A 61,805-nucleotide genomic window follows, 5' to 3' on the forward strand; every position below is an offset into this window, starting at 1 on the left:
CACACAGCCCCCCACTTTGGCGGCGCCAAGGGGATTAAGCGCCTGGGAACTCAACGCCTGACGCCAAGAGGCTTAAGCGTCTGACCCGCCTGAGAACCCACGCCTGGCGCCAAGGGGATTAAGCGCCTGGCCCTCCCAGGGACCCAGAGCCCCCAGCAGCCCGTCCCTTCTTATGTCACTACATTACCCCCGTCTATGTAGCCTCCAGCCATCCCGGCTGTCAATAATTAGAAAGTTTAAATTAACGAAAGGGAGAGAGAGAAAAAAAATACGCGAGCCTCAACAGGAAAAGAAAAGAGAACAAGAAAGCAACCATAAATACCATAACCAACCTGTACAACTCTACACTATATACAAGCATCAATCAACAAAAAGGTGAAGCAATGACACGTGAACAAATGAACCGCGGCACACCTAGCCCTCCTCGGGATCCGCATAGAAAACGGGGAATAAACAACAACAAATATACAGATTCCGACGCGTTGGATGCACAACCACCGCATGGATGGCAAGGTTCCACACCACCCTGCCAGCCTCACATCCGTCAGGTGGAGAGAAGGCGAAGACCAACATGTCGAGCATCCCTCTACACACACTAATCTGGACGTCTGTCTACGTCCCAGGTCGAGAAGTCGTACTTCAGGGTCGACCCATGTACTGGGCAAAGAAGTCGCACTTCAGGGCTGCTCCAGTATCTACATTTTAAAATATATATATAAAATTGACATGACACAAACAAAATAAATCTGCCTGCTCCTGCCCAGAAATGGTGGCCGCACGCGCGAACCGCATCTCCAAGGCATCCCGTGCTTGCGTTCCAGCAGCCCTCAATGAGGACCACCACCGACATTACCACCGACATTACATGTCAACTGTTAGCACCCCCCGCCTTTCCAACGTGGCGTCTCAACCAGTAGCACGCGTCGGCCATATCGGGGGAACTTCAAACCAGTCTCTCTTTCCAGGACTCGCATCGCAGCATATAGCTGTACCGACCAAGCTGAGACCCAATCTCTCTCCAAGACTCGCATCGCAGCATATAGCTGTACCGACCGAGCTGAGACGACCCATCGTTCACTCCCTGCACAACATGCACCCTAACAACTGAGGGATACAGTCCCAACGTAACGGGACAACTACACCTGAACACCACGAATCTCCAGCCCACTGTTTCAACGCGCCTCGGAGTGTTTCAATCTCCGGGCCGTCAGGGCGAGCCTACTGCTCCAGACACACCATGGAGGGTCTCAACCTCCGGGCCGTCAGGTCAAGCCGTCAGCGATTCCATGACGGGACCACACTCTCCGAGCCATGTGAGCGCACAGCCCACTAGGCTAGACATGCCACGGAGTGTTTCAATCTCCGGGCTGTCAGGTCAAGCAGTCAGCCATAGCATGACGGGACCACACTCTCCGAGCCATGTGAGCACACAGCCTACTAGGCTAGACATGCCACGGAGTGTCTCTATCTCCGGGCTGTCAGGTCAAGCCGGAAAGCCATAGCATGACGGGACCACAACTCTCGTGATGAGACACGCAACACCCGCTGGCCCATCCTGGTCAGGATCTGCACCCCAAGATATTTGAGAGCCAGCCTGACAATTCCAAATCCTTGGCAGCATGTCATCATCTCAAGATAAATGCCCCATACAGTCTATACATCGTTAACAATGACAGCACAAGCTATACATTAACAATCATGAACAAAGCTTCGCACACACATTGACAACACTCACGAGCGAAGCTCCACACAGTTTACCCAACAACAGTCACGACTCCCCGACGACAACGAAGAGAATGTCAACAAAAAAATCATTAATCCGGAGCGTGTAAATGTACGAAATGTCAGGGGCCTGGTCTCCCGACCTCCAACCTTTGACCAGAGCAGCAAAGGCGGCGACCAGCGTGTCGGTCTGTGCCGGCCCCGGCGCCGGTTACAGTAAGAATGGCGCCCTCACTGTCCGGTCGCAGCGCTGATGACGCGGAATGCTAGGTTGAAGCCAGCTGTCGTCCGGCAATGAAGGTCGCAGCGCTGATGACGCGGCGTTGCTAGGTTGCAAACAGCTGTCACCCGGCGGTGAGGGACGCAGCGCTGATGACGCGGCGTCGTTTAGTTGGCCCACGCTGGGCCCGGAAGTGACGTCGCTCCCAGCGGTCATTGCTCCCCCGGCAGAAGTGACGACACACCCGGATGTATTTGCGGCGGGAACGGCTGCCATCTTTGTGTGGGAGCCGGCGGAATGGCGCGGCCGCTGCGCCGCCTCTCTCCCTCCTGTCTCCGCCTGTGAGCGATGCATGTCGTCCAGGATGGAGACGGTGGCGTGGAGCAGCTCGGTGAGGCGAAGCAGCGTTTCCTCCATTGCTGCTCCCGACGCTGGAGGAGGATCGGCAGGTGTGGTGGACGACTGCTCAGCCGGCGGTGCGGCATCGTTGTCGGCCCGAGTTGGCTGCCCCGTCGCCGCTTGCTCTTCAACATCGCCGTCAGGACTGAAGGTACGTGGCTCACTTCTTGTCTCCATTGCCACTTCTGACGCCAAATGTAACGGCTTCCGGAGACACTTGTAGAGGTAACTTCTTTATTACAATACAACACTCCAACAGTCCTGATACTCTGTTACAGCCTAGGTACACAGCCTAGGTACACAGCCTAGATACTCTACTCTGGCTACGCTCTGGAACTCGCCCTCACAAGGTCGTAGAGTCGGGAGTTCCAGAGTCCCACCATTCGCTCTCACAACATCCCAGGGTCTTCAGATGGCTGGTCGTGGGTCTTGGGTCTTGAGTTACAACTGGCCCTGATCGTCCAGGGAGCTCCGCTTTTATGCCCAGTCCCCAACGAGGGGTGGGGCCGTGTGCGCCCCCAGATCTCCCACAGAGCACACACAGCCCCCCACTTTGGCGGCGCCAAGGGGATTAAGCGCCTGGGAACTCAACGCCTGACGCCAAGAGGCTTAAGCGTCTGACCCGCCTGAGAACCCACGCCTGGCGCCAAGGGGATTAAGCGCCTGGCCCTCCCAGGGACCCAGAGCCCCCAGCAGCCCGTCCCTTCTTATGTCACTACATTACCCCCGTCTATGTAGCCTCCAGCCATCCCGGCTGTCAATAATTAGAAAGTTTAAATTAACGAAAGGGAGAGAGAGAAAAAAAATACGCGAGCCTCAACAGGAAAAGAAAAGAGAACAAGAAAGCAACCATAAATACCATAACCAACCTGTACAACTCTACACTATATACAAGCATCAATCAACAAAAAGGTGAAGCAATGACACGTGAACAAATGAACCGCGGCACACCTAGCCCTCCTCGGGATCCGCATAGAAAACGGGGAATAAACAACAACAAATATACAGATTCCGACGCGTTGGATGCACAACCACCGCATGGATGGCAAGGTTCCACACCACCCTGCCAGCCTCACATCCGTCAGGTGGAGAGAAGGCGAAGACCAACATGTCGAGCATCCCTCTACACACACTAATCTGGACGTCTGTCTACGTCCCAGGTCGAGAAGTCGTACTTCAGGGTCGACCCATGTACTGGGCAAAGAAGTCGCACTTCAGGGCTGCTCCAGTATCTACATTTTAAAATATATATATAAAATTGACATGACACAAACAAAATAAATCTGCCTGCTCCTGCCCAGAAATGGTGGCCGCACGCGCGAACCGCATCTCCAAGGCATCCCGTGCTTGCGTTCCAGCAGCCCTCAATGAGGACCACCACCGACATTACCACCGACATTACATGTCAACTGTTAGCACCCCCCGCCTTTCCAACGTGGCGTTCCAGAGTCCCACCACTCGCTCTCAAAACATCCCAGGGTCTTCAGATGGCTGGTCGTGGGTCTTGAGTTACAACTGGCCCTGATCGTCCAGGGAGCTCCGCTTTTATGCCCAGTCCCCAACGAGGGGTGGGGCTGTGTGCGCCCCCAGATCTCCCACAGAGCACACACAGCCCCCCACTTTGGCGGCGCCAAGGGGATTAAGCGCCTGGGAACCCAACGCCTGACGCCAAGAGGCTTAAGCGTCTGACCCGCCTGAGAACCCACGCCTGGCGCCAAGGGGATTAAGCGCCTGGCCCTCCCAGGGACCCAGAGCCCCCAGCAGCCCCTCCCTTCTTATGTCACTACATATGTACACTCATGTGTATCTATATATACTTCTGCGTTTATGTATACCAAAAACCATAACATAGGAAACACCACAACAAGACGAGCACTCGTGTGTGTACGTACACGTATGTGTGTATATGTATGCAGATACAATCGTTCGTGTTCGCAGTAGAACGCAATCCTTGTGTACATACACTGCTGTGTACACTGCTGTGTATGTACACTGCGTTGTATCTCTATGTATGTACACCCCTGTATATGCACACTCGCTGTATATATACAGTCGGGTTTTGATACACACTCGTGTGTGCGTGTCTACTCGTGCGTGTTTTTTTAAGGAAGGATATGGTAGGAATAACGTACGATCAGTCGTCTTTAAAAACAAATCGGGTCTTTCTTAATCTGCTTGGATTTTAACGTTAAAACTATCATCAAAATATGTATTAATTCGCTTGGTCAAACAGTTAAGGAACTAGGAAAATTATTTCACTTTCAGAAAATCAACAGTTATAAAATGTTCTCAAATCAAACACGTAAACGTCCATTAATCATTCCCAATTGACATCCTTTTCGATTTAAGCTAATTCGTCAATAAGACTACAAAGGACTACAAAGCGCCACCTTAACGTTACGAAGGCGAGAATAAACTTAAACACTCAAGAGACGGAACTCAACACAAAACACCAAGACAAAATGAAAAACCGAAATGGACAAATCCTTAGACTAGGAACGCTGATAAATATGCGGATTGTAGATTTCCGAAATCATCAATTGAATGCAACGTTCATGAAAGGCGAAATCAAGAACTTAGGATTTGCATCCCCAAGGGGGATTATGAGAGATATTTTACAAATGCGAAGGATAATCTGACCCAGTACGTTGTGGCAAAGGCAAATAAATGGAAGTATGAACTTGAAAACGACTTAACGCAAATGAACAATATTATTGGGGAGGTACTGCCTCCGGGCTCGTGGGCCCTATCACGGGGCTACAGACTCTCGGGCCTCTGGCTACGAGTGACCTAGGGGAGGCTGCGCTGACCTGATCCAGCCAAGGTGCAGGTCCCGACCACTTGCCCACTCGGACCCAGCTCTTACAACAAGGAGGTCGCGCCGGGGGTTCCAAGGGTCTCGCCACTGGCCCACAGAGTCCCGGCCCTTCCAGAGGTGTGGCTTTTAGACACAAACTCGCCGGTGTGTCAGCCCCCTCCTGCTTCCCTGAAGGCAAACACCGTCAGCGAGCGCGATGCCGATCACACGCGTCGAATAAAAGCAAGGGACAAGTCCTTGCTAACAACACCTTACTAACAACTCCTTACTTACTAACAACTCCTATCATTTTTCATTGCTGGAGGGGTTGCCCCCCCCACCTGAAAATCCTGCCTCCGTCTCTGAGTGTGTGACTGCTTCCAGGCATGTTTATGACCATTTGATATCTCATTGTGTGCCATAACAGCCCGTGTGATGAATTTGGGACACTTTTTCACTATATCATGAATGTATGAATAAGTTTAAACGTGTAAGTCACGTTTGACTGTGTATATATGCATTCCTCTGTGCATCGATGCTGACGTGTAGATGGTGTGGATATTCTTTTTTTCTGTCTGCAGCTGTCGCTTCCTCCGCAGAATTGGTCTGATGGAGCAAAGGCACTCGGCGCGGCTCGGTGCAAAAAGGCAACAATGCGACCAGCGTGCAAACAGCACGGATCATCCTGAAAATTTTACACGACACAAAAGAACTCACACAGGAGAGAAACCCTTCAAGTGCACTGTGTGTGACAAGGCATTTTCACAGTCATCTGCTCTTAAAAAACACCAGACAACACACACAGGAGAGAAACCCTTCAGGTGCACTCTGTGCGGGAAGGCATTTGCATGTTCATATAATCTTGTAACACACCAGAGAACACACACGGGAGAAAAACCCTTCAAGTGCAGTGTGTGTGACAAGCCATTTTCACAGTCATCTGCTCTTGTAACACACCAGAGAACACACACGGGAGAGAAACCCTTCAGGTGCACTCCGTGCGGGAAGGCGTTTTCACTTTCATCAAATTTTCATGTCCACCAGAGAACACGCAAGCATAAGAAGATTCACAAGGAGTGGAGTCTGAAATCAGCTTGTGAAAGTCAAAGTGCCGCAATTAGCCCATCCCTCATGAAACAAGAACTGGAAGAAAATCCCAGCTTGGACACTTTTAAAGGTACCGAGGTGAAATATGAAGAGGTGAAATGTGAACAAGTGATGGTAAAGAGCGAAGAAGTGAAGGTAAAAGATGAAGATTCAACTCCAAAATGGGACCTTCACATCTATGGAGGCAACGTGAAGCAGGAGGAGAATTCTGACTGTGAGGCCGAGCGAGGCAACTCCCAGCAGTTTGTGGAAGTGGAGGTGTGGGTGGACTTCCGAGACAATACAAAGTCAAATGGAGACCCGGTAGATGCGTAAGCTAGAGATGATGTCGCTCCAATAGATGCACCTTTGTCACAGGCCTTTAATGATTAGAATGTGAAGTTAAATACTCAATTCCTAGGTTCAACCTGCAGGGTAAGAGCGGCTAGTCTTTGTGGACCTGTGGTTTGGGTAGATCTCTCACCTGGAGCGAGAGTCAATAAGCTCCCAAGCATTAACTATGTTATCATAATTGCATTTACAGTGGTCCCTCGGAGATCGAACTTAATTCGTTCCAAAACCATATTCGAACACCGATTTGTTCGAACACCAAATCAATTTTCCCCATAAGAATGAATGGAAATAGCATTAATTGGTTCCCCACCCAAGGATGCTCCTATTATGGGTCATTTTTGCACAAAGTTTACAATATTAAAATACAGTACAGTACATAAAAGCATACAAAAAACAAGAAACTGTTATAATTAATAGAATAAATGAACATTGAACTTCACTTTACCTGTAGTAAGGAGAGTGGATGGCTTGAGTGGAAGGTGGTGAGGAGTGGAGGTGTCAGTGTTGCTCGTGTAATAAATGATGTTGAGGACACGCAGCTTGGTCTCCGTCTCTTTTATTCTTGTTATGCAGCTCACACTCCGCTGGTCCCGACAGTGGACCGGCTGTTCCTCTTGCACGCCCCGCGTGTCCTTCCTGTCAGTCGCACTCCTCCCTGCTCCCGCACACCGTTGGCTGACGGCGTGCTTGGAGTCGTCTCCAGCCATGTGGCTGATGGCGCAGGAGACCTCCCACGACCCAACGTGGTCCCACTCCGTGACTACGCCAACTGACCACGAGCCTCTTCCGGATCCCCCTTATATTCCCCTCCCCACGTCATCCTGTCTCCACCTTCCACCACACCCTTTCCGAACCTTCCTGATTATGCCCTTCGCTTAGCGCCCCCCCGGCTCCGCCCTTAGGCTCCGCCCTTGATCTTCCGGGCCGTCTGATTGGCCCAGAGCTGAGTGGCGAAACCTCGCTTGAGCTCGCATTACATCACCCCCCTCTGTGTAAAAGACCCGCCGTCCCGGCTGAATCAGGATGCGAGCGACAGAGTTACCACAACGAACACGAACAGACGGAACAATACAATAATAACAACAACGATCAACGAAAGGGAAGGGATTTTGATCTAGTACAGAACGCCGGCCCGTCCCTCACAAGAGCCAGTGCCCTCGCGGACTGCAATCTGGACGGGGTTGGAAGAGCGGCAGAACCAGAATCTTACGCCGCTGGTGGAGGCCCATCCGGTGCAGAATCCCTCGTCTCCGGTGAGATCACTGGCGGCACGCCTACAGGAGGCACGACGGGCGCGCTCGAAGGTTGAACAAGCAAGGGTGGTGGCGCATAGGACGCATCAGACACCGGCAAGGCAACTTTAGGAGATGAAGCATCGACACGAGGGGCTACGTAGGGCTTCAATCGGGACGTGTGGACGTACCGACGGCGCGACCCCACCCGGACGCGTGCGGACTGGGAACTAGGAACATCAATCAATACCACCGAACCTTGCCAAGGCTTGTATAGTTTAGGAGAGGTCCCCACCGGCACCTGTGGGCAGTGGAGCCAGGCCAGGCCCCTCACACGCCAAGGCGACGCACGTTCGTTCCGGGCCTAGGTCTTGGCCATAGCCAATCGGGCCGCATCCCGCGCTTCCGTAACGCGACGAACAGAGTCATGAATATACTCGGGAAAGGTTTTCGCAGGACCTTTCGCACACGTGTCGAACTGTACATCAACAGGCGGCACATTCTCGCGGCCGTACATTAAAAAGAAGGGCGAATACCCTGTGGACGCATGCGGCGTCATCCGGTAAGCAGAGAGCACTCCAGGAATATGCAAATCCCAATCGGCCTGCTTCTCGCTAACCGTATGGCAGAGCATGGTCGACAGGGTCCGGTTCAACCGCTCAACCATCCCATCCATTTGTGAATGGTACGACGAAGTCCGGACCTTCTTAGTGCCCAAAGCGTCGCACACGTCCCGCACCAGTTTAGATGAAAAATTGCGCCCCTGGTCTGTGAGCAATCGTTCTGGCGCCCCCTTGTACATCACGTATTCGTATAAAAATGCATCCGTGATGGACGGCGCCGACTAGTCGGGCAAGGGCCAAGCCATTGCTCACCGCGAAAAATATTCCACCCCGACCAACAAGAAAGGGCCCAAGAATATCCAATGCCACCAACTCGTTAACCCGCGTCACTTTAATTGATTGCAATGGAGGAACATAAGGCTGTTTAGGTGGTTTCCGACGAGCGCATTCGGAGCATGTTCGAATGTGTCCGACGACATCAGTCGTCATTCCATGCAAAAAATAATCACGTTGCAACGTCAACAAGGTATTTTGCACACCAAGATGCAACAACTTTTCAGCGTGCAGGGCCCGAACCAATTCATACCGCAACGGCAACGGAACGACCAGGCGCCAACGGCCCCGCAAATCATCCCTCCACACAAGCAATCCGTCCCGGAGAGCCACCCCAGGCATCCCATCCAACGACGGGCTCCCCTTAGACTTGCTCGCCTGACCCCACAAAGCTGCAAGCGAATCATCCAACAATTGTTCGCGGACGCAAACGGAACGCGGCAAGTTTAAAACCCAATCATCCGGCTCAGGACAGGTCGAGTCCGCGGACTTATCCACCGCGGACATGACAGGCCGAAGTGGCTGAGGGGGCCGCGTGCACCGATTTGTGCCCGAGGCACACGCGCAGGCGGAACCATGCGGCAGTCGAGAGAGCGCGTCCGCGTTACCGTGACCATAACCCTTACGGTACTGAATGTCAAACGAGAACTCCTGTAAAGTTTCCAACCATCACGACAGCTGGCCCGAAGGCCGCATGGTCCGTGCGCACAATGAACTTCCTGCCGTATAGGTGTAGTAAGTTGCAGGAGGCATGGACGACATAGTTGGAGGCACACTTATTTATTAATACCAACTTATGTACAGCGACGGGAATACACAGCACTTGAAGGGGTATCGGCCCCTTCACCCGTCTAACAGGGAGACCCAATGTCTAACCCCGCTAACCTACACCCGGGTCCTCCACTACGGAGCTAGGGGAGGCTACCTATCCCAGCCCTGGTCAAGCTGGGATCTCGGCACCCTGAGTCTCCAGACCGGCTCTTATAAGAACGTCAGTCTGGGCTCTCGGGGCCACGCCACTGGCTTGCCCTGGTCGGTCCTGACAAGGACAGCGAGCCAGGGGAGCTCCAGGGCCTTTTCTAGCTGGTCTTCACTCTTCGCTGGTTAAGCTAACACTCGACCTCGAGCCCTCCGGCTCACCACCTTTTATAGCAATCGGCCCCTGGGGGGGGGGCCGTGGGGGATGCAGGTGCGGACGTCGGTGTGAGCACCTCCTCTGTGTACGGCCCTAACCACGCCCCTTGTGTTTGTTACCCATCCGTGCCCATACATCTTTACAATTACACCTCTACATAGGTAAGGACGATATTGGTGAGCAAAATGAACGATAGCCAATAGTTATAGATGGGTGATGCAATAGCGGGTCTCTGCCGAAGAGAGAACGTGGCTCCCGTATACTACAACGCGTTCGACACCGCCCTTACACTGAGATAGGACAGCACCAATGCCCATATCAAAATAAAAGGCAAAGAAAAATCAGGGTAATCTAGCATCGGTGCTGACGCCAATCGATCGCGTAGGCCGCGAAACGCCTTCTCCTCCTCTGGGCCCCATTTCAACCTATGGTTTTTCGCCATGAGGAGGTGCAGCGGCCTAGCAATCGACGCAAAATTTGTCATTAATCGGCGGTAATAGGACGCAAACCCAACGAATCGACGTATGTCCCCCACCGAGGTAGGAGTGGGCCAGTCCCGAACGCACACCGTTTTGTCCGGGTCCGTGGCCACTCCATCCGGGCTGACAATGTGACCCAAATAGCGCACGGAATGTTGCAAGAGGTGGCACTTTGTGGGCTTAAGTTTCAAATTTGCGGAACGCATCCTAGCAAAAACGGCCTTCAATTGCTGAAAGTGTTCCTCGAACGTGCGGCTGAACATAATGACATCGTCCAAATATATCAGGCACGTGTCCCACTGGAGCCCGGTCAACACCAGTTCCATCAACCGTTGGAACGTAGTGGGAGCGGCGTTTAATCCCATGGGGAGAGAATTAAACTGAAAGAGCCCCTGAGGCGTACGGAAAGCCGTATTTTCCCTCGACGACTCGTCAAGGGGAAGCTGCCAGAACCCAGAGGAAAGATCGAGGGTCGAAAAAAATCTCGCCCCAGACAAGGCATTGAGGGAATCATCCATACGCGGCAGGGGGTACGCGTCCGCCACGGATACCTTATTCAGTCTCTGGGAATCAACACAAAAGCGAAGGCTACCTTCCTTTTTCACAAGAACAACCGGAGTACCCCATGGGCTATTGGACGGAGAGATGATGTCAGCGGCCAGCATGTCGTCCACAGCACCACGAACATGATCTCTCTTCGAGGGGCTCAACCGGTGCGGATTCATACGTATGGGGTTAGCTACCCCGGTATCAATGTGATGGGAAAGCAGCGAGGTGCGCCCCAGGTCGAAATCATTTTTGTTAGACACATCGGAATAATTGGACAACAGCGCGCGGAGCGTGGACTTCTGGTGTGTAGTCAGGGACATGTTCTCCTGATACAACTCGGCGATCCATCGATCGTCCGACGCTCCTGAAGCTGTAACTCTCACTGCAAGACCTTGCCGACCAGCCTCAGCATGGGCCGTGAACGCGGTAGTAGCATGAGCCAAAACCGTGCCGGCCGCCACCAAGACATTTTCTGCACCCCCGTTCAGAACTTGTAAAAATGGAGGTTGACCCGGCCGAACAATTGTCTGAGCTGTGACCGGCGCCAGGCCACCGGTCGCAGTGTTGGACGGCGACAGCAGCACGCCCGCTGCCCCGTCAACACCAGGCACGGGCTTACAATGGCACAGGGGAACGAGCATCTGTGATCCCGGAGGAATGTCAACAGAGATGTCGGCCAGCGCCTGCACCGGAAGGTCCGGGATGGAACGGGCCCATGGTGATGGCAAAAAGGAAACCTTACGTCCTGCCGGCAACTCAATGCAACCCTGATCCACCAGAAATTTTATCGGCATCTTAGCGAGGAAATCGGTACCCAGTAGGCAAGGCGCAGCGAGGGACCTGGAAATAAATACCGTCCCCGAAGCCGATACGTTCCCAATGGAAATGTGCGCTTCAACCTGGCCCACGATGCCCATACTACCCCCGTTAGCAGCAATACACACATCGAACGCCGGACATACCCGCGACGCAGGAATGGACAGAAGATGGAAAATGACATCCGAGATGATAGTGGCCGATGCGCCCGAATCTACCAAAATCCGCACGTCTACCCCTTGAATAGAGCCCGGCACGGTAGAGGACCCCATCGCGGCCACAACCACTCGACGAGCCGATTTCTGCCATTGTGTTACCGTATGAGGCGACTCAACGACGGACCCCCCAGCAGTACTGGCCCCCGAATCACACGCAGGCGACGATGAATGAAGTGACAGGCCTTGCCGGGTGTCCGATGCGTACCGACTTGCCTGACAAGGGTCACCGCCTGACGTCGACAGGGTGTCCTCCGGCGAGGACTCCGGACGAGGAGGTGGAGGTCGGCCCCGACAGTCGCGCACGAAGTGGCCGAGTCGGCCGCATCGACAGCACGCCATGTCGGCCCACCGGCCGGCCCCTCCGACGTCCCGGCGAGGCGCCGACAAGGGCGCCGAGCGCGCCATCGTGCCCCTCCGTGGAACCCACTGGCCCGCCGCAGCAGTGAGGTCGCCAGGCCCCGCGTCGTCCAGAGTGAGGACGACCCGCGATGGTGCCCATCCTACGGGTTTCCCATCAACGGCAGGATCGCCCGTCCAGGCGGCCATTTGCGCCCAGCGGCGCAAGTTAAACTGCGCGTCGAGGCACTCGGCCGCCAACCGGGAGGTTAGCGGCTCGTGGCCACGCACGTGCTTGGTGTTAGGGTACGCGACCATGGCCAGCGCAATCACAGCACTACGGTAGGCCACGGGCGCCCGTTGGCGTTGGACGAATCTGCGGTGAGCGTCGGATGGAGGCTCGTAGGCCTCCGCCATCTCATCTAAAGCCCCCCGCAGCGTCGCCTTCTTCTCAGCCGGAACGGAGCGGAATAATTTTAAGGATGCATCATCAAGGAGCATCGGCAGGGCCTCCAACGCCTCCTCTTCCATCCACCTGGCGGAGCGGACGGCCGATTCGAAGCACCAAGCGAACGCACTGCAGTCCCTGCCAGCGCAGAAGTTTTCTATAGTCGGCGGGCGGTGACCGCGAATCCCGTCGCCGCCTCCACCAGACGTGGCTGTACCACGCGGCAGCGACAAAATGGCGGCCTCCCGCCGTTCGATCGTGGCGCCCTGCCACGTGTCGGCGATGGTGGGAAGCCTCGCAGAGGCCGCGATGGCGGAAAGTTCGGGCCCTCCAGAAGTCTCCCCATCCAGCGGCCCGCCGGCGGCGAGTCTGAAGTGCATACTGAAGTGAACTACTTGTGAGCTACAGTGAACTACAGCATACTGAAGTGAACTACTTGTACAGGAAGGTGTGTGTGCAATGTTGGGTCGTTTAGCTAAATCCCATTCGTGAATGGCAAATCGCTGAACCCCTGAGAAACCCCACCGCATGCACAAGGGGATAACTCAAAGCTCAACACAGACGGATTCAATCCACGTGCTGAACTGCCACCTCTTGTTGCCCAAACGCACGTTAATCTTGGCCGCCACCTTCCTTACCGTGGTCACAGCCTCCTACACCATCAGATACTGCTGCCGCCGGTGCTTCGGCCCGCAGCGCCTGGCACAACATTCCATCCGGTGGTACCATTTCCCCGTCCCCTCTGCGACGTCGCTACCTGACCCCGAGGGAGCCGGGGGTGGTAGTGGCCGCCTCAGTCCGAGCGCGCCGCTCGCCGACGAGGAGCCGACGATGGAACCACCCTCGTACGACGACAGCGTGCGGATCCTGCCGAGTCCGAATTCGCAGCTGCCCCGGGAGCTCCCGCCGACTCCCGAGTCCCAGCCTCCCCGGGGGCTCACGCGGCATCTCTGCTGATAGAGAGCGTGCGGCTCCCCCAGGGCATGCGGCTGGATGGCAGCAAACCTGGTTCAGCCATGTGTGGTGTGATGGTCATGTGTGTGCATACACATGTGGGGGAAATCACACGTGGCGCAAAGCGGTGTGTGTGTACACCTGTACGAATCACCTTCGTTAGCTTGTGTACGGCTTCTTTGGTCGTATTGTTTTATTACAGCCGTTAGAAGACACCTAGCCCAGCTTGAAGTTTATAGTATACACCTGTAGAGAGTGTGAGACGTGTCGCATCGGAATGAACACGTTTTGTAGACACGCAGTTCTTCCTGCAGTCTATCTCGAGTAAACACATACATCTGGCCCAGATTGTCGTTTGTCTTGGTCATGTACACAGCCCTTGAGTTAATTTCTGGGTCTGACTTAAGTACATGCCTGTTAAATTAATACCTAGTTCAGTCCATATTATATATACTTATGACCTGAATAAAATACGATACAGCATTGTCAAAAATGCGGCATGTAATTCAAAGCCTCGGCTGTGTCGCGGATTGTGGATATACGAATGCTGGGTTACAAAGACGGGGGGGGGGGGGGGGGGGGTTAAAGGAAAGGGGAGTGGCAGCCAGGGCAGTCCATAGAGGGGTGTGGGACCCAGGGCAAATCACATTGTGTGGGCCTTTCAAAGCGCGGGGCTCCGGGCGGTCGCTCCGATTCGCCGTACCCTTGGAACGGTTCTGGTGGCAGGACTTGTGGGACTCATGAGTCCTCTGTTGCGACCATCACTTGAGTTATATTTCCATGACAATGATACCCTGGACCTAACCTCATCGTCCACGTTCACATGCTGCCTTGAACACCATCTTAGCTTGCATTGGTTCTAGCTTTTCCAGATAAATGTTTCCAAAACTGAGAAAACAAACTCCTCAACAAAGACTGCATTCTTCAACGTGCACGTTACGGTTGCCACTCAATATGCAATTGGAAAAGTGAAGTTGACATTTCTTGGATCATACCCTTGTCTCAATTTGTTACATTTGGTGTAAACGTCAACTGCTGAGAATTTCATTCCATTCTGTTAATAATTACAGGTTGCTTAGGATATCTTCCTGTTGCTCTCTGCATCTATGCCTCTATACGATGGCTCATATGTGCATCGACTGTCATGCATGTTTAAACTCTGTTAAGCAACCAGAAAATATTGAGGCAACATGCAGTGGTTTCAGCTTAATGGGCAAATTAACAAAATCAGGATGTTTGACCTTGAAAATAACAAACTTGAATTTTAAGTTGCACCCCAGTTTGCACATTCTTAACACTGGATGGAACTGTGTGCAAGCACCCTTAAATTGCCACTGATCCAACGAATCTCAGCTCTATCCACACAACATCTCCCACACAAGTTCTAAAATTAAGATTAATCTCCCACACACGTTACCTCTTCAACCCAGCTGTCGCTGAGACCCGTGCCACCATCATCACACCTCGACTCAACTATCGCAACTCTGACCTCTTCCAAAATCGCTCATCTTCAAACTCCAGATGATCCAAAATGCCACTGTCACACTTCTCAAGCGCACCCATAAACAACACCATCACTCACCTAGATGCGTCCAATGGTTCCCAATTCAATCAAAGATAATTTTCTAGATCACATTCACCATCTTCAAGGTCCTTCATAAATTCGACCCTGCCTCTCATCCTATGCTACGAAGCCGCGTGAACTCTCTGCAACCAAGGCTTTCTGTCGAAGCCCCCAGTCAACCTTCGCTCAGTGATGGGAGGTTTATAATTCTCCTCTGCTGCCCGTGTGGTATGGAACATCTTTTCCCGAGACACCGGTGCTGTTGACTTACTGCCCCTGTTTAAGTGAACGCTTAAGATCTCCCTTTTCCCCCAACTCACTATTTGACCGACCATCTCTCTGAAAAATAAAAAATAACCCACGGTTTTTGAACAGCGTCATGAGATGCGGATGCGTTTAGGATGCTATAGGAATTAAAATTGCATTCTATTGTATAAAAGTCACTTTATATAAAAGGTCAGCCAAAATGCTTTGATAAAAGGTCCGACTCACTTGCATCTAACCTTAAGAGAACCCACAATGAGCGTTTCTACAAAGAGAATTGTAAACGTATTTACATTTATAGCCAACCCCCATGCAATAATGGGCCTTTCACCTTTGAAGACAAAAGTTTAAAACGTGGAGTACGCACTTTCCGTTCTCAACGTTCCTATTCATGGGGAAAATGCTAATGACCCAGTTGCAAATGGCACTCAAAACCTGCGTTAAACTGCTTAGTGCCGTTCGTTGGAGTTTCACCCATATCTCGTTGACCTTTGGAGTTGTAAATGTCTATTCCTAATAAATACAGAGTGGTCCAAAAGTCAGGACACAGGGTTATTTAACTTATTTTAACACTGGCATTATTTTTTAATCATTTATTCGTAAAGTTAATATTTTATATACAGGATTATCATTATTAAATCTATTTTTCTTTTTTTTTATGACGTTTGCTAAACTCGACCAAAAAATATGAATGAATCGAGACGAAACATGTCTGAAGAATGTTCAAAGATTACACCTGTAACCTTAAAACAAAGTCCTGAATGAATTAAAAAAGATTATTCATGCAAGCATTCATATTAATTGGGCCAGTTTGCACATTTGTTCAAATAAATGAAAGAACCCTTTGTGAGTTGTTAAAATGTATCTAATAACCCTCAACACTATACCGGCTTGACGACAGCACTTGAACAATACAGTACCTTTATTAGTTTATGATCTGCGGTTTTGCATGAAGAGGCTAATTCAGCTTCAGATAGATAGATAGATCGTTTATTGTCATTGTCACCAGTACAACGAAATTTAAAATGCTCACCAGTCAGGGCATCATTCATAAATTTAAATTAAATAAAACAAGAAAATAAAAATAAAATTAAATGAAAGATAATCAATTTATCTAACCTATATAATTCATTTTTTGTCTGTCCGTCCGTCCGTCCGTCCATCCGTCTGCGTACGCTCCCTACCGGGGGATTTAGCTCTCGGACCGTGGGGTTCGGCGAGATTAAATTTTGCAGGTGGGCACGCCCCCGGCCCCGCGGTAAACTTAGGCATTTCCGATTTTTCGTCTCTAAACTTTAAATCGGACCGATTATTGATTTAGCGCGATTAATATTTATTTATTTAACGCTTTATTTATTTATTTACTCTTGCCGGCAGGCGCGGACCACGGCGGTTGCCCCTGGCAACGGATAGCAACGCGTTCGCTGCGGGGTGGACGCCATTTTGAATTCCCGTTAAAAATATGCGCACGCATTAACACGCGATTCTGAGGTAAATTCATCAAAGTTTCACGTCCTCTTCACTCCCCCCCCACCCCAATGTGTGCAATTACTATTATAGGGTCGGTAGATGATACAATTGTAATGCGGGCGAAAGCGACCTTCCGGATGTGACGTCACGAGGAGGCGGAGCCAGGTGACGTGGGTGAAAGGTAGGGGGTCCTTAAGCGGGTAAACCGGAAGGAGAAGGCAGTCGGGGTGTGAATGGAAAGGTGTGGGGCCACGCGGGCGTACGAGCCGAGGGGGTACCGTCAGAAGCGGGAGCCAACCCTGGGAACAGTAGGGAGCTACTGGGAGGTGTAAAGCTGCAGATAGAGATAGGCAGTAAGGTTGTGTGTGAGGAGCAGCGGAGTGGCTGCCAGGAGTCGCAGGAGCGACGAGAAGGCGAGACAGCACGAGGCCGTGAGAGCTGCAGCAGGAACAGCCAAGGGAGCTGTGTGAGAGTACAGCAGCGGAGCTGCTGTGGGGCTGCAAGAGCGACAAGAACAGCAGCGGGGCTGCTGATGTGGACTGGAGTGACATCGGAACCAGCACAGAGAGAATAAGAGAGACAGCCGTGTGGGGACGCAGTACGGACCGAATAAAGGACACTGAGCCAGATATCGTGGTCAAGTCTTTTATTACACTGGGGTCAGAAGTGAAACGGCATGTCTAAGCAAGTAAGGAAGAAAATTCCCCCGGCGCCAGCATCGGCTTCTTCGTCCGACGACGACGAATTCCCTCCGACCACGGATTTTGCTGGGGTGGTGGAGGAGAGCCCTGCTGAGGCGAGCACGGGGACGGGCGTGGAAGATGTCGGCGCGATGGCGGGTCCGTCAACAACATCGGACGCTGAGCAAAGATGGCAACAGGTGGCAGAACAACTGGAGACACTCAAGGACGTCCTGGCGCATCTGTGTCATCTCGTTACGCCAAGGACGACGATGGAACGAGAAGGTGCTCCACGGGCCGCCACGTTGCCTGCCCTGCCGCCGCCATTGGCCACGCGGCAAGAAGACGCCATCTTGCGCGCTCCGCGGCGCCAAACCGCCATCTTGGCCACGCCGCGGGCCGACGCCATTTTGAATTTACCTCCACAACAACCATCATTGGAAGACGGCGTGAAAAGGAGTCGGAGTCGCCACCTTACTACGGTTAAGGAATTCTCTATCGGGGGCGATTGGAGCGCTTTCGCCTGCCGATTTTTGGCGGCGGTTCGTTCAGCAAGATGGACCGATGCGGAGGCCTTGGAAGTGTTGCCGACTCTACTGGACGACGAATCTGTGCGATTTTTCCGTTCCATAACGGCCGATAAGAAGAAGACGTTATGTGGAGTTTTTGAGGAAATGGCCGACGCCTATGAGCCACCTGACGACGCGCATCGGCGATTCGCTCAACGACAACGAGCACCCGAAGAATCGCCCGTGGCGTTCAGACGTGCGGTGTTGGAGCTGGCCATGGCGGCATATCCTGACACGCCACAGGATCTGCTCGAGCCCCTCATATTGGGAAAAATGCTGGAGCTGTCTCGGGATCTGGGGATCCCCATGCCTGTGTGTGGGCATGAGAAGCTCACGTCCCGGGCGGCAGCAAAGTGTCTGGACGCGCAGTTTAATCTCCGTCGCTGGAAGCAAGTGGCGGCATGGACGGGTGGGCCCGTCAAGGAAGGAGGCGCGATGGGGTGGGACCCCACAAAGGCGATCTATGTGCCGGATGAGCGGGGTCCACAGGAGCTGACGGCTGCCTCCTCTCCATGGCCGGGACGCGGAAGGCCGGGGCCGCGCGCTACGCCATCGGGACGGGGCCGCCGGGACGCAGGACCTGCGCTTCGGCGCAACGAGGCCGATTGCTTCCGCTGCGGCCGTAGGGGCCATTACGCCAGAGATTGCTGGGCCCGCTTCCCGGGTCCGCCGCAGCAGGAGCCCGCAACACCGGACAAGCCGACCAAGGAACCTCCGAAACAGGCATGTCGGCACGCACCAGACACTCGGCAAGGCTTTACACCTCACCCACCACCTGTGTTGCGCGATCCTATTGTTGTTGTTAAAGAAAGGCCATCGACGGGGCCTTGTCATTCAGTTACGCAGTGGCGCAAATTGGCACGGAGAGTTGTCGCGGCCGCTACGGGTTCGTCCACTGTACCGGGGTCCATACAAGGTGTGGACGTGCGCATTTTGGTCGACTCGGGAGCGTCTGCGACTATTATATCGGATGTCATTTTCCATCTGTTGGGCATTCCGCCGGGGGCTGTGCGTCCGGTTTATGGGTCTTGCGTCGCTGCAAACGGGGGTAGTATGGGGATTGTGGGCCAGGTGGATGCTAAGATATCTATAGGGGATGTGTCGGCTTCGGGCGTTGTGTTAATATCGAGATCTTTGGCGGTTCCTTGCTTACTAGGCACGGATTTTTTGGCTAAGATGCCCATTTTGATTAAAATCAATGAGAATTGTATTGAATTGCCGGGGGGCCGTCGAATCTCGTTTCTGCCGTCGCCCTGGGGGCGACCTGCTTCGGCCGTACAGGTGCAGGCGCTATCCGTCGCATCTGTGGACATCCCACCTGGGTCACAGATGCTTATACCCTTGCGGTATCGGAAGCCCCTGCCCGATCGGCTAGGAGCATTAGGGGTCTTGTTGTCACCATCCGCCACGATAACAACGGGATTGGCGTTAGTTGGGGCACAGACCATCGTCCGGCCGGATCAATTACCGGTTTTACAGGTGCTTAATGCGGGGATGGAAAACATCCGTGTTCCGGCCGGTACGGTTGTGGCACATGCCACTACGACGTTTGCGACGCACGATTGTCCGCATCGCCGAGGAGTGGTCGCTGGTGTTTCCGAGCCAAGGAGTTCGGACAATCGTTGGATCGCTACCTTATGTGACGAAAATTCTTCCCTGTCCGTGGGGCAACGTGATGCGCTGCGTAAATTGTTGCTGACGTATTCGGATGTATTCAGCTCCGACGATTTGGATTTGGGACGCACATCCTTGCTTTCCCATCACATTGAGACGGGTGACGCTGCCCCTATTCGGTTAAATTCGCATCGGATGAGTCCAGCGGAGCGAGAACACGTTCGGGGGGCGGTGGAAGACATGTTGGCTGCGGACATTATATCGCCATCTAACAGCCCATGGGGCGCTCCTGTGGTCTTGGTTAAGAAAAAGGATGGCAATTTGAGATTTTGTGTCGATTTCTGGAAATTGAATAAGATATCGGTGGCAGATGCGTACCCCCTGCCGCGTATGGACGACTCCCTTGACGCATTGTCGGGGGCTAAGTTCTTTTCCACACTGGACCTCTCTTCGGGATTTTGGCAGCTTCCCCTTGACGAGTCCTCACGGGAGAAAACCGCATTCCGTACGCCGCAGGGGTTATTTCAATTCAACTGCCTCCCGATGGGATTGAATGCGGCCCCTGCTACGTTTCAAAGATTGATGGAGCTCGTTTTGATGGGGTTGCAGTGGGAGACGTGTCTTATATATTTGGACGATATTATTGTGTTCAGCCGCACATTTGAGGAACATTTAACGCGGCTGGAGACAGTGTTCACGAGGATGCGCTCTGCCAATTTGAAATTCAAACCAAAGAAATGCCACCTACTGCAACGGTCCGTCCGTTATTTGGGGCACATTGTGAGTGCCGAGGGGGTGTCCACGGATCCGGAAAAGACGGCGTGTGTCCGGGATTGGCCGACTCCGGCCTCTGTGGGGGATGTTCGACGGTTTTTGGGATTTGCCTCGTATTACCGAAGATTTGTGCCGGGGTTTGCGACGATTGCGAGGCCCTTGCATCTCCTTACGGGTAAAGGACGGAAATTTGTTTGGGGAGAGCCGGAAGAGGCGGCCTTTCGGAGTCTGCGCGATCTATTGGCTACGGCCCCGACATTGGATTATCCCGATTTTGATCGCCCTTTCATTCTAGATACGGACGCGAGTGACACAGGTATTGGGGCGGTATTATCACAGTCTAAAGGGGGCGTAGAGCGCGTCGTGGCGTATGGTAGCCGAGTCTTGTCGCCTGCGGAAACACGCTACTGTGTCACTCGTAGAGAACTTTTGGCAGTTGTTTTTTTCCTACGGCAATTTCGACCGTACCTTTACGGTCGTTCTTTTATTGTGCGTACGGATCATGCGGCCTTGCAATATGCACTTAAAATGGACCAGCCATCGGGACAGTGGGCACGTTGGTTGGACACGCTGCAGGAGTTTTCCTTCCAAATTCAACATCGGAATGGAGTGCGCCATGCGAACGCTGACGCACTTTCCAGATTACCAGGGCGCGCCCCTTGTAAATGTGCGTCGGGGACGCATAGGTGTTCGCCGATTCTCAACCCCTCTCAGCCGCTCACGTTGGCCGTCGGGAAGTCGGATACTCCGATGGAACCGGGACCGACTGATGGGGTTTTGAATCTGCCGCGGTCTGTCTGGATTCGGGAACAGATGATGGACGAGTCGTTGTTGTCCATGCGGAAGCGGTCTATGAGGGACAAGGGGAGTCCGAGTTCGGCTGTGGGGCCGCGAACCGCTCTCCGAGATGGTCTGCTTATGTGGCAAGAAAGGTTCCAGGAAAGCTGGCGTGTGGTGGTACCAACGTCCTTGCGATTTGAGTTGATTAGAACTCTCCATTGTGACACACTATTGCATTTAGGGGTGCAGAAGACCTTGTTGACGTTACAACGTCATTATTTTTGGCACGGCATGGCGACAGATGTCGTAGGGCACATGCGCGCGTGCCCTGAATGCGCCCGGCGTAAGCCGCCTAAACATCCTTACGTGCCGCCTCTCCAGTCGATTCAGGTGTCTCGAGTCAATGAATTGGTGGCACTGGACATATTGGGACCCTTCCCACCATCGGCGAGGGGAAATAAATATTTGCTGGTAGGGGTCGAGTATCTCTCCCGTTGGCCGATGGCCTGGCCGTTGCCCGATCAGTCGGCCGCGGCCATCACCGACGCCTTTTTGTTTGGGTACATTATGGACAAGGGGGCGCCGGAGAGACTCCTCACGGACCAGGGCCGAAATTTCTCTTCTAAATTGTTGGCTGAAGTGTGCGCAGGCCTTGGGACTAAGAAGATACGGACATCTCCATACCATCCGCAGACGGATGGTATGGTTGAGCGGCTGAACAGGACATTGTCTGCCATGCTTTGCCATACTGTGAGTGAGCAGCAATCGGATTGGGATCTGCACATCCCCGGAGTGCTTTCGGCGTACAGGATGACGCCCCATGCGGCTACAGGGTATTCGCCGTTTTACCTTATGTATGGTCGGGAAAACGTGCCTCCGGTGGATGTGCAATTGGGTACTGGGGTGAAGGGACCTCGTAAACCACTCCCTGAATACATTCAGGACACGGTTCGCCGGGTTACGGAGGCGCGGGAAAACGCCCGCGTGGCTACGGCCAAAGCCCAGGCCCGGAACGAGCGGTATGCTCGGCGGTCTGAGGGGGAGTGCCCCTGGAAGGTGGGAGACCTGGCCTGGCTCCATTGCCCGCAGGTGCGGCCGGGGACCTCTCCTAAATTGCACAAACCTTGGCATGGTCCTGTGCGCCTCATTGAGGTTCCCAATCCACAGTCGGCGCGTGTTCAGTTTGGTTCTCGCCGTTGGTTTGTTCATACGTCGCGGTTGAAACCATATGTTGCTCCCCTACGTGATGCGTCATCTCTCAATGCAATGTTGCCTTGCCGGGGTCTGTTGCTGCTGACTCTGACTCTTCCCCGCCTGCGTCCATTGATCTTGCTAGAGCGCCTGTCGTACCTGTTCCAGACAGGCCGACCGTGACACCGCGGGGGAGGAGTGGGCCTGCTCGGAGGGCGCCTGCCAAGGCTGCGGGACCTTCAAGTCCGGCGACCCTTCCGACCCCGCTGCAGGCGCATTCGCCGAATATGACCAAGACTGATTCGTCAGGGACACGAGATGTCGGTGGACTTCCAATCGCAGCAGGGGAATTACCCCCTGTCATTTCTCGTGTTCCATCGCGTCCCCGTTCTACAAGTTGGCCGCCGACCGTCCGGGACGGGCCGGCGACCCGCACTCGTTCCAAATCGCTTACGTTTCGTTGATTGTATGTTGTTATTGTTCTTGTTCTTGCCGTCGTATTTATCGCATGCTTTCGTACGTTCGTCGATGTTACTTGTGTGTTGTTCTTGTTGTTATATTGCATGCTTAGTGTCCTTTAAGGGGGAAGGTCGGTTCACCGCATTACGCTTTGGTGTTGTTCAGCCGAGGTCGGCTGGGTTTTTTCTATGGGGGAGGGTGGTGTAATGCGGGCGAAAGCGACCTTCCGGATGTGACGTCACGAGGAGGCGGAGCCAGGTGACGTGGGTGAAAGGTAGGGGGTCCTTAAGCGGGTAAACCGGAAGGAGAAGGCAGTCGGGGTGTGAATGGAAAGGTGTGGGGCCACGCGGGCGTACGAGCCGAGGGGGCACCGTCAGAAGCGGGAGCCAACCCTGGGAACAGTAGGGAGCTACTGGGAGGTGTAAAGCTGCAGATAGAGATAGGCAGTAAGGTTGTGTGTGAGGAGCAGCGGAGTGGCTGCCAGGAGTCGCAGGAGCGACGAGAAGGCGAGACAGCACGAGGCCGTGAGAGCTGCAGCAGGAACAGCCAAGGGAGCTGTGTGAGAGTACAGCAGCGGAGCTGCTGTGGGGCTGCAAGAGCGACAAGAACAGCAGCGGGGCTGCTGATGTGGACTGGAGTGACATCGGAACCAGCACAGAGAGAATAAGAGAGACAGCCGTGTGGGGACGCAGTACGGACCGAATAAAGGACACTGAGCCAGATATCGTGGTCAAGTCTTTTATTACACAATTATAGCGATTAGACAGTATTATTGTAGCGCGGGGGGGGGGGTTAACGGCCCCAGCACCCAGCCTCAGCCGGGTGGGCAATCTAGGCGAGGCCGGAGGCTCTGCACGGTACTAGGCCTCGACACGCAACTCTGTCAGGCGACGACTTTGTGGTATAAACTCGATATACCCAGCGTTGCCCGGGGGAAAAATACATTTAAAATCTTCTGAAAACTTTAAAACATAACATCCTAATGACAATACAACTGTGTAATTAAAACTCTAAACCCGACCGCACCAAGAATCGATTCTCTGAATCGCGAAAAGGAATCGAAGGTTGTAGATTCATTTAGAATCGCCTTATTTCCGTTAAATATTAGTTGGTTATAGAGTTGATATAAACTGCTACGAATGGGAAATATCCGGCGTTGACCGGGGCTAAAATATAATTAAAAACTCCTGAAAACTTTAAAACATAACATAACAATGAAAATAAAACTCTGTAATTAAAAATGGAAACCTCCTATGCGCCAGGAATCGATTCTTTGAATCGCGCAAAGGAATCATCAAAGGTTGTAGATTCCTTTAGGATCGCCCTTAAAATGTGGTGAGGGGGAGAGTGGTGAGGGGGAGAGTGGTGAGGGGGAGAGTGGTGAGGGGGAGAGTGGTGGTGGTGTGGGTGAGTGGTGAGGGTGAGGTTGAGTGGTGAGGGTGAGGTTGAGTGGTGAGGGTGAGGTTGAGTGGTGAGGGTGAGGTTGAGTGGTGAGGGTGAGGTTGAGTGGTGAGGGTGAGGTTGAGTGGTGAGGGTGAGGTTGAGTGGTGAGGGTGAGGTTGAGTGGTGAGGGTGAGGTTGAGTGGTGAGGGTGAGGTTGAGTGGTGAGGGTGAGGTTGAGTGGTGAGGGTGAGGTTGAGTGGTGAGGGTGAGGTTGAGTGGTGAGGGTGAGGTTGAGTGGTGAGGGTGAGGTTGAGTGGTGAGGGTGAGGTTGAGTGGTGAGGGTGAGGTTGAGTGGTGAGGGTGAGGTTGAGTGGTGAGGGTGAGGTTGAGTGGTGAGGGTGAGGTTGAGTGGTGAGGGTGAGGTTGAGTGGTGAGGGTGAGGTTGAGTGGTGAGGGTGAGGTTGAGTGGTGAGGGTGAGTGGTGAGGGTGAGGTTGAGTGGTGAGGGTGAGGTTGAGTGGTGAGGGTGAGGTTGAGTGGTGAGGGTGAGGTTGAGTGGTGAGGGTGAGTGGTGATTGGTGAGGGTGAGGGTGAGTGGGGAGGGTGAGTGGCGGTTGTTAGTGGTGATTAGTGAGGGATGAGTGGTGAGGGTTAGTGGTGAGCATGAGTGGTGAGGGTGAGTGTTGAGCGTGAGTGGTGAGGATGAGTGGTGATTGTTGAGGGTGTGATTGGTGAGGATGAGTGGTGAGTAGTGAGGGTGAGTGGTGAGGGTGAGTGGTGAGTGGTGAGGGTGAGTGGCGGTTGTGAGTGGTGATTAGTGAGGGGTGAGTGGTGAGGGTGAGCGTGAGTGGTTAGGGTGAGTGGTGAGGGTGAGCAGTGAGGGTGAGCAGTGAGGGTGAGTGGTGATTGGTGAGGGTGTGATTGGTGAGGATGAGTGGTGAGTGGTCAGGGTGAGTGGTGAGGGTGAGTGGTGAGCGGTGAGTGTTGAGGGTGAGTGGTTAGGGTGAGTAGTGAGGGTGAGTGGTGAGCGTGAGTGGTGAGTGGTGAGCGTGACTGGTGAGGGAGAGTGGTGAGGGAGAGTGGTGAGGGAGAGTGGTGAGGGAGAGTGGTGAGGGAGAGTGATGAGGGTGAGTAGTGAGTGGTGAGGGTGAGTGGTAAGTGGTGAGGGTGAGTGGGGAGGGTGAGTGGCGGTTGTTAGTGGTGATTAGTGAGGAGTGAGTGGTGAGGGTGAGCGTGAGTGGTGAGGTTGAGTGGTGAGCAGTGAGGGTGAGTGGTGATTGGTGAGGGTGTGATTGGTGAGGATGAGTGGTGAGGGTGAGTAGTGAGGGTGAGTGGTTGTGAGGGTGAGTGGTTGTTGTGAGGGTGCGTGGTGAGGGTGAGTGGTAAGAGTGAATGTTGAGGGTGAGTGACGGTTGTGAGAGGTGATTAGTGAGTGGTGAGGGTGAGTGGTGAGGGTTAGTGGTGAGGGTGAGTGGCGGTTGTGAGTGGTGATTAGTGAGGGGTGAGTGGTGAGGGTGAGCGTGAGTGGTGAGGGTGAGTGGTGAGGGTGAGCGGTGAGGGTGAGCAGTGAGGGTGAGTGGTGATTGGTGAGGATGTGATTGGTGAGGATGAGTGGTGAGTGGTCAGGGTGAGTGGTGAGCGGTGAGGGTGAATGTTGAGGGTGAGTGGCGAGCGGTGAGGGTGAGTGTTGAGGGTGAGTGGTGAGTGGTGAGGGTGAGTGGTGAGGGAGAGTGGTGAGGGAAAGTGGTGAGGGTGAATGGTGAGGGTGAGTGGTGAGGGTGAATGGTGAGGGTGAGTGGTGAGGGTGAGTGGTGATTGGTGAGGGTGAGTGGTGAGGGTGAGTGGGGAGGGTGAGTGGCAGTTGTGAGTGGTGATTAGTGAGAGGTGAGTGGTGAGGGTGAGCATGAGTGGTGAGGGTGAGGTTGAGTGGTGAGCGGTGAGGGTGAGCAGTGAGGGTGAGTGGTGATTGGTGAGGGTGCGATTGGTGAGGATGAGTAGTGAGGGTGAGTGGTTGTTGTGAGGGTGAGTGGTGAGGGTGAGTGATGAGGGTGAGTGGTAAGAGTGAGTGGTGAGGGTGAGTGACGGTTGTGAGAGGTGATTAGTGAGTGGTGAGGGTGAGTGGTGAGGGTCAGTGGTGAGCATGAGTGGTGAGGGTGAGTGTTGAGCGTGAGTGGTGAGGGTGAGTGGTGATTGTTGAGGGTGTGATTGGTGAGGATGAGTGGTGAGTGGTCAGGGTGAGTGGTGAGGGTGAGTGGTGAGGGTGAGTGGTGAGAGGTGAGGGTGAGTGTTGAGGGTGAGTGGTGAGTAGTGAGGGTGAGTGGTGAGCGTGACTGGTGAGTGGTGAGGGTGAGTGGTGAGGGTCAGTGGTGAGCATGAGTGGTGAGGGTGAGTGTTGAGCGTGAGTGGTGAGAGTGAGTGGTGATTGTTGAGGGTGTGATTGGTGAGGATGAGTGGTGAGTGGTCAGGGTGAGTGGTGAGGGTGAGTGGTGAGGGTGAGTGGTGAGAGGTGAGGGTGAGTGTTGAGGGTGAGTGGTGAGTAGTGAGGGTGAGTGGTGAGCGTGATTGGTGAGTGGTGAGGGAGAGTGGTGAGGGAGAGTGGTGAGGGTGAATGGTGAGGGTGAGTGGTGAGGGTGAGTGGCAAGTGGTGAGGGTGAGTGGTGATTGGTGAGGGTGTGATTGGTGAGGATTAGTGGTGAGTGGTGAGGGTGAGTAGTGAGGGTGAGTGGCAAGTGGTGAGGGTGAGTGGTGATTGGTGAGGGTGTGATTGGTGAGGATTAGTGGTGAGTGGTGAGGGTGAGTAGTGAGGGTGAGTGGTGAGAGGTGAGGGTGAGTGTTGAGGGTGAGTGGTGAGTAGTGAGGGTGAGTGGTGAGCGTGACTGGTGAGTGGTGAGGGTGAGTGGTGAGGGTCAGTGGTGAGCATGAGTGGTGAGGGTGAGTGTTGAGCGTGAGTGGTGAGAGTGAGTGGTGATTGTTGAGGGTGTGATTGGTGAGGATGAGTGGTGAGTGGTCAGGGTGAGTGGTGAGGGTGAGTGGTGAGGGTGAGTGGTGAGAGGTGAGGGTGAGTGTTGAGGGTGAGTGGTGAGTAGTGAGGGTGAGTGGTGAGCGTGATTGGTGAGTGGTGAGGGAGAGTGGTGAGGGAGAGTGGTGAGGGTGAATGGTGAGGGTGAGTGGTGAGGGTGAGTGGCAAGTGGTGAGGGTGAGTGGTGATTGGTGAGGGTGTGATTGGTGAGGATTAGTGGTGAGTGGTGAGGGTGAGTAGTGAGGGTGAGTGGCAAGTGGTGAGGGTGAGTGGTGATTGGTGAGGGTGTGATTGGTGAGGATTAGTGGTGAGTGGTGAGGGTGAGTAGTGAGGGTGAGTGCTGAGCGGTGAGGGTGAGTGGTTGTTGTGAGGGTGAGTGGTGAGTGGTGAGAGTGAGTGGTGAGGGTGAGTTGTGAGCGTGAGTGGTGATTGTTGAGGGTGTGATTGGTGAGGATGAGTGGTGAGTAGTGAGGGTGAGTGGTGACGGTGAGTGGTGAGGGTGAGTGTTGAGGGTGAGTGGTGAGTGGTGAGGGTGAGTGGCGGTTATGAGTGGTGATTAGTGAGGGGTGAGTGGTGAGGGTGAGCGTGAGTGGTGAGGGTGAGCAGTGCGGGTGAGTGGTGATTGGTGAGGGTGTGATTGGTGAGGATGAGTGGTGAGTGGTCAGGGTGAGTGGTGAGGGTGAGTGGCGGTTGTGAGTGGTGATGGGTGAGTGGTGAGCGGTGAGGGGTGAGTGGTGAGGGTGAGTGGTGAGGGTGAGTGGTGAGGGTGAGTGCTGAGTGGTGAGGGTGAGTGGTGAGAGAGTGGTTAGTTTTGAGGGTGAGTGGTGAGGTTGAGTGGTGAGGGTTAGTGGAGAGTGGTGAGTGGTGATTGGTCAGTGGTGATTGGTGAGGATGAATGGTGAGTAGTGAGGGTGAAGTTGAGTGGTGAGGGTGAGTGGTGGTTGTGACGGTGAGTGGTGAGGGTGAGTGGTGAGGCTGAATGGTGAGGGTGAATGGTGAGAGTGAGTGGTGAGTGGTGAGGGAGAGTGGTGAGTGAGAGTGGTGAGGGTTAGTGGTGAGGGTTAGTGGTGAGAGTGAGTGGTGAGGGTGAGTGGTGATTGGTGAGTGGTGAGGGTGAGTGGTGAGGGTGAGTGGTGAGGGTGAGTGGTGAGGGAGATTGGTGAGGGAGGTTGGTGAGTGGTGAGTTGTGAGGGTGAATGGTGAATAGTGAGTGGGAGTGGTGAGTGGTGAGGATGAGTGGTAAGGGTGAGTTGTGAGTGGTGAATGGTGAGGGTGAATGATGAGTACAGTCAATATGCACTGCTGTTATCATACCAGGTACCACCACCACAATATGTACTCCTCTCATCATAGCAGATACCACCACAGCAGTATGCACTGCTGTAATCATAGCAGGTTCCACCACAATATGCACTGCTGTCATCATAACAGGTACCAACACAGCAGTATGCACTGCTGTAGTGATAGCAGTTACGACCTCAGTCGGTATACACTGCTGTAGCGATAGTAGATACTGCTATCGAGTTGGTAGATACCGCTATAGTAAATACTAAAACAGTCAGTATATACCGCTACAGTCAGTCAATACTGCTACAGTCAGTATATACTACTATACAGTCAGTACATACTACCACGGTGAGTAGCTACTAGAGTCAGTAGATACTATTATAGAGTGAGTAGATACTGCTATAGATTTTGTAGTTACTACTATAGTCAGTGGATACAACTATAGAGTCAGCAGATACTATACAGTTAGTCGTTACGAGTATATAGTCGGTAGATACTACTGTAGGCCCAGTAAATACTACTATGGTCAGTAGTTATTACAGTCACTAAATACTACTACACAGTCAGTAACTACTACTGGCTCAGTAGATACTACGGTACAGTCAGTAGATACTACTACAGAGTCAATAGATACCACTTCCTCTGTTGTATGTAAGGTGTTGTTAGTATATATACCTACGAGGGGTAAAGATATTTTTTGAGGGGGGGGGGAGACCGCAATTTTCGGAAACCTTTTGACATCAACTATTTACCCCACACTTTCTACAACTTTTTGGACTTGTGAAAGCCTCTTATATATTTGTTGGTGGAGAAATGTACAAACAGCCCACCGGGCTTTGATAATACCTTAGTATCTGTGTATATATATGTAAGGTTTTTAAGAAATATATTTTTCACCCGGGCAAAGCCGGGTACTTCCGCTAGTACTATATATAAAAACAGCCCAAGTATACCCACATACCCACATAAGGTTACATTTTGTCATTGCACATCTCTATTTCACATTCAATTGTAAACACTATTACTTAATAATTAATTAGCATTATTGAGTGTGGTGATCGCTGTAGGATAAAAGCTCTGTTTGAATCTGTTTGTCCTTGTTTTGACTGATCTGAATCGTCTGCCTGATGGCAACAGCTCAAACAGTGAGTGTCCAGGGTGTGAAGAGTCCTTTAGAATGATCTGTGCTTTTTTGATGCAAAGTGAACTGTGTAGTTCTTCCAGTGTGAGGAGATGGCAGCCGGCGATCTTTTGGGCTGTGTTGATGACCCTCTGGAGCGCTTTCCTCTGAGCCACTGTGCAGCTGGTGTACCATACACAGATGCAGTATGTAAGAATGCTCTCGATGGAGGCTCGGTAGAAGGACACCAGCAGTTTCTGTGTGATGTTATTATTCCTGAGGATTCTCAGGAAGTAAAGTCTCTGCTGAGCCTTTTTCAGAAGCTCAGTGCTGTTGGCGCTCCAGGTCAGGCCCTCCCCAATGTGGACTCCCAGGAAGTAGAAGTCTGCCACCCTCTCCACACAGTCCCCGCTGATGATTAGTGGTGGAGTGTCCGTTTTCTTTCTCCTGTAGTCTATTATGAGCTCCTTGGTCTTTGCGGTGTTAAGGAGCAGGTTGTTGCCCCTGCAGTATGCTGTCAGCCGCTCCACCTCGTCCCTGTAGGCAGACTCATCCCCCCCAGAGATGAGCCCCACCACTGTGGTGTCATCAGCAAACTTCACAATGGTGTTGCTATGGTGGACGGCGGCACAGTCATGTGTGTAGAGGGAGTAGAGCAGGGGGCTCAGTACACAGCCCTGGGGGGAGCCGGTACTGAGGCTCAGGGCTGTGGATGTATGACGGCCCACTCTGACCCTCTGTCTGCGGCCCGAGAGGAAACTATGTATCCACATGCAGGTGGAATGTGGAATCCCCAGGTCGCCCAGTTTTTCCACCAGTTTGTGTGGGAGGATGGTGTTGAACGCAGAACTGTAATCCACGAAGAGCATCCGCACATAGCTCCCCTGCTGCTCCAGGTGTGACAGTGCAGCATGTAGTGCTGTGGCCACGGCGTCCTCCGTGGATCGGTTCGCTCTGTAGGCAAACTGGTGGGGGTCAAGGTTTCGGGGCAAGCGTCCTATGATGTGACTCCAGACCAGTTTTTCAAAGCACTTCATCACCACTGGCGTGAGTGCTACTGGCCGGTAGTCGTTGTAGCTGGAAATGTGGGTTTTTTTGGAGGACTTTAGGCAGGGTGGTACAGTGGACTGTTCCAGAGACAGGTTGAAAATCCTTGTAAAGACTCCAGCCAGCTCGTCAGCACAGTCCCTCAGCACACGTCCCGGGACGCCATCAGGTCCCGCAGCCTTCCTCGGGTTGACGGCCCGCAGCGTGCGCCTCACCTCATGCTCCTCTACTGTGAGGTTTAAGCTGCTGTGGACCGTGAGGTTTGGTGATGCTGTCCCTTGTGGTGTCACCTCAAAGCGGGCAAAGAAGAGGTTCAACTCCTCTGCCAGAGCGGTGTCACCATCAGCAGCTCCGAGGTTGGCCCTGTAGTTGGTGAGGTGCTGGACTCCCTGCCACACCTGCCTGCTGTCGTTACTGTCCAGGCACTCCTCAATCCTCCTCCTGTAGTCTGCTTTGGCCTCGCGGATGCCTCTCTTCAGGTTAGCTCGGGCTGTGCTGTAGAGAGCTTTGTCTCCGGAGTTGAAGGCGATGTTCCTCTCCTTCAGCAGTTGCTGGACCTCCCGGGTCATCCAGGGCTTCTGGTTGGGGTAGACCCGAACGCGTTTGTCCACAGTGACAGTGTCTATGCAGTTTTTAATGTAGCACAATACACTATATGTGAACACCTCCAGGTCCTGATGTTCGAAGACCCCCCAGTTGGTCCTATCAAAGCAGTCCTGCAGCTGCTGGGTGGCACCCTCAGGCCAGATGGCGACAGTTTTTGTGATGGTAGGAGCCGTTTTCTTGATGGGGGCGTATGCAGGGATCAAAAGCAGGGACAAATGGTCAGACTGGCCCAGGTGTGGTAGTGGTCTAGCCCTGTAGCCTAGTTTGATGTTGGTGTAGACCTTGTCCAGAATCTTAGTTCCCCTAGTAGCACACTTAACATGCTGGTGGAATTTAGGGAGTGCTGCCTTTAAGTCTGCATGGTTGAAATCCCCTGCTATTATCAGCACAGCGTCAGGATACTTGCTCTGCTGAGTGCTAATGCTGCCATGTAAAAGTCCAATAGCTGAGTTAGCATTAGCATCCGGTGGGATGTAAACAGCAGTTATCATGACCACAGTAAACTCTCTTGGGAGGTAAATCGGCCTGCATTTAACAGTCACATACTCCAGATCTGGGGAGCAGTGGCTGTCTACAGTCACAGTGTTAGTACACCAGCTCTTATGCACGTACACACAGAGCCCCCCTCCTCTGCTCTTACCGGAGTCTACTGTTCTGTCCTGGCGCTGTGCTGTGTAGCCTGCGAGCTCAATAGCAGAGTCCGGGATGGATGAATGAAGCCAGGTTTCTGTGAAGAGCAGAATGCAGCTGTCCTTCACTACGTTGTTCGCTGTAGTCTGTAGCCTCAATTCATCCATTTTGTTCGCGATGGATCTGGCGTTCGTGAGAAATAGGCTGGGTAGCGGTGGTTTGAGTGGCTGCCTCCGTAGCCTGGCTAGCGCACCGGCCCTGCAGCCTCGCCTCTGTCTTCTCTCTCTACGCCGCCTTCGCCTCCTCCCCGCCGGGATGATAATCCACGGAGAGCCGGGCCTTCTCGCTAACTCCACTGGAATCTTGTGAAGACGGAGAAACTCGCTTGTAACACTCCGATCGTAACATAGTCCGATCTTAAGGAGATCGTGCCGGCTAAAGGTGTTACTCGCCCGACAAAATGAACACAAAACAAGACATAACGCGAACATAAACAACCATACAAGGCCCCGACCGGATAGACACTGAGCTGCTGCAACTGTGTGCGCCGCCATGATGATGATGTTGTTACATCCGTGAGAAAAAAAGGTTAAACAGCCCTTCGAGTTACGGACCAATCAATAGTGTAGGTTGGTGGAGGTGGCAGGCATTGATGTGGGACCATAGAACAGTACAACAAATGTATATTGCTATACGGATTTCTTTTGCGGTGCTTGGGTGGTTGCCCATGTCATGTTCGCTCCTCACTGTCAGCTCACAGTCAATGGATTCAATGAACCCACAACTTGAAGGTGAGATAGGACCCTTCACTGCAGCCATGGTTTGTTGGCCATAAACACGACACCAGTTGGTCACCTATCGGTTAAAGTATCCCTAAAAGAGCTATAAAGTCTTCTGCAACAACAATCTTGAGATAAGTAAAAAAACCACCCAGATGGCGTTTGTGGATAACTACAAAAGTAATATCTGATAGTACCTATTTACTTTTTAAATATTTTATTTAACCAGGTAAAGCCCGATTTAAAGCTTTCGTGACTGCATAGATTAATCTTCTTGGTTCTTTCGGTAAAGTCACGTAGAAAGAAATTAATAAAATAATAAAAAATAAAACATAATAAAATAATTCTCACGACGTTTCGGCCACAACGCAAGTAGCCGTCTTCAGGTGAAGAACAGGTCTGTCAAGGAGAGACAGAATCTGTCTCCTTGACAGACCTGTTCGTCGCACGATTGCGAGAGATATCGACCTGTTCTTCACCTGAAGACGGCTACTTGCGTTGTGGCCGAAACGTCGTGAGAATTATTTTATTATGTTTTATTTTTATTATTTTATTAATTTCTTTCTACGTGACTTTACCGAAAGAACCAAGAAGACAGGTAAAGCCCATTGAGCTATTAGCTATTTTTCAGAAGCGGCCTGGCTACAAATGACTGTATTATATTCTTAGCTTTTTCGGTAAAGTCACGTAGGTAAAAAATCAAAATTAATAAAAGTAAAATAAAATAAAAATCACGACGTTTGTGTTGCCTCCGAAACGTCGTGATTTTATTTTACTTTTATTAATTTTGATTTTTTACCTACGTGACTTAACCGAAAAACCTAAGAATATGAATCCTTGCAGTCACGAAAGCTTCAAATCTAGAATACAAATGACTGCTCAACGAAGTGGCTTATTACGTGGACATTTATGACAGCCAAATACTCTAAACGTATGTTTCTAAATGTGGAAGGAGGACCCGGAGGAAAATCCACACAATCTCTGGGAGAGAAAGAGAACATGTAAACTCCAAATATACAGGCGTCAGGGTCGGGATCGAAACTACGACCTCTTGCATACCAGGCGAAGATAATAACATCTCGCCACCGCAGTGCCCCTCACCACTGACACGCCCCAAAATGCACAGAGTTCATGTGCACCCTGCAATTGCTTGCCTATGGCACTTTTCGGTAAAGTCACGTTGAAGAACCAAAGAGTATGGATGCCTGCTGTCACGAAAACTTCAAATCTAGATTATGGCACTATTGCTGATGCCTTGGAAGTATAAGCACCCGTAATTTACCCCATCAGCACACACAACCTGCCAATCGACTGTGGTGTTTAGTGCTGCATTGGGTAGACGATGCCGGAGTGATATAAGTAACTTGCACCATTGTTTTAAAAGGACGCGTCGGGAGGTCAAATTGAACCGACGACCGAAGGAGTGCGGTTTCCCAACTCCTAACCATTACACCACGGCAGTACTTGAAATCTTGAGTCAAGAATATCCTGATATGTTTCGTGACTTTCACTTCCAACGCGGGATCTTTTCGTCCGTAAATTATTACCGTATAAAGTCACACCTTTTCTCTCAGGCATGATTTGTTGTATGAAATGCCTTTGAATTGTCAATGCAGAACATCTGATTATCTGTGCTAGGTACACAGTGTTGGTCAGCAAAATACAAATTAAACTCAGCCCGCCCAAAGTAGAAAGTACCCACCATTCAAATAGACAAGGTCAACCTTAAACGAAATACGAAATACTTGGTGAGGCTATAACAAGATCAACACAGTCTTAATATCTAGGGACTAGCCTTTTGCCCGTCCAAGGACGGGTCTATTGCAGTAAATCCGTTTCAAGAGCAGAAGAAATAAGTGAAGAAAAGTAATGCACTGTGATGCTGCGTAGACATCTAGGGATGATAGTCCAAACTCCAGTGCACAGTCCTGGAAGCAGAGGTGTGATCCTAAGCTCACAGGTATCGGACACAGGCCCAAGCGGGGTAGTTGAAGTCACAAATTCACAGGTCACAGACCGAGCAGAGTTGCACAGCTCAAAGGGTTCAAGGGTATTGGGCATTGACTGAGCAACATTGCACAAATCTCTGTTTGAAGTTCTCGGCTCGAAGCGAATGTCTCCAAGCAGACTTGCAGAGGCGAAAATGTCGCAAGGATGAGTTCTACTGGGAATAGCCACTTTAAAGTTTTGCTCTCTGGCTGGCCGGAGGGAGGGATGGACGGGCGGATGGTCACGCCGAAAAGACGTCCAGGTTGCAAGTCTAGTTAAAAAGAAAGCATGGGGATATCTGTCGAGCTTAAGATCCAAACTTGACTTGAGACCTGAAATGGTGGCATAACGTACATAATATAACCAGTGTCCTTCCTTTGGCAATCTTATCGGACACTGACCCGTACAAGTTTGATAAGGTGCAAACAACCCCAATAAGCAAAACAACTTCCTCCTCTGCAAACAGGGTGATAAACTGACTATATAGGCAGTGAAGTGTTACGCAATATACGCGTACACACGTACAAAGCACCATAAAGCACAACTCTCAAACTTGACCTTCAACTTCAGAAAAAACGAAATACAATGAAAATATGAGGCGTGCAGAATGAGGAGCGAGAGACACCTCTGCTATAAAAGGGTTCGCCTTCACAGTGGCACCCACAAGTCGCCCAAAGAAGACGTTGGTTTCCTCAATGCTCTAACAGATTAAAACACATTTAGAATATTAATAATATCACTACTCGTGATTAAAATAACAGACGGTGATGATGGAGGTGACCAACAGCAATCTCTGGCTCTTCGCCTGTGCGCTGCTGTTTGCAATGGTAGCAAGTAAAGGTGTGCATTGCACGGTTAAGGTATTATCAATAAAAGCCTCGTACAACCTACAAGCATTAGCGATTTCCTTGGTCGGGTTGTCTTATCAGCTATAGGGATAGTGTCCGCCACATGAACGTGTCAATGTAGTCGGCGGTTTAAACGTGTTTTTCTTCGTTTGGCTGTCATTATGACAAAGCAGGTCGTATATTCTTGATGGACGACGGCAGATGTATATGTCGTCGCAATAAATCATGGTGGCACACGATGGGACGTCAATTTAAAGTATATGTGTTTTAACAATCGTCACTATTGTGTGCTGTTGGTATGAGATTATCATGAATGTACTTGAAATAACAATGCAATCAATGTCCGTGTTATATACTAACCATTTATTTGTCTCTTCCAAACGCCTTTATCGTCGTCAACAAAAGCACAAGGTGAGACATTGCACACATTTCTGTTGGTAAGGACATATCTTTCACAGTGATGCCGACCTGTGGATTTGTATGAACTAGTCTACGCATTCGTCTTAAGAGCACGGAAGATGAAATGATAGTGATGTTCTGTTTTGGTTTTCCTCTGCACAATCATTTACTTCATATAAAAGGGAAATCAAAGAGGAGGAAGGATTCAATGTGATAATCATAGTTGTTTTAGCACGATGTCATTAGGCCCATAATCCCTAGTGCCCTGTCCTAATTAGCGTAGAGGTATTATCCACCTTCACATCGTGATTGCCGCAATGCTTAGAGGATCTCATTGCAGAGCAAATCAGACCATTTTGTCACCATAAAACTCTGCTGTAAGAAATTCACAACGACGAGTTCTGCAGTGTTTTACTTCCTTGCATTAGCTTTGTTCTGAGGGTCACAACATTGATGAAGAGCAGTAGTGGAATTGTCTGTGCAATTATGAGCGATGTCAAGATGTACTGTATTAATACTTTACCAACATACATGCATACCTTTGTGTTACAGCATGAGGCAATCGATATGGGTATTGTAGACACCCATTACCGATTGCCTAGCTTTATAAACCCGAACACGAAGGCTCTCTGTATCAGAATCAGAATCTTCATTTATCCTGAAGAAAACCGATGAGATATGAAGCTCTGTTTATGTTTGCCAAATAAAATGTGTAGTTGTGCAAAGTATACATTTGTAATATATATATTTATAAAGAATATCCCGTAAAGTAGACTTCATTGATAACTGCGTTTTTTTTACATTTTACATGTTTTTATCACCATTATCTTCAAAAGCGACAACTATTTCAGGTGAGACCTCCACACACAAAATGCAGGTTAAATGGACATTTAGAAAATGATTCTGGCTCCGTGCAACGGGATGATTGATGCTTGCTAAAACAAAGCAGAGACGACTTCTGAACTTACTTATGTACAGAACAGGTACACGTTCAACCATTTACAAACTCGGGGTTCATTTATCTACTTAAAGGGCACAGGTTGAGTATCCAAGGTGGAAATAAGGGATAGTCTAACCGTAAAAATAACCATAACGTTGTGGTACTAATTACTTTCACATTTCAACAGTTAACCAAACCAAATGTTGAATTTTTGTCGGCAATGCCTAGATGTTTCTGGATTATAGATGTTATAATCCTGGATTAGAGTCCATTCAGCATATCTCTCCGCAGTCATTTCTTTAGATACAAATTGTATTGTGAAGGTGCATCCTAAAAATGGCGTGACAGCACCTTCCAAACCCCTACCCTCACTCACACTCACTTCATTCTGGCAGCTGAGCAATCCACTCTCACGTAAAGGCTCACCAATCTGAGGTCCCTACACTGGCCAGCTTCTGATAGTTGAAGCAGAGTAGTTCCATTAAAAGTTGAGTCATGCATCAGCTTCTCTTGTGGTTTTTATCTTTACTTTCATACTTAAAATGAAGGGGATAGCGGAGAGGAATTATTGCACTTGATTATATTATCAGTTGTTTTGGCACGATGCCATGAGTTAGGCCCGCAATGCCTGGTGCCCTCTCCTACTTAGCTTAGATGTATCATCCATCTTTACATTGTGATTGCCGCAATGTTTAGAGGATCCCGTTGCAGAACTGATAAAACCATTTAAATCACCGTAATACTCCGCTGTAATAAATGCATAAAGATTATTTCTGCTGTACATTACTTCCTTGCATAAGCTCTGTTCTTAGGGTCACAACATTGAATTAGGAGCAGTAGTGGACTTCGTGTAAAACTAAGGGTATGCCCATTGAATGTTAAGATGGTGCCAGTCATAAATGCCTGTAATCCTACTTTACCAATACCTTGATGTTATTAGGCAATCTACGTGGGTATTGAAAACACCCATGCCGATTGGCAAGCTCAGGGGTGGGTATCTTGAGGCTCCGGAGCCACGTGTGGCTCTTTGGGTTCCCTCTTGCGACTCTGGCTGCCCCCTTGCAGACAGATTGTTTTGTTAATTAAGTCTTAAACATAATTTAGCGAAATATAATTGAATACATTTGGCAGGGAATGAGTCACAATGGAATGTCTTGGTGCCAACAATATACAGCCAAACTGTATTGTTAAAAGGTAAAAAATACTAAATAGACGCAGTTGATATCCATCACCTGTTTTGTTTGTCAGAATTTGTAATTTTATGTATATCTGCTGTGTTTGTGTATAAGTATCTCTGCGTGTGATGTGGATCTCAAACAATTTTGGTGAAAGACAAAAAACATAACATGGCTCTTCTTTGAAAGGTTGCTGACCACTGCCATAGCTTGATAAACCCGAACTCAATTATCTCCACGCATGTTTGGCAAGTGAAATGTGTAGTTGTGTACGAGGCATACATTAAAAATATTAGAAAATTACGAAGAATATCCCACGAAGCAAACTTCATTGATAACTGCGTATTTTTACGTTCATTTTACATGTTTTCATCACCATCAGAAGTGTTGACTAATCCAGGTGAGACCTTCCACACATGATACAGATTGAATGGACATTTAGAAGCAGGGATTGTTATGGGCGCAATAGTCGGAGAAAACTGATGGAGAACTAATACAAGTATTTAATGACTGTAAACACTCCGCTGGAAGAAATTCCTAATCATGATTTCTGCAATTCTTTACTTCCTTGCATAAGCTCTGTTCTTAGGGTAACAACATTGATAAGGAGCAGTAGTGTACTTCGCAGCTGTTAAGATAGTTGCAGTCATTTTAATGCCTGTATTCATACTTTACCAATGCCTTGATGTTATTAGGTAATCAACACGGGTATTGAAAACAACCATGCCGATTGCCTAGCTCAGGGGTGGGCAGCCTGCGGCTCTTTGGTTTCCCCCATGCGGCTCTTTGGCTGCTCCCTTGCAGGCAGATTTTTTAAGTGTAATATTGAACGTAATTTAACGTAAAGATTATTCATTAAATTTGGCAGGGAATGGGTCACTACGGAATGTCTTGGTGCCAACAAAATGTACAGTCAAACTGTATTGTTAAAGAATAACTTAAGGAAGAAAAAAAAAGACGCAGTTTATTCCATCACCTATTCAAGTCAGAACTTGTAATCTGCTAAATACTTGCTGTGTTTGTGTACAAGCATCTCTACGTGACATGCAGCTCTCAAACTATTTTGGTTAAACACAAAAACCAAGGTTGCCGACCCCTGCCCTAGCGTCATAAACCCTAACACAATTAGCTCCGCGCATGTTTGGCAAATGAAATGTGTAGTTGTGTACAAGGGATACATTTGAATTATTAGGTATTTATGGAGCATATCCCACAAAGCAGACTTCATTGATAACTGTATATTTGTATTTGTTCATTTTACATGTTTTCATCACCATCAGAAGTGTCGACTACTCCAGGTGAGACCTTCCACACACGATGCAGGTTGAATGGACATTTGGAAGCAAGGATTGTTATGGGCGCCATACTCGGAGAAACCTGATGGAGAACTAATAAAACCATTAAATGACCGTAACATTTCGCTGTAAGAAATTAATAACGATGCGTTATGCAGTGCTTTATTTTCTTGCATAAGTACTCTCTGGTTCTTTCGGTAAAGTCATGTAGTTAGAAAAATTGATAAAAAGAAAACACGTTTCGGTCGCAACACAAGCGGCCGTCTTCAGGTGAGAACAAAGACGGTCGCTTGTGTTGCGACCGAAACGTCGTGTTTTCTTTGATTATTTTTTCTACCTACGTGACTTTACCGAAAGAACCAGAGAGTATGGATTCCTGCAGTCGCGAAAGCTTCAAATCAAGATTCCTTGCATAAGCTATGTTCTTAGGATAACAACATTGAAGAGGAGCAGTCAGGGCTGGATTGAGATGTTGTAGGCCCCTGGGCTACAGATACTGTGAGGCCCCCAGTAATATTTTTAAACGGGAAAACAAAAGTTGAATAGAAATATAATTATTTTTACAAAGCTAACAAAACATAATATTCAGCATTCACAAGTGAAACAACTTTTCACTTCATCTCTGGAGGCCGCAACAGCTGACGGAGGCCCCTGGGCTGCAGCCCCTCAAGCCTCGTGCTGTAATCCGGCCCTGGGAGCGGTAGTGGACTTCGTGTAAATTGAAGGGTATTCCCATTGAATGTTAAGATGGTGCCAATCATATAATGCATGTTTTCATACTCTACCAATACCTTCATGTTTTTAGGCAATCAACATGGTTATTGAAAACACTCATGCCGATTGCCTCGCCCAGGGGTGGGCAGCCTGCGGCTCTTTGGCTTCCCACTTGTGGCTCTTTGGCTGCCCCTTGCAGGCAGATTTTTCTAAATAAAATCTTAAACGTAATTTAACGTAAAGATAAAGGATTAAATATGGCAGGAAATGGGTCACTATGGAATGGCTTAGTGCTAACAAAATGTACAGTCAAACTGTATTGTTAAATAATAACTTAAGGGGGAAAACATTTACGCAGTTTAAGTCAGAATTTGTCATCTGCTATATACTTGCTGTATTTGTGTACAAGTATCTCTGCGTGTAATGCGGCTCTCAAACTATTTTAGTGAAAGACAAAACCCCAAAACGGCTCTTCTTTGAAAGGTTGCCGACCCCTGCCATAGCTTCATAAACCCGAACACAATTAGCTCTGTGCATGTTTGGCAAGTGAAATGTGTAATTGTGCACAAGGCATACATGTGCAATATTAGGGAATTATGAAGAATATCCCATGAAGCAGAATTAATTGATAACTGTATGTTTTTAATTGTTCATTTTACATGTTTTCGTCACCATCAGAAGTATCGACGACTCCAGGTGAGACCTTCCACACACGATGCAGGTTGAATGGACATTTGGAAGCAAGGATTGTTATGGGCGCCATACTCGGAGAAACCTGATGGAGAACTAATAAAACCATTAAATGACATTAAGACGCCGCTGTAATAAATTTCTAATGATGATTTCTGCAGTGCTTTATTTTCTTGCATAAGCTATGTTCTTAGGGTAACAACATTGATAAGGAGCAGTAGTGTACTTCGCGGCTGTTAAGATGGTAACAGTCATTTTAATGCCTGTATTCATACTTTACCAATGCCTTGATGTTATTAGGTAATCAACACGGGTATTGAAAACAACCATGCCGATTGCCGAGCTCAGGGGTGGGCAGCCTGCGGCTCTTTGGCTTCCCCCATGCGGCTCTTTGGCTTCCCCCTTGCAGGCAGATTTTTAAAATGTAATATTGAACGTTATTTAACGTAAAGATAATTTATTAAATTTGGCAGTGAATGGGTCACTACGGAATGTCTTGGTGCCAACAAAATGTACAGTCAAACTGTATTGTTAAAGAATAACTTAAGGAAGAAAACAAAAGACGCAGTTTATTCCATCACCTATTCAAGTCAGAACTTGTAATCTGCTAAATACTTGCTGTGTTTGTGTACACGTATCTCTACGTGTCATGTGGCTCTCAAACTATTTTGGTTAAACACAAAAACCAAGGTTGCCGACCCCTGCCCTAGCGTCATAAACCCTAACACAATTCGCTCCGTGCATGTTTGGCAAATGAAATGTGTAGTTGTGTAAAAGGGATACATTTGAATTATTAGGTAATTATGGAGAATTTTCCACAAAGCAATCTTCATTCATAACTGTTTATTTGTATTTGTTCATTTTACATGTTTTCATCACCATTAGAAGTGTCGACTATTCTAGGTGAGATATTACACACACGATGCAGGTTGAATGGACATTTGGAAGCAGGGCTTGTTATGGGCGCCATACTCGGAGAAACCTGGTGGAGAACTGATAAAACCATTTAATGACCGTAACACTCCGCTGCAAGAAATTCATAATGATTTCTGAAGTGCTTTACTTCCTCGCATCAGCTGTGTTTTTAGGGTCACAACATTAAAGATGAGCAGTTGTGGACTTGTCTGTATAAATCTAAGGGTATGCCCATTGGATGTTAAGGTGGTGCCAATTATGTATATGCCTGTATTCATACTTTACCAAAGCATGATGTTGTTAGGCAATCAGCATGGGTATTAAAAACACCCATGCCCATTAGCTAGCTCAGGGGCGGGCAAGCAGCGGCTCTGGAATTGCATGCGGCTCTTTGGCTGTCCCCTAGCAGGTAGTTTTTGTTATTAAATCTTCAACATAATTTCACGTGAAGATAATTTATTACATTTGGCAGGGAACAGGTCACTATGTAGACGTTTTTATTTGTTTTTATTACCATCATCTTCGAACGTGACTATAGCTGAGACCTTGCACACACGAGGCATGTGAAAGAGACATTTTGAAGGTGATTCTGGCTCAGTGCAACGGGATGATTTATGCTCGTTCGAAAAAGCAGGAGCGACCTCTGGACTTCATTCTGTACAGGAAAGCTACACATTACGTTCAACCATTTACAAATTCAGTATCCAAGGTGGAAGTCAGGGATAGTCTATCCATTAAAATATATATCAGGTGGTGGCGCTACTGATTACTTTGATATTTCAACAGTTATCCAAACCAAATTTGGAGTCTTCGTAGGCACTGCCTACATATGTCTGGTGTATAGAAGTTGGTAGGGATGTGGTTGGAGAGCTTAACAAATAATGAAGAGTTCAAACCCTGGGTTGGAATCCATTCAGCACATATCTCCTAAGTCAATACGCTGAAAAACATGTGTTTGCGTAGAGTATCTCGTGCAGTCATAGTCAGTGATATGAATCCCATGGGGATGGAGAGTGTCTACCACCGACTTTGGGCCTCCATTGGAGGTACAACAGGGAGACACGTTTACATCTATAATAAATCATCTTGTAGAGTTTTCTAAGTGCAAAGTGTTTGCTTTTGTAAATCTGATAAATGGTAAAGTATGCATGTCATTGAATGCTAATGTGTTTATGTCTTTTCAATGTCTTCTGCCATTATCATCCGACTTCTGTAGATACCGTAGATACTGCGTCTACTGCTTACTGTGAGTCCTTGCACATTGCAGAAAACATGAAAATACAAATGTGGATGTGATACTTGTCGAGCTTTGTGGCTTCATGAGCCTTTGTAGTCGGGGTGCCCTGTAAAATGCATCCTCTATCGGACAGGGATCTTTTATCACACGCATCTGCCATGATACTTTAATATTCAGAGATTTCCCTTTCCTTCGATAAAAAGTGGATCCCATAAATGCTGTGACTGCACCTTCCATCCCCCTATCCTCACTCACTTCCTGCTGGCAGCTGAGCAATCCACTCTCACGCAAAGGCTCACCAATCTTAGGTCCCGACACTGGCCAGCTTCGGATAATCGGTGGAAAGTAGTTGCATTAAAAGTTGAAGCATGTATGAACTTCCGTTGTGCTTTTCATATGTACTGTTATTTACTTCATATGAAGGGGATAGCAGAGAGGAGGAAAGATCGAATGTTATATTAGTTGTTATGGCACGATACCATGACTTAGGCCCGTAATACCTGGTGCCCTGTCTCACTTAGCTTAGATGTCTCATCTACCTTCATATTGTGATTGCCACAATGCTTAGAGGATCTTTATGCAGAACTATGAACACCACTGTATGACCGTCACACTCCGTTATGACATTAAACCAGTGAGACAAAACATCGGGTAGTGTGACACCATGTGTGCTCGTTTCTGTACAGCGGCGTGCCACTCGAACCCGTGTCTCAATGGCGGCACCTGCGTCGATTATTGGCACTCCCCCGGATACTACTATTGCCATTGTGACTGGAACTTCTCCGGCCACAACTGTGAATATTATGGTGAGGAAAATAACTTTTCTTCTGTTTGTTTAATACCAAACCTTAAATGTGCTCACGTAATTGTAAGCACTGCTGATGAGCTCGGAATACTTGCCACTAATGGCTGTTGGTGTGTAATTGTTTATTTCACTTGTTTTGACCTTAATCAACTAAAAGTGCATACGACGACCACAGGTAAGACCTTCCACGCATGATACAAGTCAAAGGGACGTTTAGAAGGTGATGCTGGGTCCGTGCAAGAGAATTCTTGATGCTTTCTAGAAGAAGCAGAGACAATGCGAGGATTTACAGGTTACTTCCACGGTCCTATTGTAATGGGCGTCGTAATGGGAGAGCCCTGCTGCAGAACTAATCAAACGACGTAACGACCGTAACACTCCGCTGTAAGACATGCATAACGATAATTTCTGTAATGCTTTACTTCCTTGCATCAGTTATGTTCTGAGGTTTCACAAAATTAAAGAGAAGTGGATTTATAAGTGTAAATCTAAAGTAAAAGCTATTGGATGTTAAGTTGGTGCCAGTACATTGCTGTATTCATACTTTACCAATACCTTTGTTATTAGGTAATCGGCATGGGTGTCTTCAATACCCATGCCGATTGCCTAGCGTCATAAACCCAAACACTAAGGCTCTGTGTATGTTTACCAGGTCAAATGTGTAATGCACAAGGCATACATATGTAATCTATGAAGGATATCCCACGAAGCAGACTTCATTAATAACTGCGTATGTTTTATTTGTATATTTTACATGTTTTCATCACCATTATCTTCAAAAGTGCCAACTATTCCAGGTGAGACCTATACACACGATGCAGGTTAAATGGACATTGAGAAAGTGATTCTGGCTCAGTGCAAGGGAATGATTGATGCTGGCATTTACAAGCACATTTCTTACATTGACAAGCTAATCTCTCACAATATAATGGCCACCCCCACAGCTTCATTTTTCAAGATTTACCCGATCTTATTACACAGACACGATTTCAACTGAGAAGATGGGTACAAACTAAGCAATCATTGGAAGGACGTTATTAACCAGGTTAGGTCATAACTGGCTGTGATGTTCTCTCCCTACCTACCTATGTTAGCAGTTATTTTCAACTTTCTAAGTTGCATTCACTAACACATCCACCGTTAGCTGTCTAGTAAATGACGGCTTGACATCCTTTTCTACCTCCATGTGGCGATGCTCTTGCCGAGCTCTCTCCGAGCTTACATTTACATGCAAATCTCTAACACTGACATGCTAATCCCTCACAATACAATGGCAACCCCCACAGCTTCGTTTGTCAAGTATTACCCCATCTCACATTTACATGCAAATTTCATCTCTAGCCCCACCCACTGACCCTTGGGCTACACCCATCCTAAACCTTTATAACTCCTTACCTTAGCAGTGCTCCCACCATGTATTTTCAGCAGCTCTCCCGCGATATTTCTCACCTAATGACGATTGCTTGTGTTGCGATCGAAACATCGTGATATTGTTATTATTATTGTTATTATTATTTATTTTTATTATTTGATCTATCTACGTGACTTTACCGAAAGACCCAAGAATATGAAACCCTAACACAATTAGCTCCGCATGTTTGGCAAGTGAAATATGTAGTTGTGTACAAGGTATACATTTGTAATATTAGGTAATTATGAAGAATATCCCACGAAGCAGACTTCATTGACAAATGCGTATTTTTTATTTGTTAATTTTACATGTTTTCATCACCATCAGAAGTGTCGACTACTCCAGGTGAGACATTCCACACACGATGCAAGTTGAATGAACATTTGGAAGCAGGGCTTGTTATGGGCGCCATACTCGAACAAACCTGATGGAGAACTAATAAAACCAGTTTGTGACCGTAAAACTTCGCTGTAAGAAAGATATAACGATGAGTTCTGCAGTGATTTAGTTATTTTTATCAGCAATGTTTTGAGGGTCACAACAATGAAGAGGAGCACAAGTAGATTTGTCCGTGTAAATCTTAAGGGTCATGGGTAATGGATGTTAAGATGTTACTCGTCACAGAAGACCCATATTAAAATGTATCTGTTTTTTTTCTATTACTGGAAAATGCTTATGCTGCTAATTGCCTGGTTTATTAAAAGCTGACACTACGGCTCTATTTTGCAAAGTAAAATGTGTAGTTGTGCATAAAACTGCATTTGTAATATTAGGTAATAATACCAATCCTATTGATGAAACGTCATAACTACATATTTTGTGTTTGAATGTTTTACATATTTTCATCACCATCCTCTGCAGCCATTACTACTACTACATGTGAGACTTTGCACACTTTACTCATTCATGAGGAACCTTAAGAAAGTGATGACGGCTCAGCTCGTCTTCACCTGAAGACGATTTCTTGTGTTGCGATCGAAACATCGTGATCTATTATTTTCTATTTACGTGACTTGACCGAAATACCCAAAAAGTATGAATTCCTGCAGTCACGAAAGCTTTAAATCAACGTTTTATATATTTTAGCCAATGCTAACAAAATTAGCATTTCACACTGGACTAAAACCATTGTACAGATGCCATTGATCATCATGTATTTGGGCCCTAGTCACCTCTTGATTAATCACGGGTCATTTTGTGCAAAATCTGGGGAAAAACCTGCATGTCCTTTTGACCATTAAAGGAGTAAATCCAGACTTGTTCTCACATACATACATACATTCATTCATTTGTTTTGGTTGTTGCAAAATATATCGACAGATTTGGCTACAAGAGTTTCCAATGCAGGACTTTCCTGAAAAAGAGACCCAACAACACTTTTTTACTTTAATCAATTAAATGAGAATAAGAATGTATTTCATCACTGTAAAACATTTAAAAGAGGTGATCATCGTCCCACACTTGTTTGAGCATGGAGGTACTTCGACTCAACTAGATGTGAGAACTTGAATTTGGGATTACCCCATTATATATTATGATTTTGTGAGCCAATGCTAACAAGGTGGGGGTGTTTAAAAAAATGTGATGTCTGTGCTGGATGCAGCTGGCCAGTGTGCGTCCGACCAGTTCCAATGTGCAAACGGATACGAGTGCATTTGGGGAAGCTGGTATTGCGACGTCATCGTTGACTGTAGTGATGGTTCGGACGAATACAACTGCCATGGTGCGTCCCACTCCCCATGAGCACTCCCTTGAGCACGTAGCACTCTTCCTTTATAGAGGCAAAATTGTGCCCACGCTCACTCCTCGCAGTTAGGCACTGGTTGAATTTTCTGCACGACCGATGTGCACTGATACGATTTCTGTGTTTTCATCAGGTTGACATTGCGTTAGGCCTACTTCCACATTATGCAGTGCAGACTTTTCAGCACGCATGAGCAGACCTAGCACTCTTAATTTCATGCAAAACTGCCGCCTCAAGGGCTCCCTATATATTGTGTTGAGTGTCACACTCATTGTATCTTATCGACTACCTTTATCTCTGCGCATGCGTGTTCACTTCATTGCGTGGTTTGAACTGTAACGTTAGCATCACTCGTTAAATACTAACCAAGGAAAAACGCATATTCGAAAGTCACAATTATCTAACCTTCAAACTCATCTTGGGTAGCTCAGGATATCAGACTATTTACAATGGTGTTTAAGGTTAACATGCACTTTTAGTTCTAAACATGTTTTGAAACTAAACGTGAATGAAACTTGTTTTGCGCAGGCGGTTATTGGTTGTGTATTCACCGCGTGCATGTACCTCTCTCTTCCACATGTCTTCTATGCCACGCGGAGCAGGTTCAACACCTGGTAAGATATGGTTTTATTCACCAATACTATGGCAGTGCTCGTGGTAGTAGTTGTCGAAATAATAATACGCACATTTATTTGTCCAGTGCCAAATTTCACAATGTCTCAAGACAGAGGAGGGCTGTGGCGATTGCTCCAAACAAATTGTACATAAAGAAAACGAGCCAAAAAAAGTAATTGATTCTCAGATCATTTTGCAAAACCTGAATTGTGACAATTCACCCAATTGCGGGAAACAAGTAAATCAACACATGGCAAGTGCTTATGCAAATGATTGTGATTTTTGTTTTTATTTTACAGGATACACATCCACATCAAGCTACCAAAGTAAGACTCATTACTGACTCGTAGCACTTTATGGATGTTCTAGAAAGAGGTATTATCTCTATGATTGCAGTTCCATCATCATCAGTCAAATCTGACAACTCATTAGCAACGATGGAGTCGAACACATTTACACAACGGTCCTTTTCCTTTATCCAGTATTACTTATTCGTCCATTCTCAATCATCTTCTAGAATGGTTATTACCACTGCACCTACCCACCCCTGGCTCAAGTGAATAATGGGCAAATCTTAACTCTCTGTCGGCAACCTTCAGGCGGAGATGTCAGCTTGCAAAGATTACCGCTATGTCTTCGACAAGATCGACTCAGCCAGAATGGGCATTAATGTAAAATATAAAGATAATACAAACAAACAAAGCATTTCCACTTCTCATTCACGTAAATGTAAGGTACAGTAAGGTAACTAAGGACGCACATTATAAATAACAATATCATTAGAAGAAAACACGCTAAAATGAAATGACAATGAGTGAGAATGGATTGCTGGGGATGGGTGTTTTAAAAATAGTAGATACAGTAGGATGGATTAATGAACAAAACCACAAAACACACAGCCAATGTGACTTCAGATGGCTCTGTGGTTCAGAGGTCAAGTCTGCCGGGGTCGGATCCACGTTTGAGCCGGCAAGTGAACAGCCCGGGTCCCCAATAACTTTGGTCCTTCCCTTAATTGAGACAACTCCGTCTGGTGTGCCCACCAGATGTTCCAGTCCGGCTGGTCGCGGGTGGCTGGTGTGAGGGCCGCGTGGAGGTGTTCTACGGAGGCTCGTGGGGCACTGTGTGCGACGACAACTGGGACATGCACGACGCAGAGGTCGTGTGTCGCCAGCTGGGCTGTGGCCATGCTGTGTCCGCCCTGCGAGAAGCACACTATGGGCAGGGCAGCGGCCCGATCTGGCTGGATGGAATTAGTTGCTCTGGCTACGAATCTGAGCTCTCCCACTGCAGACACCATGGATGGGGTAGTCATGACTGTAGACATTCAGAAGACTCTTCCGTCGTATGCTCGCACGGTAATTTGTATTCATTTACTGTCGCCAAATATCGCAGTGCAATAATTTTCCGTGCGATTTGCCCTTCGGACACCCAGTCGATAATACTGTAAATGTACTTTTTGTCTTTCAAATGTGTTCATCATCATCGTCAATTGGAGCAGCTGCCTCTGCATCTACCACAGGTAAAAAATCTCCCACATCCTGACCGTGGTTTGTTATTTCGCCAAGCACCTCCACTGTGAACACTTCAGCCATTTCGGTGTTGTTTTGTACTGGTCACAAAAACTATAGTCTTTGATTCATGCAAAGTTTGTCATATCCATAACTGGTAACATTCATTTTCATAATCAAATGTTTTCCCATGAATGTAAATGTCATACATTAATGTTCATAACTTTGTTTATCTCCTAGTTAACTATTGGTCTACAACACCATCATGTAAGTTTATGTACAGCATATATAGCATACATTGCACACATACTGCTTTAACATGTATAAAATACAAATATCCCTCATATATCTTGATTTGAAGCTTTCGTTACTGTAGGAATCCATACTCTTTGGTTCTTTCGATAAAGTCACGTAGGTAGAAATAAAATAAAACAAATCACGACGTTTCGATCGTAACCTCTTGCTACGGCAGCTCTCTCGCCTACTTCAGCATTTTTTCTTGCTGTGGTTGCTCCACCTGGTGAAGATTGCTTGTGTTGCAATCAAAACGTCGTGATTTGTTTATTTGTATTTCTACCTACGCAACTTTACCGAAAGAACCAAAAAGTATCCCTCATATAGCCTAAACAGAATGTTGGGTAAGTGCTGTTAGTGAGCATCAATGAAGGTTGGCACGGCACACGTGGGGATGGGTGGCCAGCACCACGCGCAGCTGCCTTTGTCTCCCAAGTGGCGATGTTTACACACTGCACCAGGTACTCATTTGAGGTTGAGTCGACCTAGGGGAGGCTCAGTTTAGATGATCGCTCTCACTGGCATTGGTAGCCGTGACTGGGAATTAAAATTGAGTCACTGAGTTCATAGCACAGCATGCTAAAAATATATAGAGACACACATACATTTCGATTTAAAGCTTTCGTGACTGCAGGGATTCATCTCTTGGTTTTTTCGGTAAAGTCACGTAGAAGGGAAGTAATAAAATAATAAAAATAAAACATAATAATATAATTCTCACGACGTTTCGGCTACAATGCAAGCAGCCGTCTTCAGGTGAAGAATGAGACACTGCCAAGCTAGGAGCTTATATATAAGCTGAGTTGGAGGTGGAAGAAGAGCGCCTTAACAAAAGAATGTGCATATCAAGAGGAATTTAGCATATTCATGGTAAATGCGTAGGAGGTGGGCGGGGCGGTTTAAAAGTCATATTATGCCCATGCATTATGCAGGATCAGCAGCACCAAAGGGAGGGGGCAGGGGGTAGCATTAACAAAGGGAGGGAATGTTAATAGTATGTAGAAGCAATGAAACATGTGAATGGGAGAATGGTGGCAGGAGACCCGCAGCGGAGCAAATAATGCATTCCCTGTGGAGAACACAAGATACACAGTTAATGCCAGTGAGTGGACTGCGGTCTGAAAGTCACCGTAAACGTGAACAACAATCAGTTAAGATCCGAAATGGTTTATTACGTCCTTCCAATGATTGCTGAGCCAGAATCCATCTTCTCGGTTGAAATTGTCTCTGTGTTTGTATATGTGGATTGCCTCATGAACGAATCTCTCATGGTAGCCAGATGCAGAAAACCTCTGTCTTGGAGAAGTCAATGTCATGTGAGCCCACTGAATTGTAACAGTGATCTGCCACGGCTAAGGTGTTTGTCCTACCGTGTTTCAGGTCTGCTTTATGTTCACGGATGCGGTCCGAGACATGTCGTTTGGTTTCTCCAATGTAACTGCTACCACAGAGGCAACTTAGTTTGTAGACGCCAGGGTACTGTATGTCTGGAACCACGTCTTTTACAGACGGGACCAGATCACGGATTTTATGTACTGTGTTGAATCGGACCTGAATCTTGTGTTTAATCAGGATTTTGGAGATCTTTTTTGTGACCCCAGCAATGTAGGGTAAGGTGATGGTTTTGAAAGGCTCCTCAACAGGATCCTTCTTCCTTAATTTTTGGAGCTTTCGTGACTTCAGGAATTATTCTTTGTTTTTTTCGGTAAAGTCACGTATAAAGAAAAAATAATAAATCATTTAATTTAATCTATTATTTAATTTAATTTATTATTTTATCTTTATACGTGACTTTACCGAAAAAACCAAAGAATAAAGGATCCTTCTTGATGGTTGGAGTGATGGCTTTTCGGATTGTGTAGTCGGAGTAACCATTAGCCTTAAGAGCTTGGCGTACGTGTTTGAGTTCACTGGCAATGTGTTCCTGGTCGGAGATGCATTGGGCTCTATGGTATAGAGTCTTGATGAGGGAGTTCTTCTGGGATGGATGGTGGTGGGAATCCGGTTTTAGGTAGGCATCTGTATGGGTGGCTTTCCTGTAGACAGAATGGCTCATTGAACCATCAGGTCTCCTTTTAATTAGGACATCCAAAAAGGGTAGCTTGCCATCTTTTTCGACTTCCATAGTGAATCTGATGGCTGGGTGTATGGAATTGATGTGGTCGAGAAATTGGTCTAGAGCAGGCCGGCCATGTGGCCAGATGACAAAAGTGTCATCTACGTACCTCTTCCATAAGGTCGGGTGTAGAGTGGCAGTCTGGATGGCGTCAGTCTCAAATTTCTCCATGAAAATGTTGGCTACAACCGGAGATAGGGGGGAGCCCAATCATTGGAAGGACGTAAAAAACCATTTCGGATCTTAACTGATTGTTGTTCACGTTTACGGTGACTTTCAGACCGCAGTCCACTCACTGGCATTAACTGTGTATCTTGTGTTCTCCACAGGGAATGCATTATTTGCTCCGCTGCGGGTCTCCTGCCACCGTTCTCCCATTCACATGTTTCATTGCTTCTACATGCTATAATCATTCCCTCCCTTTGTTAATGCGACCCCCTGCCCCCTCCCTTTGGTGCTGCTGATCCTGCATAATGCATGGGCATAATATGACTTTGAAACCTCCCCGCCCACCTCCTACGCATTTCCCATGAATATGCTCCTCTTGATATGCATATTCTTTTGTTAAGGCGCTCTTCTTCCACCTCCAACTCAGCTTATATATAAGCTCCTAGCTTGGCAGTGTCTCATTCTTCACCTGAAGACGGCTGCTTGCGTTGTAGCTGAAACGTCGTGAGAATTATTTGAATATATTATTTTTATTTTCATTATTTTATTACTTCCCTTCTACGTGACTTTACCGAAAAAAACAAGAGATGAGACACACATAATTACATATAAAGCATATACTCATTAAGGTGTACTTTTGTGTGCATATGCAAATGTAAACCTTATAGCCGTGTGTGGTTAAAGGCTGAAAGTACTTAAAGATTTTTACTACGCCGTAATGGCAATTTGGAGGGGTGGTGTGAGCAGAACAACATATGTGTAACCGTTTTAAATGTGACTTGAAGATGATAACCCAGAGAGACATGCACATATTCTAAAGGGAACGTGCACAGGATTGCACAGGGACTAGGAGAGATTTCTTGAGCCCAATGTGATGTAGAGAGCACCACCACACGGCAGACATTTTGGGCCAAATAAACCCATCGGAGACCATGACTGGGGTCGGATACTGAACATCTGTGAAAGAGCGCTTTATAGCTCATTGGATTCCTCAAGGATAAATATTGCGATACCGATGACCCACTCGCGTTGTTCACCATGCAAATAGGCATCGAACCCATGTCACGGGATTGTAATGCTTTGCCCGCTCCCCATTAACGCTGTGCCCCTAGGATGACGAGCACACTGACTCGCTTGTACACGAACCAACAATAAACGTTACACATGCGCGTTCACAGACAATCTGTCAAAGCAGTTCCACTGCGATTCGCATTCCATGGAGCTGCTCATTCCCCTGAGTGAGATCTCATCACACGGGCTATCCGTGTACGACATCCACCTTCAGGACCCATCGTGCCACGCCATAGTGTATGGCCAATACGCCCGGCTCCTAGCACCGCTCAACGGCTGCGGCTCAAGGACAGAGGTAAGAGCAGGGCAATAGAGCAAGAGCCTGGGGCTAGAAAGTTCACGAGCTACGGCTTAACTGTTAATCAGTGGCGGTGCATCGTGGTTAGAAAGTGTTTTGTTACATTATCAACAGTGTTGAGGCAGGGAAATGCAGGAGTTGATATTGGTTTCTGTACACTAAACCACGCAAATTCAATTACCTTCCTTATCCAGGATCCCAACTTTATATGCTAAATCACTCAATGTAAACTCGGAAAAAGTGAGATGAAACGTTTACAACAGCAAACAGCTCAATAAAATACGTTTAATAGACATTGCTAGCGATTCATATCAACTGGATTTCTAGGCACAAGTAATAATATAATTGGTGGTAGCTACCGTGTTCTGGCACAAACATATGTTTACCGACATATATTAATCTGTCGCCATCACTATTAACTCCGATTAAATATGTTTTTAACCCAGGCTAGCTTTTTTCATTTTTTTTTACAGACGAATGGCGACACTATCATTTACATCAACACGGCATACGGCTACGTGGCTCCAAATGGCGCGAAGCGGCTGCGGGTCCCCATGCTCTGCTACATGGGATCGAGTGGCCGTGTTCAGGCTAGCTTCACCCCCAGGTAGGTACAGCACTGGTTGCCCGCTCAAAGGCGTTCAAGCCAGTCTCGTGGGTTCAATGAATCTCTCTTGAGATCAAAGCTCTCCCCTGCCTCGCAACTCACTCGCATGCACATTTACTGCACAATTGTCCTCGAGATTCTCCTAGGCCTCACACCTGTTTTCTGTCCCTGTCCTTAGCTTTCACCACACTGCTGACAACCCCTATGGTACCAACATTCCATCAACATCTGTTTCCTCTATAACTCCGGTGTCAATGTCCTATCATTGGGTAGTAATATTGGTCGCGAAAGCCTACGTGTTAAACATTGGGTAGTAGTTTCTGATTTTACTATGCTGTCTCATGTCTAGAACTACACCCCACATCGTCTTCATTGCCACTTTTCTCCCACGGTTTTGTCAAAAAAATGTTGTTCTAGGTTTTCTGGCATCAAAAGTAAGCAAATAGTTATTATTGTACAGGTGAATACAATACAAATATCAACATCAAGCAGCCAGAAGGAAAAAAATATACCACCTGCCATGACCAAACACGCCACATTACTGCTATTGTTTTTATAGAAGTGGAAAACATTCGAAATATATACAAATAACAATATCCAAGACACAACCTTTCTTAATCATAAACTATTAAATCCTGGACCGAGGCAAAAGTGATACTCTGAGAAAGTCAAACGTTATGGAGGAGCAGGCCCCATGATGAGAATGTGAAATTAGCTCAGGGCCACCACCAGAGACAATTGCCTGTTCAGCCAGCTGGGCATGACTTTTTTTATTTAAATAAACATTCCACGGATTTCCTATAATGTATTAATTATCTGCGGATTTCTATGGATGCTCCTTCTTACTTCAGGGTACAGGACATGGTGAGCACGGGCTCCTACGAGCTACTGGTGCGCTTCTACACAAACCAATTCTTCCACCAGCCCGTCTACTCCTACCCATACGACGTGGAGCTGGGAAACCCGCTCTACGCTGAGGTGAGGAAAGGAGAAGGGCTGAGGTTGAGAACTGGCAGTGGAGGAGGGGGGGCATCACTGACCGGAGGGAAGAGGCGGCAGCAGTGGGTAGAGGGACGTTAGCGTGATTCCACTAACGACGATGAACGGCGTTGTTTCTCTGGCAGGTGACGTTGACCTCTGTGGCCTGGGACCTGCAGCTCTTCCTGGAGACGTGCAAGGTATCGCCCTACCCGGGGGCACCGGACAGCGCCTCCTTTTTCCTGCTTCAGAACGGGTGCGTGTCGATAAGGATTTATCGTGCAGTTGACTTCTAATAGAATTTGGTGTGCTATTTATAATTTTTGTTGAGCTGCTTTCGCCAACATAATCAGTTCCTGATTACTTGACGTTTTAGAAATTATTTTCTCGTATAATTCATAATTGGGTTTGCTTTTGGTTATATTGTCGAGTTATAATGCAATTTTTTTTATTAAACATACCCCCCACCACCCGACAAATCCAATCAAATCAAATTATCACGTGGGTAAATTGATTTGATTGGCTTTGTCGGGTGGTTGAGGGTGTATAGTAAAAAAAATTGCATACCTCCAGGATCTAACCCAAAAGAAACAAATTCTGATTCATAAAATTGGTCTTGAAAACCTCCATGTAAAATTAACATTGTTTGGTAATTTAAAAGTAATATAAGGGAGGGTTACACTACCATAAATACAGTATAAAAAATTTGAGATTACTTTTCATCGGTGGGCAATGCAGGTGCCATGTGGACCCCACATACACCACCTACTACAGTGGCTCCAACAGCAAGCAGCGCATCAGCTTCGTCAGTGTCGAGTTCTTCGTCGACTCGCAGGTGCCATGTGCCAAGCAGCCATTTTGTTTTTGCCCTTTGTTGAAAGGCGTCCCTGCAAATTGCACCACGTGGCCTCACTTGTATGACTGCATATTATAGATATAATAAAATAAGAGGCAATATATTATGATTTAAAATAATAATGAAGAGTTGATTTGAAAACACCCAAAGAGGACCAATCGTTAAATTCGCTGTACATTTTTGGTTAAACATTAAAATTAGGCGATGATTATAAATGTGCCTATCTGGCGAGGGCTGGTCCTTGCCGTAAACAAAGTTGAGTGGCATATTCTTAGGTTTTTTCGGTAAAGTCACGTAGGTAAAAAATTAATAAAAGTAAAGTAAAACATAAAAATCACGACGTTTCGGAGGCAACACAAGTCTCCGTCATCAGGTGGGACCGTTACAGCCAGATTTGCTGCATCAAGTGAGGCAATGATTCAAGATGTAATCCCTTAAAAGCAAGTTGCGGGGGGAGGAGAGGAGGGGGGGGAGCTCATCAGAATGTGGTAGCCAATGAATGGAACGTATCGGGAGGGAGGGGGGCGGGGCTCAAAGACGGCACGAAGTGCCACGTAGAACGCATCGGGAGGGGAGCGGGGCCAAAAGGATGGACGACGCGGCACACGAGAGTCGGCGGCGTGGACGTGGTTGTGCGCAAGCAACTACTGCTGCACACGCCGACGCATTGGACAGAGATGGGGAGGGGAGGCCAAAAGAGAGTGTGGGGTGCAAGTGTACGTGGACATGTGTGTGTACAAACACCTGTTGATACACATGATAGAAAAGAACGAAAATGCCCATGTTTATACCAGTGCTGGCTGAACAATGAAGAGAGAGTACTGTTCGGCGGCGTGGACGTGGTTGTGCGCAAGCAACTACTGCTGGCTGTGACGGTCCCACCTGATGACGGAGACTTGTGTTGCCTCCGAAACGTCGTGATTTTTATTTTACTTTTATTAATTTTAATGTTTTACCTACGTGACTTTACCGAAAAAACCTAAGAATATGAATCCTTGCAGTCACGAAAGCTTCAAATCTAGAATTAAAAGTTGAGTGGCCCAACTCAAATGAGGATCAGGATGACTCATCTCTGTTTCTGTCTCAGAGTCAGACGTGAACATCCCATATTTATACAGATAAATAATTATCAAGGTTGCTTTTTCCTTCACGTATAATTGTAGCATTCTGTCAATATTCATTCATATTTGAAAGTGATGGTGTTAATGGTGATGACAATATTTGAGAGCTCTATGAATGTCTGATTGAAAGATGAAGTAGTTGTCCCTGGCAGGTTTACCTGGGGTGATGGTGATGAAGTAGCACACTTTAAAGCACCCGGGCCAAGTGTGTTTTCGATTTAATTGGTTTTATAAATAAAATAAATCTGAACGTTATATAAATATAAAATCTTACACACAACACACATCTAGCACACACAAACAACATTCAATAAACCCTAAAAAATAAACATCAATCGGAACATATATTACAAAAAATACACTTCATTGTACTGTATTACAAATGTCACTCTCAAAAGTAACTGTGCGGCCTACTGAAATCCCTTCTGCCCTGGAGACAACTCTGTATCATTGACCATTTTACACCCACAACGTCAAGTGTATTCCCCCAATAAAGCTTTAGTTGTGCTCAGTAACAACCTTCCACGCCACACAATCTTTATAAAAGCGAACTTCCTCACCCGAGTGACAAATCATGTAATCTTTTAATGGAGGACAACACACTCTGGCCCAAGGGGCATTCTCAACATAGCCAGATGTTATACTGGCGGCTGCTCAAGTCTATGCTGTGTGGTGCACCCTACTGACCCAATGTGCTCTGCTCACTTTTCAGAGCTCGGGCAGTCAGTCAGTCATTCAACCAGGGGGCTAGATCAGAATGAGCCACTACATATATTAGCACTGTTTGTTCATTCTGGTGGTTCTCAATGACCTGCGAGATCCACCAGAAGGCTTGGACCAACACATACTACTGGTGTAATATATTGGCATGAAGTACAAGCTCTAAGTTATATGTTTGTAATGTATGTCCCTTTAGTCAGGGATTTTTATTTGTCATGAACATATAGGCTACGAATGTGTTATATTGTTATCTGTATATTATGGGAGTGGGTATTTTGTATACCCCCGACAACGATGATATCTTTCGATTTAAAGCTTTCGTGACTGCAGGGATTCATCTTCTTGGTTCTTTCGGTAAAATCACGTAGAAGGGAAGTAATAAAATATTAAAACATTATAAAATAATTCTCACGACGTTTCGGCCACAACGCAAGCAGCCGTCCTCAGGTGAAAACCAGGTCTGTCGAGGCGACAGCGTCTGAATGCTGTCGCCTCGACAGACCTGGTTTTCACCTGAGGACGGCTGCTTGCGTTGTGGCCGAAACGTCGTGAGAATTATTTTATTATGTTTTATTATTTTTATTATTTTATTACTTCCCTTCTACGTGACTTTACCGAAAGAACCAAGAAAACGATGATATCGTTCATGCAAGGTGTGCCTGCAGTGATGACAATGATGGAGGCGATGATGTGCTTCCCTGGCAGGTGTACCTCGAGTGATGATGATATGGTTTCTGGCAGGTGTGCCTTGAGTGATGATGTGATCCGTGGCAGGTGTGCCTGGAGTGATGACGATGATGGTTATGACGATGATGTGATCCGTGGCAGGTGTGCCTGGAGTGATGACGATGATAGTGATAACGATGATGTCCCTTGCAGGTGTACCTGGAGTGCTCAGTGCGCGTGTGCAACGTCTCGGACTGGGGCTCGCGGTGCCGTCGAGGCTGCATGCGGGGAGGGCGGGTGGCGCGAGACCTCGGAACGGTGCACGGAGATGCACGTCATGCCGAGCACTCCGTCGACCTGTCCCAGGGCCCCATCAGACTGCGCAAGACTCGTGAAGGTCAGACCCCTGGTTTCGCTGTTGCCAAAATCTCTCCAGTCCGCCAATGCATGTCCATTGAATGCTGGCAGTAGTATGAGCAGGACGTGACGTGACGTACCGGGCAATGGTGGCGCATGTCTGTAATGCAGCATTCTGGAGGTGAGGGTTAGTGAATCATACAAAGTTGTGAAACACTCTGTGGGGGTCGAGGTTGCTATTGCCTTGTTCGCCAGGAGATGGAGGTACATCAACTGGATTAAGTTCTGTTACCATCTGTGGGGTAGTGTAACCCTCCCTTCTACTTGTGGGTTTTCTCCGGGTGCTCCGGTTCCCTTACTCATGTATAATCACTCATTAATGGAATTGGCAATATAGGGCCAGACCTTGGGCAATTGTTGGTGCTGGATCTGACTGCCATCCCATGTGTCTGTGGTTTCTCTCTGAAGGTAACACCTTTGACTCAAGGGAAAAAGTATCACGTTACAAATTTGTGACTTTTAGTTTGAAATAAAATGGTAGAAAACTGTTGTTTGCAGGTGTCCGCTTGCACAAATTAAGATGCATAGGTTGATTGTTATTTAAAACTCAACTGGTACTGGGCCGTTATGTGAATGATAACTATTTATGGCTCTGCCTTATTCAACACCTGGCTTGCCAGTGGAGGTACATTCCTGTAATTACAATTTTGGAGGAGGCGTTTGTGGCCCTTGCAGAAATCACTCTGTGCGTGAGCCTTACACACCTGGAGCGCTGCAAGGTGGCCATGATGTGGCAGCAGAGCAAGTTCGTTTTACACTTGTGTGTGATTCCTCCCCGTATGCATGGGTCTGTCCAGGGTTTTCCAATTCCCACCCAATTGCAAAACGTTCTTGCAACACCGGCTGAGCATCCCAAAGCTGAGAATAGTCTATGTGGATAAAGGGGATTTATTTATATATATACACATCGATACATATAATTTCTTCATTTAAAATGAAGACCACTTTTCAGACAATAATCATTTCATAAAACGTTGGGGAACGTGTGAGATTGTCGTAATGAAATTACTTGTTTTGTTTGTGCTGCTGCCGTCTCTGCTGCTGTTTTTGTTGCTGCTGAACTTATTGGTAATGGTGCTGTTGCTTCTGATTTTGGTATCGGTGCTGCTGTGGACCCCCCTCCCACCCACAGCCTCTCTGGAGAAGCAGGGCAGCGATGGGTTGCCCGGCTGGACAGGCATGGTGTACGCCCTGGCTGCCACCATGGCCGTCGGTGCCGTCTGTGTGGCCACAGTGAAAATTTACCGCCACCGCGCTGCCAGGATCCAATACCAACCGCTCAGCACTTCATATTAATTTACAACTTACCAGGCTGAATGTTGCTTTTTAACTAATGCAAGCAACATGTAAAAGTAATTTTCATAAATGTTTTGTCAAGGGTTTCCAGTAAATACACAAAATCGTGCAGCAAGATGCACAAAACAGGAATTCAGAGTTGAAAATTGTAGCAAGTATTGACGACGTTTTACACTTCAAATACATGAGCATAACAAAGTGGCGTCTACAGAGCTAAATAAGTGAGGGCATTAATATACACTTGCCAAATGTTCCTTTAAAATTCATTGGCACAAATGTGGTGTTATGTCATCTCAAATACCAATACATGTCACTCGAATCCAGTTCTCAAATAAGTCCAGTAAACTACTTGTTTGGATCTCCAGGATAACCTATATATATATACAGTAAGCCACTACATCTAACTAAAATATTTGTTTTGGTGCAAAATAATGTCATTGGGAAAATACTGAGGTGTAGAGATAAAATATAACAAATGTTCTTCTTAGGTTTTTTCGGTAAAGTCACGTAGAAAGTGAAATAAAATAAAAACAAAAATCACGACGTTTCGGAGGCAACACAAGTCTCCGTCATCAGGTGGGACCGTCACAGCCAGATTAGCTGTATCAAGTGAGGCAATGATTCAAGATGTAATCCCTTAAAAGCGAGTTGAGGGGGGAGGGAGAGGGAGGGGGGAGCTCATCAGACTATGGTAGCCAATGAAAGGAACGTATCGGGAGGGAGGGGGGGCGAGGCCAAAAGGGTGGGCGATGGACGTGGAAGCGCTTGTGCGCAAGCGGCCAATTACTGCACACGCCAACACAATGGAGCGATTGTGCGCAAGCGGCCAGCCACTGCACCCGCCAACACAATGGGCAGAGAGGGGGAGGGGAGGTCTAATACACATGATAGACAAAAGAACGAAAATGATGATGGGTACAAACTTAGGGGGAGCTCATCAGACTATGGTAGCCAATGAATGGAACGTATCGGGAGGGAGGGGGGGCGGGGGGGGGGCGAGGCCAAAAGGGTGGGCGACGGACGTGGAAGCGCTTGTGCGCAAGCGGCCAATTACTGCACACGCCAACACAATGGAGAGATAAGATGGACCATCTTATCTGACAGGCACTATTTTACTGTACTTTACCGAGTGTTAACATCCCCAGTTATTTTAACAGTACTCTCTTCATTGTTCAGCCAGCATTGGTATAAACATGGGCATTTTCGTTCTTTTGTCTATCATGTGTATCAGACCCCCCCTCCCCCTCTCTCTCCATTGTGTTGGCGTGTGCAGTAATTGGCCGCTTGCGCACAAGCGCTTCCACGTCCGTCGCCCACCCTTTTGGCCTCGCCCCCCCTCCGCCCCCCCCTCCCTCCCGATACGTTCCATTCATTGGCTACCATAGTCTGATGAGCTCCCCCTAAGTTTGTACCCATCATCATTTTCGTTCTTTTGTCTATCATGTGTATTAGACCTCCCCTCCTCCTCTCTGCCCATTGTGTTGGCGGGTGCAGTGGCTGGCCGCTTGCGCACAATCGCTCCATTGTGTTGGCGTGTGCAGTAATTGGCCGCTTGCGCACAAGCGCTTCCACGTCCATCGCCCACCCTTTTGGCCTCGCCCCCCCTCCCTCCCGATACGTTCCTTTCATTGGCTACCATAGTCTGATGAGCTCCCCCCTCCCTCTCCCTCCCCCCTCAACTCGCTTTTAAGGGATTACATCTTGAATCATTGCCTCACTTGATACAGCTAATCTGGCTGTGACGGTCCCACCTGATGACGGAGACTTGTGTTGCCTCCGAAACGTCGTGATTTTTGTTTTTATTTTATTTTACTTTCTACGTGACTTTACCGAAAAAACCTAAGAAGATGATTCCTTGCAGTCACGAAAGCTTCAAATCTAGAATTAATAACAAATGTTGCCAAAATTATGTTATCATTTGAGTAGCTGATTTGTTTGAATTATTCTACAATAAACATGTTGCCGACTCATGTCTCCCAAGATAAAAGTACATGATTTAAAAAAAAATCGTAATAGGAGCTTAGTTGTAGTGT

At 48.1% G+C, this 61,805-nt stretch overlaps 1 protein-coding gene across 1 annotated transcript; it reads left to right on the plus strand.

Annotated features, from left to right (window-relative positions):
* The first annotated feature begins 36,075 nt into the window (after positions 1 to 36,075).
* Positions 36,076 to 60,158, plus strand: LOC144727938 (scavenger receptor cysteine-rich domain-containing protein DMBT1-like). Its single transcript, XM_078607075.1, has 24 exons — positions 36,076 to 36,124; positions 36,949 to 36,963; positions 38,610 to 38,627; positions 39,508 to 39,525; positions 40,915 to 40,932; positions 41,812 to 41,829; positions 43,058 to 43,087; positions 43,765 to 43,884; positions 44,666 to 44,680; positions 45,622 to 45,639; positions 46,156 to 46,173; positions 46,898 to 47,017; positions 47,641 to 47,652; positions 47,953 to 47,979; positions 48,700 to 49,011; positions 49,155 to 49,175; positions 49,405 to 49,431; positions 52,921 to 53,108; positions 53,585 to 53,718; positions 54,570 to 54,696; positions 54,843 to 54,952; positions 55,435 to 55,531; positions 58,273 to 58,456; positions 59,609 to 60,158. Exons 15-24 carry the CDS (start codon positions 48,798 to 48,800, stop codon positions 59,770 to 59,772), a joined length of 1,266 nt encoding a protein of 421 aa, XP_078463201.1. The 5' UTR covers positions 36,076 to 36,124; positions 36,949 to 36,963; positions 38,610 to 38,627; positions 39,508 to 39,525; positions 40,915 to 40,932; positions 41,812 to 41,829; positions 43,058 to 43,087; positions 43,765 to 43,884; positions 44,666 to 44,680; positions 45,622 to 45,639; positions 46,156 to 46,173; positions 46,898 to 47,017; positions 47,641 to 47,652; positions 47,953 to 47,979; positions 48,700 to 48,797; the 3' UTR covers positions 59,773 to 60,158.
* Positions 60,159 to 61,805: the final 1,647 nt, after the last annotated feature.

Source organism: Lampetra planeri, chromosome 27, assembly GCF_965212315.1.
Source record: "Lampetra planeri chromosome 27, kcLamPlan1.2.h2, whole genome shotgun sequence".
Lineage (NCBI taxonomy): Eukaryota > Metazoa > Chordata > Hyperoartia > Petromyzontiformes > Petromyzontidae > Lampetra > Lampetra planeri.

Bases quoted from the DNA above. Each gene is read 5' to 3' on its own strand.
- LOC144727938 (XM_078607075.1), top strand. From the start codon at position 48,798: ATGCACGACGCAGAGGTCGTGTGTCGCCAGCTGGGCTGTGGCCATGCT. The intron at 49,176-49,404 runs GTAAAAAATCTC...TTTATCTCCTAG, and splicing joins TGCCTCTGCATCTACCACAG to TTAACTATTGGTCTACAACA. The intron at 53,109-53,584 runs GTAAGAGCAGGG...TTTTTTTTACAG, and splicing joins GCTGCGGCTCAAGGACAGAG to ACGAATGGCGACACTATCAT.